Source organism: Crinia signifera, chromosome 1, assembly GCF_055691185.1.
Source record: "Crinia signifera chromosome 1, ASM5569118v1, whole genome shotgun sequence".
Taxonomy (NCBI): domain Eukaryota; kingdom Metazoa; phylum Chordata; class Amphibia; order Anura; family Myobatrachidae; genus Crinia; species Crinia signifera.
In genome coordinates this window covers 364,264,884-364,336,972 of record NC_139217.1, presented here as the reverse complement: position 1 = coordinate 364,336,972, position 72,089 = coordinate 364,264,884, and the positions used below count along the sequence as shown (strand labels likewise).

At 41.4% G+C, this 72,089-nt stretch overlaps 2 long non-coding RNA genes and 1 pseudogene across 2 annotated transcripts; 1 reads left to right on the top strand and 2 right to left on the bottom strand.

Moving 5' to 3' along the window:
• Window positions 1–33,375: 33,375 nt before the first annotated feature.
• Window positions 33,376–33,495, bottom strand: LOC146039381 (5S ribosomal RNA; annotated as a pseudogene).
• Window positions 33,496–38,515: 5,020 nt separating this feature from the next.
• Window positions 38,516–39,674, bottom strand: LOC146030660 (uncharacterized). Its single transcript, XR_014456156.1, has 4 exons — window positions 39,637–39,674; window positions 39,408–39,536; window positions 39,218–39,314; window positions 38,516–38,711 (listed from the first exon to the last, which is right to left on the bottom strand). It is a non-coding gene; the product is annotated as an uncharacterized LOC146030660 (long non-coding RNA).
• Window positions 39,675–41,725: 2,051 nt separating this feature from the next.
• On the top strand, window positions 41,726–42,884 carry LOC146030649 (uncharacterized). Its single transcript, XR_014456145.1, has 4 exons — window positions 41,726–41,763; window positions 41,864–41,992; window positions 42,086–42,182; window positions 42,689–42,884. It is a non-coding gene; the product is annotated as an uncharacterized LOC146030649 (long non-coding RNA).
• The last annotated feature ends 29,205 nt before the right edge of the window (window positions 42,885–72,089 follow it).

Below are 72,089 nucleotides of genomic sequence, written 5' to 3'. Positions count from 1 at the left end.
CCCCTTTAGCACTTCACCGAGCTTAATAAATCTGCCCCTGAGTACCTAATGGAATGGGTCATGTTGGGAGAGAATGAGTCTGTGACATGGAAGGTACAAGCTGATTAGCTGGCTGTTTATCACTCTCTGTGAGTGCATCTGGCCCTTTATCTATTATCTTTTAGAAGGTGCAAAATAAATAAGAAGTAAAATCTGATTGGTTGCTATGGGCAAATCCCATCTTCAACAGAACTCCCATCTTAGTAAATTTACCACCTTGGTGTCATGCTTAAATTAGTGGTCATGGGACAGTCTCTGTAAGTAGTGCGCTGCATATGAGCAAGTGGAAAAGCTGGTATCAGAAGGAGGAGGACTAGTAACAGCTAGCATTGTACGAAACAGTAAGGAGATCACCAGGCAATAGGTTCTATAGCACTGACAGTACATACTGTATATTCATATATTCTTGCATTAAAACCCAGGGATTATTTTGTATAGGACAACCCACAAAATATTATCTGTCACTTGGGAGTGCGTTTCCATAATGGAAATGCCACAATGTGAACGTTCTATTGGGGTTAATGCTAATTATTGTTTGCCCTGTAAATAATATGTAATTTCAGGCTCTTGTTAGACTGACAATGGGAACATATTTTAACTGGTTTGAATCGTTACACATGGCATTTGTCTTTACTATATTTCATTAGAAATTATTAAATATGCTCCATAATTGCTGTGTTAATGAAGTTGTATGTGTTATGTCTCTCTTCATCAATATGTGTATATTTTGAACAGCACACGAGAGGATATCAATAATGAATCCTCAGATAAAATAACACACCTGCCAGGTGTTTCTAGTAAAAAAATAAAATACTTAATGGAACTGAGGAGGACGGTTTTACTGCTTTGTGTATAGTAATTTCCATTGACAGTTGTGCTTTAATCAAACTCTCCGTCAGGCCTCAGACTTCAATCCATAATACTTGTAAAGTATTTTCAATTCTTCTTTTCTGCTGGACCAGTATTTATTTTAAAGAGGATGATAACCTTGAAATAAGGAAATTGTCTTTCAAAAGATTGATATTCTGTTTTGAGACTTAGCAGTTCCAGGTCTCAAAGACCCCCAAAAAATGATTGTCAAGCACTTAAGATGATTTAAACTAAAGTGAGGTCCTTGGGGCTTCTGCAGTTTATTCTGAAACTATTCTAAAATGTTGACCATAGGCGAGCACCATAGGCGAGCGAGAGGGAAGAAGTGGTTTTATTGCTGCTCTTTTTCCCTGCTCGAGACCAGGCTGAAAAACCATGGCACTGTCCCTAATGCAAGGCATTGTAATATGTAGGTATTTAGTATTTAAAGGGTATACGTGTATATAGAATGTAAGGTACTTGTGTAGTTCGTGCTACTTCCGGCCTCTACGCTCACCACAACTATCTAAAATAAACTAACTTAACTCCATGCCAACATGGATAGTTGATACCCCCACTATCCATGTTGGCATGGAGTTGATCTTAGATAGCGTGGGCGAGCATAGCGTGGGTGAGCGTAGCGCAGGTTGTAACATGCTGGCGCCGTTAAACTACACAAGTACCGAATGTAAATATTTTAATGAGTTACAGGTAAAATCCCCTCTGTAAAATGACTGCCCCTGCTCATGTTAACCATATTTTAAATGTGAATAAAAATAACTGTCCTACAATATCCCAACTGTATACATTTTTTGCTGAATTGAAAGACAGGAGCATTACGGCTAATTAGAAGATGGTTCATGTCCCTTTACTTATATTGTACGCAGGCACCACTTCAAACCAGTTGTAGATATATGTTGTGTGTGTTTGGGGGATGTTTCTTCTAGAGATGTGCAGGTTCTGATTTACTCTGATTTACTCTGATATCAAAGCAGGATCTTATTGGCTATTCCAAATCACATGACAATTGTTGACAGTTGATAGCCAATAAGATCCTGCTTTGAAATCAGAGTAAATCAGAGCGTGCACATCTCTAGTTTCTTCGTGTCATCCACTGTTTGTTTAGTTAGTGCCCTTGTCATCCACTGTTTGTTTAGTTAGTGCCCTGTCAGCCATGTTGGTCATGTGTAAGTAGTGTTAGAAGTTTGGCAGTGATGGCCCAAAGAAATAGGATTTGCACTTGCGCTGCTGAATCTATGGTGATAATCTGTGGACCACACTGAACAAAAGGACACCTGGACACACTTTGAATATTTAAGATAAAGTTTTATATATAAAAAAACACAATAATAAAATTACATACATACATATAAGTACATTAAGAAGCAGATGCAATCAGGTTAATATAATTTCTCATAAACTTAGTTGTTAAGTGAGACAAAAATGCTTGAAATAAAGCAGGTAGCAATAGTCAACTCCAATGGGGTCACGAAATGCTGATTTAAGGGATTAAATTCCAGGAGCAATATAAACTTAGTAGTGGATTATAACAGCCAGAATGTTAGTAGCAGGGGTAGGGTGGTTAGAAGGTTTGGGAAGGTAACAGCCAGAGCAAACTTCTGAAAGCAAGGAACAAGCTGCGTGAAGCCTGTTAGCGCATGCAATGCCAGGTAGAAGCAGTCAGGTAACGCAATGTATCCTTTATAATATGCTCACCCTCCTTGATGGTAGATGCTGGAGGGGTTGGGGAGCCCGATGACACGGCGGCTCAACCCGATACACCTGGTGGTGGAGCGACCATGAGTGAGTGCTCTGGCAGGATGGAGGGGTCGGGGAGCCTGATGACACGGCGGCTCGACCCTCTACACGTGACGGTGTAGCGTCCATGAGTGAGTACTCCAACAGGATGCGGCAGATGGAATAGCTGTGAGGTGGGATCAAGCACTGCTGGCTGTAAATGCTGTGAATGGCTCTTGGTTTCTCAGCTGGGTTAGGCAGTGTACCGGCTCTGTGTATAGGAAGCCATATATGCCTTGACAAAGAGACCATTGTGGTCAGGAAACGCATTGGTGGTGGAGTGAAGGGCAAGGAACTTTGGACTTTACAACGAGAGAGGCTGCAGGGACGCCTGATTTATAACATCTCTTGTGTGGACAATACTACTCGTGAGAGTCTAATGTTTTGAACCCTGCTTTATGTATTTTTTAAAATGTATGTGAATAAAGCGGTATTACACTATACCAGCTTTTTTTATTTCATATGCTACAAGTGAAGAGTGGACATCGTGGGAATCTAATGGTGATTTGACTGCTCCCATACAAGCGATCTAAGTCTACCCTAAAAAGCAGACCAACTTTAAGGGTACGAGTCCCCACTATGTCCAATAAGGATTTAAGTGTACTGATTTATGATTGAAAACTACTTATCAAAACAGTATTACACTATTGTGGTTTTTTGTTTTTCTCTCTTTTCGGGTATTTATCCTATGAATTTGAGGGAAAAACTCCTGTTGAGCAGCGCCTAGAGGACAATGTTGGTATTTTTATTTTTTGTATTTAATTACATATGTACTAACATATGCGATTAGCAACCCAAGAGCAGTTCTTCACATACGCGCTGCCCTCTGCGATGTGTGCCTGGACTTCTGTATCTGTAACTCGGTAGTCCTCTGCATATGCAGAGTGATGCGGGTGGCCACAGGGCCAATCTGTTTCCTCACACAGCGATGTGAAAGACAGCTTCTATAGTTGGTGTTACCCTCTGCATCAGAGGTGGTATAGTACATTCGGAAATGTGGTAAAAAAAAACCTTTAAAAGTTTTTGTTATTGTATTACTGCCTAGTACATCCCACCCACTGTGAGGCGACCTAGAAAACATGCACTGTTACTGTGTACTACGGACTGGCCATGAAAAGCACTTTTGCAGATGATTATAGGGCATGCTGGTGGATGTGATTAGCAGATATCATCTTCTGACTGATATAATGTAATTTATATCACACGATCAGTGTGTTTTAGGGCAATTTATACAACAAATTATTAATTAGTCATTTTGTGGTGTAATATAATGCAGTGTCATTTCTTTATACAACACATGTACAAATCAGTATATGACGTTAAAATGTTTTCAGAGTAACGCATAAGTCAGAAATATCCTGGCCCGGTAAGGTATCATGTTACTACATAGATACCCATTCAGATGAAATACACCCAGGCTTCTCTGGTTTGACTTTAACTTAAAAATAGCTTTACAGTTGGATGTCATTTATGGAGAAACACAGGGGTTAAAGGCACATAAAGGAACATAAATCGCAGTGTAATAGCAGGAAACACCAACACTTATCCATGTTTGTTTACCAAGAGTGTTTCTCCTTCAATTAGACCCTAGAGAGCTTGTTACTGCTTCTGTGTTACAGTCGGGCTATTGAAAGAATGAGCACTTCTTTTCCTACATTGTTTTTATTGTGCATGTTCTATGAGGATCAAGTTCAACCCTTGGGCTGACCATTATTTCACCACAAAGTACTCAAAGCTTCAGTAGCAGCATAAATGGCTCAGTTAGTATGAACTGCTGCTGCGGTGCTTACACCAGTTTTTTGTAACAGTTTTTACACAAGACAGCCCTTACATTATTCTAACTGGTGGGGAAGCTTAATAGAAATGCATGTTCACAAGCTACATTAGAAAGTAATAAGGATCAAGGAACACAGTGCTCCTGCAACTTGTGTTATTCTTGTGTGGGACTGACTATTGGAAATCTTGTTCATGGTAAGGCATGGAAAATGTCACCTATGCCCCTTTCACACAGAAAACCAAATTACCGGTTAAAGCTGTTCTACCCGGTAATTTGCAGAAGCTGTTCTACCCGGTAATTTGCCGTTCAACACGGGTCCTGTTCCTGTGTGATAGGGTCAACCCGGGTCGTAAATCCTGAATCTCCAACTCTAGAATTTACTTGGGACGAGGACCCGGGATTTACAACCCCGGTTGACCCTTCCACACAGAAGAAATATTCATGTTATACAGCAAATTACTGGGTTGTAATTTTTAACCCGGTATTACATAGTTACATAGTAGTTAAGGCTGACTAAAGACAAACGTCCATCAAGTTCAACCTTTGGGTCAAGTTCAACCTTTGGAATGAAGTTCAACCTTTGGTAATTTGCTGTTCAGTGTGAAAGGGGGTCAGGCTGCTCCCGGCAAAATTAGCCAACACTCTAAATGTGATGAAATTGCCGGAGTGTACGTCTGAAAGGGGTAATATTTAGAAATAGGCTATCAGGTTATTAATATTAGCAGATTATGTCCGGCATCACAGGAATATACAGTATCGCCAACTCATAGAATTCCCAGAGGTTGTAACTTTTAACAAGACCTTTAGAAGTCTTTAATCTGTGGATTAAACGAATACTAATAAAATATTTATATTTTCTCTTAGTATTTGTATAATTTAAATATTAAAGGATGAATTTATACATGACTACTTTTTTGATAATAGGGATTTCTTTTACAGCAAAAGGCAAATGTTGCTAAGAAGTCCTCTCTCAGTGTGAATGGGAGATCTGGACTGTAAATCTCCCGCACTAAACGCATCTCTTGCTCAATTCTCCCTGTGTGTACACCCCATAATGGGGCCTACACACTGGGCGATTTCATCCAATTTTCTAAGTCATCTGACTAGATTGCTTAGAAAATGCCCCTACATCGATCCATGTGTAGGGACCATAGTGACAGCTATGCGTGGCTCTGTTCATCACTGTTGCGGGGTGATTAAGGTCCTGACTAGATAGGGGTGACTAGATAGGATATATCTAGTCAGATCTCCACTCAGGGACAGTGTTCTCACCCGACATCAGAGATGTTGCTGAGTGATCACTCAGATCACTCAGCACAGTCGTCCCATGTCGTCCCATGTGTAGCCCCATAAGACCCTACCTAGAGCCCTAGGTAGATTACACCATGCTATTGCTAAATTACCCAACATGTCTTATTTGTGACAATGTTCTACTTGGAAAATCGGATCTGTAAATAAAGAAGTGATAACGTCTAGAAATAAAATAGTACATCAAATTCAGATTTGTATTTCTTCTCCTTTAGCCTCTTATTTGTTTTTGTCGCTGTGGCATTTAAATCCTTCCATAAATATGTAATAAAACGGTGGTGTAGATGTGACTGTTACACAGTTTATATATTGGCCTCAGCAGGGACACACATTCTACTGATCACTGTGTAATACACAGTACGGTTCTTGTACTCACACTGCTTTTCAACTAGGTGATATTATTTCAAGGGAAACAAATGTTGATCTCTTCTGCTACTTGTGTCTTATATTAAAACATGGATTGTATTGTTAATGTTGCCAGATTTATTCTCCTGACAGCTTCCCTGCTACTCCAAATACAAAGTTTGAGTTCAAGAAATTGGAGAATTCTAAACTGGTTTATGAGTAAGTAATCCAGGCCGCAAACAACCGTTGTTAGAAATAAGGTACATGTAAGCCCATTAGAAGGATATATAAAGTTATCTGCGATTTCTTTTGCAGTCTTTGGAACTATTAGAATTTAAGTGTACTACCTGTGGGATATCACAATCTCATTTGGATTTAAATCAAAGATGCAATTTTACTGAAATGATAGCCCTTTACAATGAGACGGAATACAGAGAAAGGCTCTCTGGGAAGTCATTTCAAATGCTCAGTCCAAAATAACTTCTTATATTGCCTTACGTACATTTTCTATGTATTATTTAGTAGTAACTAACTAATGTATTACCAATAATGTTGCTCTTAATGAATAGTATAACAGATAAGGTAATGATAAAACATATACAGTTAATAAAGAGTGGTAATAATAAAGCTATATACAGAATATACAGAATATGGACCTTATTCTGGTCCGTTCGTAGGTACACGTGTGTTCGCATGGGTCCATGTGCATTTCTGTGCATGCAATGGGTGCGTGTGCCCACAGCGAACATACTGCTTGCTTGTGGGCGCAGGACAGGGGGATGGCAGGCTAGCCCATTAGCATATGGGAATGCCCAGCATTTCATGGGCGTTCCCATGAGAACGAAGGGCGTTTTCATGCTAATGCAACCATGACGGAAATGCGGAGGGCATCATCGGATGTCAGCTTCCCATCCATTCCTCCTGAATGTGCAGGCATATGTAAGGTTGCTAGAGCAACCTTACACATGCGTGCAACTTCTACATCTTTCCATGGTTGGCGACCATCAAAAGATGTGGGAGGTTCCCACTGACATGCGAATGGATGTTTATGTAAAACATGGCGTGCGAAGGTACCATTCGCAAGGTGGGGTTTGGTGGAATCAACCCTATGGGTATATTAATGGTTATAATAGTAATCCAATAGATAAATGGGGGTAATCAATCCAGAATTCCAACTGTTGGATTGCCCGGACAGTCAGAATCCTGGAATAGGAAAGTAAACATCATAGTAATTTCGCACCTTGCCAGTTTATCAGCTATATCTCCTCCTCTAGTATCTGGAGTCATTTATTTTATTGCATAAAAACTGACAATCCCTTAACTATCACAATTATGGCATGATTTAAAGTGCATTGAAAGTGTATGTCTCTCCAGTCCTCTTTTGACATTCCTCAAACGTTCCCCATCCTAATTTTTAGGGGTCTACTGGTCTTCCCAAAATACAATTTTTGACAACTACATTCAATCGCATAAATAACATTTGATGAATGACATCTTTTCCCTTTCATATTGGCCTCCAAGGTCTTCTTCACCAAATTATTGGGTACACTTTTACAAGCAGCACAAGAACCACATCCATAAAAGCCTTTGGATACAATTGTTGTGTTTTTGAGGGGGAGATTCTCTAAACTAAAAATGCGGTAAAACCCCAGTTATCACGGTATAACTGCCGGGTTACCGTGACGGGGGGCATCGCCAGCAAAAGCTAACGGCCCCTGCCGCCCCGCACCAACCCACCCTCACCTGTGTCCGGGCAGCACAGAGCTGTGCTGCCCGTATTTGTGACCTCCTCCTCCCTGCACTGTGATCCTCTTCCGGGTGCAGGGAGGAGGAGAGCCCGGCGCAGCAGCAGCACATACAGTACAGTCAGTGTAAACTGTAAGCCGGCCGGGTAAGAGAGGAAGGGAGGGGGGAGCCACCAGGACCCGCTGACTCTCACTGCAAAGGACAGCTCTTAACGCAAGAGCTGTCCTTTGCCATAATTATCGCATATGTTAGAGCATATACGATAATTATGTAGGCGATGGGTGACGAAGGGCAGCGGAGCTGGGCTGCGGATGTTAGAACATCCCGCCCTGGGTGAGGTAGGACATGGACTTTTAATAAGCTTTGTTTTCACCTAATTTGAAAACAAATCTGGTTTAAAGTCTATGTCCTACCTCACCCAAAAACAGGCAAGGTGCAAAATGACTATGGTTTTTAATTTTAATACTTTTATTCCTTCTGGTTTAAATAAGGATTTTGAGTTGAAATGGTTTTTATGAAATTTAGTGTATTTTAATGTGCTTTTATCCTATATTAATTCTCCCTTTAAATTGATATAAGGAAGAGATTGTTTTTACCCTCCACCAATCCTTCATTTCTGGGAGTGGGACCTGTGAGAACCGCAAACAGAGAAATCTGCAATGACATGCACGGCATACGTCCGTCCTGAAACTGGTGCTACAGCCGCAAGTAGCAGGAGGATGTGCCGATTTTTGCTATGCGTCGCTTTTGCCGCCTGGGTGTCTGTCCATCTAGCAACCGGAGGACGCTGGGCGGCTAGTGTTTAGTCCTGGTGGTTACTAAGCAGCCAGGATGCCACTACTAGCATGCCCAGAAGATCTCCATCTTCTGGTAAATTTTCTGCTCCCCATTCTACCCCTGACACCTTTTACGCACCTTTAAGCCTGTCCAGTAACAGTGACCCCCCTTATTGAGCTCAGTGTCCCCCGACTCATATCTCCCTGCCCCTTTCCCATTATGCCCATTGTCTTCCATTCACAACATATCACCCTCCATCCAGCCCAGTCTCCCCCACCATCTCACTGCCTCCACCCTAGTGTATCCCACCCTGCTAGTCCAGTGTATCTCTCATTGGGGCAGATGTATTAAGCCTTAACAAGAGATAAATGCAAGGGTGATAAGGAGAGATAAATGTCCAGCCAATCACCTCCTAACTGACTTTTTCCCAACACAGGCTGTAACATGGCAGTTGGCAGGTGATTGGCTGAACGTTTATCTCTCCTTATCACCCTTGCATTTATCTCTTGTTAAAGCTTAATACATCTGCCCCATTTTCTCCTACCACTAACCAACCGACTGCCCTTATCTAAATGCCCATCATCAAGAATACCCACCAGCCAGTTCAGTCACCATGTCTCTGCCTCATTCAGTCCAGTTTACCCCTACCAGCCTAATGTCTTCCCCTTACAGTACCATATCACTGCCAATACCTATCCAGTGGAGTGCCAATCATATGTATGCCCTACTGTATAATCACCTATAATGCTGTTTAGACACCCCTATTATTTTTTGCAAAGATTTGTGCTGTTGTAGGTATCCAGACCTAAACTCTATGGCAGGCATATCCAAAGTCAGGCCCGGGGGCCAATTTCGGCCCGTGCTGTCATTTCAAGCGGGCAGAGCATCAGATGTGGGAAGCACAGCAAAGGACACTAAAAGTGGGGCCCCTGCAAGCGCGCCTTTACCTTGCTGTCTGCTGCAGTGAGGAGGTGCTGGCTGCCACACTCAGATGTGTTTGGTGTCCTACCCCTGCTGCTGCAATTGTATTTCACCCTACTCCACAATCACAGTGACAACAGTGTTTGGGGAGGGGGGCAGCAAGGGGGAAGCTTGCTCCTGTAACATGCAGAGCGGAGGAGGACAGCAGTGGGAGCCCAAGCATCTCCTGTCCTTGCAGTGCCTGCTTTGCCTCTCCTTCCTCTGGCTCACACAAGGGGCTAGGAAACATACAGAGAAGGGAGGGGGCAGAGTGGGGGCCATACAGTGAAGGAGGGTCAGGCTGGGGGACATACAGTGACGGAGGCAGAGTGGGGTGCATAGTGAATGGGAGTCATACAGTGAAGGATGGTCAGGTTTGGGGACATACAATGAATGGAGGCACTGATGGACTTTAAGAGAAGGGGGCAGGCTGGGGGACAGAGTGAATGGGTGCAGAGTGGGGAACATACAGTGGATGGGGGACATACAGTGAAGGAGTGTAGGCTGGGGTTTATACAGTGAATGGGGGCATGCTGGGGGAAATACAGTGAAGGGGCAGGCTGGGGGACATAGAGTGAATGGGGGCAGAGTGGGGGACCATTCTGAGGTGATTAATGATTCAAAGAATGTCAGGCTGAATGTTCGGCCCCCACACATTTACATTTCACCAAACCTGTCCCTCGTCGCAAAAAGTTTGGACACCCCTGCTCTATGGGAAGATGAAAAAAAACATACATATTTTAGCATAGCACCTACATTTGTTTTCTTTTTATAACATTATTGTACATTATCTTGAGGATCATGGAACTCAATGAGATGCATATTTATGTCTACAATCAAGATGTTGCTTATGCTCCATCAAAAACACTAATTATATCAACACATTAAATGTGCATAAATACTTGAGAAATCCTACACTAAACAGGATTTATTTGTAGGCATTGGGCTCACCACAATACAGTTGGAGAACTCCAGTACATTTGCCGTATTACTAGAAGTCGCAAGATTCATCTTGGATCGCACAAGCATTCCCCTGTGCAGTTTCCTGATTATCAAGAAACTGTGCACGTGCAGAATGAGTCCTGCATTTACATGATAGCTTTGCAAATGGCTTTGCCTGTCAATTTGGGAGAGAGGACAGGGTCAGGTTTGCCGGCATTGCCAGAAAGAGAAGTGTGTTGCTCTTGTTTTCCGGGAGTGGTGAAGACAAGAACTGCGTTGCAAATTGCAGTTTCCTTGGACCCTCAAGCCACCAACCGATGGCCAGCTTGAGTAAATGTGGTGTCCTTAATGACTCCGGTCACAGTGCTGCGATTGCATTTGTAAAGTTGCTTGTGGGCAACTTTACAAATACAATCCATGGTTACTGAGGGCATAAGTCCATTGCTAAAGGTGCTAAGGACTATTCACCACATACAAGATGTTTACAGCATTTCCACACTTCGAGAAGTCACAGATCTACTTATACCCAGAGCTCGCAAGACCATGATTTTCCTGTTCTTACACACAGTACCATGTGGGAGTAGTTCCACCCTGTGGTGTATTTAACCAATCATGCTATCTCATAAAATAAAGAAGGTCCTTGTCCACAAAGGGCTTTGTCTTTCACACCAGGCAAAGATAGTTAACATACTAATTCCTATGTGAGATAGTGTTATACAATTTGCTTCCAAATGTCTAGGCCTTTTAAAACAAAATACTTTGCCTTAAATGCTTATTGCTCCAATGCACCTTTAAAAACCTGGTGAATGCACCATACATTTATATCTGGCCACAGGTGGTTTTGTAGAAACATTTGGTTTTAAAGATATAGAACAATTGCAAGAGAATGATTAGGAGGCAAGAACTAAGAATCACATAAAAAAAAGAAATATAAACCCTCAAACAAGTTGTGTTGTTAAAAATAAGAACTCAGAGACAAAGTGAGAGGGACAATGATTATGCACAAGCAACAATATCATCAACAGACAAATAGACTTTTGAATGATGAAGGAATACACCGATCCCACTAAGAACCCATGAACACAAAAGGAAGACCCACAATCTTGAGAATACAAATCACTGACATCAGACTTATCAAAGTATGTCAACACTTTTTCCATCAATCTATTGTTTTAAACCATCAAGTCTCTATGAAGGTGATCAGGCTGATGAGAGAAATAGAGTAACAAGATTACATCTCTAGCACATTTGTTGTCTACTAGTTCTACTCTTGCATAAGGCGCAAACAATGAGTGCAATTCAATTCTAACTGAAGCAAAGACAATCTTTGAACAACAAACACAATACATTTATGTCATAGACCTTGCTGTTCATGTAAGAGTAGACTTATTTTAGGCTTTCAGCTCCCTTTATCTCCAAACACAAGGGGCAGCCATAGGGACTAGGTTTGAGCTAAACCCAAAGTTTAAATCAAACACTGATAGAAAGAGAATAGTGTTTGTAGTTTTTTTCTCTATTGAAAAGGACTTAATAAATACTACATCATATTCTAAAGCTGTGGAAGTCAAGAAATACTTAAAACCAACTACAGTAGCTGTCATAACTGCATCTAGTTTAACAATATTCCTAAGGGTCAATGTAGAGGAAGCATCAACATTTGCAAAAACAGCAGGATTTCCAAACACGGAGCATATTTCCTACCAAATGTATTTAATGTACAATTATACCCATATTCCATAGTGGCAAAATGCATTGAAGAACATCTTAAGGTGGGTACACACTATCTGATCTCTAGCAGATTGAACTGAATGCTCCCAATCGGCCATGCAGTTTACCAACTTGACCTGCTTCCCGCCCTCGTGAGCAATATACACAGTGCACTAAAATAGCTCAGTGTCTACAGTCTTCTATGAGATTGGGAGGTCAGCCCAACAAATCCTAAGCAGTACATATGGTACATTCATTTAAGCCCGGATATGCCCAGATATGCCTTTTTTAATCGAACCATAGAGTAAGTCTCTGGCTACCCTGAGCCTGCAATGACATGTGCCCAATGTAAAAAATCAGTCGATGGTGATCCTGTCACAACGGAGCTGATGTCACCTTACAATGCTCAGGAACACCTAGCATTTTTCCGGACACTCCAGGCATTTTTTCGGGCATGACTGCATTTTTTTAGCACTCCCACGAAACAGCCGGTTTCCACACACAGACGCCTACTTCCTGTCTAATCGTCTTGAGAATGGCAAGTGAATGGGAAAAGTCACAGAATTTCACCGCATGCATACTATGACCTGTATGCATGTGAAGTCTATCAACAATCAGCCACTGTGTAAATTCACAGCCATGCAATCAGGTCTGAATTACCCCTATGGTTCAAACTGTCAAAATGGACCATGTTGACACCCTCGTTTGGTTCACAATGTTGACACACAAAATGTCCTCTGACAGGGTTAAGCATTGCTTGAGGGGTTATGTTGCATTGCATACATGGGACAGTATGTATGGTGTAATGGTTAGCATTCCCACCATGGCTCTAACTGCACAGAGTTTCTATATTCGCTCCATGCTTGCGTGGGTTTCCTCCGGGTACTCCAGTGTCCTCCCACAATCCAAAAATGTACTGTTGGCCAATTGGCTCCCAACCAATTACCCCTATAATGTCTGTGTTAGGGAATATAGATTGTAAGCTCCACGGGGCAGGGACTGATGTGAATGTTCAAATATTCTCTCTGTAAAGCGCTGCGGAATATGTATGCGCTATATAAGAAACTATTAATAAATAAATAATTGCACAGGAGGGGATATGCTGCAGAGGTGTGTGTGTGTGTTGGAGTAGATTAGGTTTATGAGTACTTATGTAGTATCTGGACGCCCGATTAAAAAATCGGGTCCATCGCATTACATCGCATGCGACTAAATCGCATGCGATGCGATGGACCCGATTTTTCCATAGGATTCAATGTTAAAATGGACTGAGTCCATTTTAACATAGGATTCTATGGGAAAAAGGGTCCTTTTCATTTCCCCACTATCCAACTATGCATGGAGTTGGACATAAACCTGTGGCGAGCGTAGCGAGGCTAGCGTAGCGCGCCCCGCGAGGGGATGCGGAATACTTTTTAACAATTCCGCATCCCCTCGCGGGGCTCGCTGCGCTCGCCACGCTTCGGGCTCACCCAGGTTTATATCCAACTCCATGCGTAGTTGGATAGTGGGGAAATGAAAAGGACCCTTTTTCCCAAAGAATCCTATGGAAAATCGGGTCCATCGCATCGCATGCGATTTGGTCGGATGCGATGCGATAATCGGGCGTCCAGATACTACATAAGTACCGGTTTATGCACCAGGGGGGTGATTTAGAAGTATGGATTAGGGATGGGGTGGAACTAGTTATGGGAACGTTGCTCCTCAAATGATTTCCGCAGAATGGATACATTACTGCCAGCACTGCTGTAGGTTCTGGGACAAAGCAAGACACTGTTAGACATCCAGTAAATGTTTGTTGACAGTTCATCATGTCAACACATCTTGTAGACATATATCAACATGGTCACTATTGACCAGTTGTATGTAACCCAACATAATATACTGTACCACTTTCTCCAAACTGCTACACACAGTATACACTATACTTAATTATTTTTCTTTTTTATTGCTCCATTTCTGGATACAATCAAATAAAATATTCTTCAGGGAAGTGCTGGTCCACTGTTGTATTTTATGTATATGATCTTGTGTCTGTTACAGTTGTGCCCCTATTTGCAATTATGCAATCATATCCTTACTGAACATGATCTCCATTTGTAGGCCTCCCTCCTTCCTCTACAGACATCGTTTGGTAGAATTACAAAATGTTCATACAAATTTGGTGTGTTCTTTTTGTAGGTTGTGTAAGTTTGCTGATTTTATAATAAATGAAGGAACATACACCCATCTGAAAAAGAGAACCCCTAAGCAGTCTTTGTGCATTACCCCAAATATTTATTTTATAGATCATAAAGTGTTATGGGCATGCAAAATATTTAAGAAATTAGCAAATGTACTGTTCATTTGGGGGTAACCAATACAACGGTATACTGACCATCGGGATCCCGAGCATCGGCTAGTTATACCAACCCAACACATTTTTGGAATTTTTTTTATACACTCAGTTGTGATCTCTGCGTGTCCTCTTGGAAACTGTCTTTATTTGCCTTTATAAATAATGCCAAATGTCATTTTGTTCTTAAATATACTATATCTATGATATAAATAAGTATATCAATCAGTTAGCCTTTATTTGCATAGTTGGTGGTTGCTATTTATTTTATTCTCTTGAGCTTTAATACTTTTGTAGCTCACATGCTGTTATATGTTGCAATCACTAGTAATGCTGTTCTTCATATATGCATGATTTTGCATAATTAAGCTATTTGTAAAAAATGCTGCTATGTTCTCTATGGCGGTGAGTCATATTTTCCCACACTTATTATTCTCCTCTCTGTGAGGGACTCTGATTCAGAATTTTATGGACGTAATTCTGAAGTGCCGATTTCTTTGCAACTCTTTATTACTTGTAATTTTTTTTTTGTTTGTTTGTGACCCTATTATAATTGTAATTATATGATTATGCTAATGTGATGGGTAGATTCACTATTCATTGAAGAGAATCATCTTGCAGTACACTGATTTTTGCCAGTCTGCAATATATTTATAATTTTTAGATTTACTTATGTTGAAACATTTATATTCAAATATCACATTTCAATGTTTTTGATAATGTCTACATTCATCAGTATTCACTCTTTCTTGTATATACTGTAGTGCTGCATCCAAACATGAAGAGCAGCACATTATGTAAGTTATTGGCAGATGATACAGGAGCAACCAAGCCCAAATATTTTATTTTTTGGCATGTATTTGTGTTTTTATAGATAAAAGTTTTGTGCATGCGAGTGGGGTAGTGCTGCAGCTTCACCTATCTGCCGATATAACAATGATTAATGGTGCTGAGCATCAGAAGCTGAGGCACACTGAGTGCACAAGTGTGCGGTGCTTTACTGGGAGTTGACTAAGTTCCATGAGACTTTGCACAAGAGGTTAAAGGCTGAGAGACTTGTGCTGAGCACTGATTGGTGGAGTTCATCACATGCTTCTCAGGTCAGTGGTGGACAGCAGCAGCATCCTCATCATGGGAGGGTTTTTAATCAGAGGCAGTGCTGAGCCCGTGAGATCTCCTACAGAGCAAGGTACAGTGAGACAAAACCAGGCTTTCCATGTGGTGTATATATTCCCCCCCCCCCATTGACTATTGATCCTTTAACCTGAGCCTCTTATGGGCACTCTCCCATTAGAGCTTTCAGATTATCAGCCTGTTGTACATTCTAGATCCCACAAGACATCTAATACCAGCAAGTTTGTACATACTCTCCAACATCATTGTTCCCTATTCTTTCTGACCACCTCCAGTTGTAGACCACATATATTATGGGTACAACTCTCTGATAATCCAGATGCCCTGACTAGTTTACATGTACTCTCAGTGCAATGTTTCTACCTTTGCTTTATAACAAGTCCTTACATTTGAACTTGCCTCCTATTTTATTTGAACTAGTCAGTGACATTATACATATGTATCTACATGAAAGGCTTTGCTGCTAAAATTGTCACTTCATTTTATCTGTGATGTTAGTGACTCTATGGACTGTAAGTTTATAGTGCTGTTACTCTGTTTTGACATTGTAATATTCTCCCATGCAGTTTGCGGCCAGTAATGACAAGGGGTAGAGGGCCCCCCTGTCTAAAGTGGCCTGAGCCCCCCAAAGGTTTCACCCGGCCCTGTCCCCTACAATCATCATATATGCCATCAGTGCAAAGCTCTGTTGCTCTAACCTTAAGAATTATGGAGCCAGAATACCTCTCCCCCACACCTTTGTCATACAGGGACAATATTCAATGCTGTGCAAGGGTGATGAATGTGGGACATCATGTTTCAGTGTCATTGACATGACACCCTTCAGGAGGGTCACAATGCTCTGTTCACTTCCCTCTTAACCCTATGAGTGCCAACATTTGTGAGAGATGCTAAAGGCAACAGAGAATGGAGCACTGCTAGTTGCCTGAGCAATCAGAAGTAGTGCTTGTAGTATGAAAAGCTCTAAATGCATTACAGCTGTAGATCTTTCACCCAATCAAATTAAACAAATGCGTTTTAATAATAGGAATTTAATAATAGGAATAAACATTTTATTAAGAATATTCTTAAGGCCCGTCTTATGGACGGGCGCAAACTTATGCCTTTTCAATTCTCAACATTTTTGTAAAGTGAAAATGTTTTTAATTTATTGCACCCTTATAGGCCTTTAACCCCGTCGGTGGTATACCCTCAGGCTGAGCTGCAGTGCAAGAGCTGACTCCACTGGTACACCACCATCCCCCCTGTTGCTAATCTCTCCCATTGCTAATACACTACATCACCCTGTCCCATGGCCCCCCTCCCCCACTGCAGGGACTGAGCAGAGGCTGCCACAGCACCACATCCTCGTTTCCCCTCTCAGCACACGCTGGCAAGTGCCACGTGGGAGCTAGGCAGCTGCAGAGACCGGGCAGTGAGAGTAGAGAGCAGTGGCTGCCGCAGCAGCGCACCCCCTCCCATTGACCATGCCCCAGTTTACCACACCCCCTTTTTTACTGGGGCCTGGCGATGCTTTTAGTGGCCCTGGTTGTATTCAGAAAGTTGTAAGTTTTCCAACAATATATCACAATACATGAAAACAACAGAAATAGCGTGGACCCTTATGACAGCACCCTTTAGGGGTCTTCCGGGAAAAACCCATCTTCAAACTTATATCATCCCTTAAGATGATAAGGTAGTGTGCAAAGTTTGAAAACAATTAGTTAAAGCGTTCGAGGGTTATCGTGGAACATTCATACACACACACACACACACACACACACACACACACACACACAAACATCATTCAATTATACTTACAGATGGAGCCATTTACCAGAATGGGGCATGCACATGTCAAGACGCTCACGCCCCATTCTTGCAATGTGTGTGAGATTCATGTCCTGTCCCCATACACCGTATTGCCATCCGCCAGAAACCTGCGGATGGCTGTCTAGCGGCAGGAATGAGAGTGGCCCCAGCTGTCCGTAAATACGTACAAACAGACATAGAACTCTTTAGAATGTAAACAAAAATATTTCATTAAGACTTATGAAATAAAAATTACTTTTCCCAAGTAATCGCAATAAAACAATAATAATAATGAGAGCTAGAAAAGCTAATAGCTCTTTTAGGACAATGTGCCCTACTGTCTGTTTATTAAACACTATAATACCTCATGAAGCAGGAATTTCAGCAATAGCTCAAGGCTTTATTAATAATAGACAGACGAATCCTCCAACAGAATTTTTACTGGAAATGTTAAAGCTTGTGCTAGAACAGAATCATTTATGTATCAGAGTGGGTTTTATACCCAATGAACGGGCACAGCAATGGGCTCTAATGTAGCACCCGCAGAAGGCTAACATGTTTATGGACCACTATGAGCGACAACACATCATTGAGACATATGCGAATAATTTTATATATTTCAAACGATATATTGATGATGTTTTTATTATCTGGTGAGGTGGGACAGAAAACTTTTTTGCAATGGTGGAGCATTTGAACAGCCTACATAGCCCAGTCCATTTTACAGCAACAGCAGACAAGGACAAAATTAATTTTTTCAACTAAAAGAATGTTGTGAATGTTTTGTCAACAGAGGATACAGGAGATCAAAAATGGAGAACTGTTTGAAAAAAGCAAGAGCCACATTTTTCAGGGGTCAAGAGAGTGCCACCAGTGCCAATTCCAACCGAATGATTTTGAATGTACAGTGTGACACAAAACTCAACACGGTACAAATAACCATTAAGAAAAACTGGCCATTAATCTGAACCTGGCCTTCAAGAAACTCGATAAGAGAATGCCACTTCTAAGTATCTCAAGGGGCCTAAACCTGAAGGATCATCTATATCATACCAACATGATGTATGGGGTAGGGTACAAACGAGTGCTCTTGTACCTTTGGGATGCTTTAAGTGCGCAGGGTGTCTAACGTGTCACTCTATGATCTGTGGACCTTCATTTTGTCATCCTCACAATGGGAATAAAATCTACTTGAAACATCAGTTGCATTGCCAATTAGATCATGTGATCTACTTCCTTAGATGCCCGTGTGGTCACATGTATGTGGGCAAAACTATTCGAACAATGCGCGAACGGATGAACCAACATCGCTCTTCCATTCGACTGGCAATTTAAAATGGGGTGATGGACAAACCAGTAGCTGCGCATTTTCTGAGAGAAGGACACCAAGTTACCAAGTTAAGACATATGGTCATCGATTGGATTGCACCATCCCCAAGAGGCGGAGACAGAGGCCTGGAATTTCTTAAAAAAGAAGCATATTGGATCCATTATTTGGATATGGTTGCTCCAAGAGGCCTTAATGAGAAAAACTCCTTGAGTATACTTCTTTAAATAATTTTTTTTTCTCTAGGTCATTGCTATTGAACTGTCCAAAATTGTCCAATAACTGCTGCCTCATGAAGAAGTTCTATATCCAAGGTATCTATTGATTCTTTTTCCCTTTCCCTGAGGAATATTTTTCTACTTTTCTGCTGCGTATTTTTTCATGAATTTTATTTACATGTTTTTCACATTTTTTCATATTTTTCTGGACTACCTCGCCAGTTAGGCTAGTTAAGAAATGCACATGCAAGATTGTACCCCTTTTTTAAGATGTTGAATTAAAGGATTTTTATGGGATTGGAAAAACTGGTGAGTGCACTCCTTTTTCAATGGATATATTTGGCTTCACATATTTGTGATGTTCTGATGTGACTACCCCAGTATATGGATAAGAAGACAACTGTGAGTGCTACCAACAATTGGATGTTCGATATCTATATATATATAAATATATCTATATGTATGGTCCATATGGCTGGCACTCACAATTGGTATCTTAGTGTGCTGGGGTGAACTTCCAAAACAATGAAGCAAGTACAGTGTTTAGCATAAAAAGCAGGAAAATTGAGTCACTCACCAGTCTTTTTGAAGCAGCAAATTTATTTTAATCAGGCAAATCAAATTCATAATAAGGGCATTAGTTCTGGATAGAATATACGCTCCTGAGGAAGTCCAGGCACAAGCTGTAGGACGAAACGCGTTGAGCAGAGAGAGGAGATGCACTAGACACCCCGGGATCTTATGCTTTGGCCGGGCACTTGCCTTATGTTTTTTATTCATTAAAACTTGTACATAACAATATTACGCTAGGATCTCTCTTTTTTCCTTTGTGGTTACTTGGTCCATCTGATGTATATTGGTGATTGAAGAGAGGGGGAGTTTTTTGCCTGACGGACTCATGAGAGTGATCATTCAAGCTATTTACAAAGTGGTTGGAGACCACTCCCTATGGTACACCTTTTGAATTTGGGGTGTTATATACCTTTGGTGGAGGTGTAGTGTGTGTACTACTAAAATACTACACTAGGAGGCGCTTTTTTCACCCCATTTTTTCCAGATTCTCTTGAAGTGGCAGTTTTGAACCAGCCCGTTGGAAAAGAGCAGCCGCCCTAAAATAAGGGAGAGTGTCGTGTTCAGATAGGCAAAAATTGATTGCCTGAAAAAACTTCATTTGGACATACTTATTGCTGGTTTAGCGCTGGTACCACCACGGATGTGATTTTTGTGTACTAGTTCAAACCAGGGTACTTCTAGCAGCTTCTCCGTATAAGGTGTCTTTTAGTGGTGAACAGATCATGAGTTTATTCCAAGCAAGATCAGGAATGTCAAAAAGAGTAGATCTCTGTCAAAAAATCTTTAATGACAATATAGAAATTCAACATCAGGTGGACAAAACCTTAGATGATAAGTTTTGGGATATAGAATGGCTGTTCACCAGAGAAATAAAAACCTGGTGGGACATAGCAGGCCTAGAACAGTATATAAAGAGTAACCGTATCCCGCGAGGTCTAAGGATCCAAAAAGAACCAGCATTCACTAGTTCTAATATAGAATTCACCAAACAGTGGGATCTGATTCTTCATGATTGCTCACTAAAATTGATGAAACTAATCATTGAAGAAAAAAGTAGAGATCTTATAAAAATTTAAAAGGAAATTAACATGAAAGAAACTGAAATGGAGGCCCACAAAACAAGTGAGGATTTTAAAATTAATGAGACAGTTCTAGTTAAGAAACTGGAAAGAATAGAGGAAGATGTAATCTGGCAAAAAGAAAAGAAGCACATTAGGGATAGAAATGATTATGCTAATGATAAAATCAAAAAGTGGAATGGGAACACTAATTTTATGAAGAGGGACAGATCTAACCAAAGGCAATATAAGGAATGGAAAATGGTCCCTATTAAATCAAATAGACAAAGACAAGAGAACATACCCAGAAGAACCAATTTTGAAACTCAAAATAGGTATTCGGTGCTGAATAAAAATGAGCCAGGGTTTTTTTTTATCACCAGCAGCCTCAAACAAATCACAGCGACTAATACCGTTAGCCCAAGAGGTAGTATCCAGGGCCTCACCCCTAAAAAGAAGGCTACCCGACGAAGGGGAAAACGAGGGGGCGCTAAAAGGATATCGAAAGAAAAGAAACATTCAGCACTAGAAGGAAAGTACCAAATGGGAGAACAGGGTATTTTTAATTTATCAAATCACAAATTATCCAACATAGAGATGTCCTTGTTAAGCAAGGGCCTTTCTTTTGCACCCAGCTCTGACTTGGACCAATTTCAAGTCTTCACTGACCTTAATAAATTTATAAGAAAAATTACTTTGAAAAGACATTTTTTGAAAAAAGATGATCAAATGAGAGAAGTTATTCCAACTACATCTAAATCAGGCCTTAAACCTGTATCTAAATTCTTCCCATTGGAATCAAAAAGTAGCCAAATAGACTTGTTCTATGAATTAGTGAAAGAAGAACTGTGTAAAAATAAAAAAATTCAGAAAAAGGAAACCGCATCCTTTAAGAATCTTACGAATTTTGAGAAAAATGCCTTAAAAAATCTTAAAAACAATAAGGAGATTGTGGTGAAGAGTGCGGACAAAGGAGGAGGTTTAGTCCTTCTAAATAGATTGGACTACGAAAAAGAGGCAATGCGATTACTCAATGATGAGAAATCCTATAGAAAACTGTTAAAAGACCCTACAGCTGACTTTTTAGAGATATTAAGACCTATCTTGGTAACAGCCCTACACAACGGATGTATTTTAAAGGATGAATATTAATTTTTAATTAGGAACCACCCGATAATCCCTATCTTTTATTATATATGCCCAAGATCCATAAGACTTTGGATAACCCGCCAGGACGCCCCATTGTGGCGGGCATAGATTCGTTAACTTCCACTTTATCTGAATATGTAGAAGTTTTTCTTCAAAAATATGTACCTGTTTTAAAATCATACATAAAAGATACCACCGCTATACTTCAGATATTAGAAGAGGTGGTGTGGGAAGAAGGTTTTATCTGGGCAACAGTTGACGTACAGTCACTGTACACATCAATAGACCATGAAAAGGGAATTGCTTCATGTAAAGAGTTTTTAGATGCAGACTCGACATTGGAAGAGACGCACAAAACCTTTATTTGCACTTTAATCAGGTTCATTTTAAAGCATAATTATTTTTAATTTTTAGAAGACTTTTACATCCAGTTGTGTGGAACAGCTATGGGGACAGTTTTTGCACCCAGTTTTGCAAATTTGCATATGGGTAGCTGGGAAAACAAATATATTTATGAAAATAACCCTTTTGCCGATAAACTAATCCTCTACAAAAGATATATAGATGATATATTGATCGTCTGGAATGGCACTTTAGAAAAATTCACACAGTTCATGGAACATTTACGTCTTAATGATTTTAATTTGTCTTTTACCTTTAACGTCCAAAGTAAAGAGATAGAATTCTTAGATCTGGTTTTAACGTCAAAAGCACAGAAGGTTGTAACAAGAACTTTTATCAAACCAGTAGATACGAATTCCTATGTTCATTTCAAGAGCAACCACATGAAAAATGGAAAACCAACATTCCTTTCTCCCAATTTGCTAGAATTAAGAGAAATTGCATAGAACCTAGTGACTATACCTCTCAAGTGGGAATTTACTGTAAGAGGTTTGCAGATCGGGGTTATCCAGAAGAAGTAATGGATAAAGCCATAGAAAAAACAGCAGCTGTAGAAATAAAGGAGCTCTTGAAATATAAAAAGAAAGAACCATCTGATAGGAATGACATCAATTTTATTACAACCTTCAATACCCAAGACAGAGAGATACGTAAAGCACTTAAAAAACATTGGAATGTTTTAAAGATGGATCCGGTTTTAAATCGTATTTTACCAGTAAAACCTAACATTATTTATAAAAAGGCAAAAAATCTTAAAGATCTTTTAGCTCCGAGCATGCTACCTGTGAAAAAAGAAATAAAACAGAATAGTATGTGGACACAACTGAAAGGTTTTTATAAGTGTAACAAATGTAATATTTGCAAGTTTGCCGACACAGACTGTAGAAGTTTTAAAAATTCTAGTGGATCCAGAACGTATCAGACAAAACACCTAACGAACTGTAACTCAAGCTGGATAATTTATATGTTGGAGTGTCCATGCAACAAAAAATATATAGGGAAGACTAAACGACAGTTAAAAATCCGAATACAGGAACATGTAAGAAGTATCAAAAATAAAGTGGATACGCATACAATTCCACGCCATTTTGGAAGATTCCACAATCATAGAGTGGAAGATCTCAAATTTAAGGTTTTAGAACAAGTAACTCTGGGACCCAGAGGAGGAGACAGAGAAAACCTTTTATCCAAAAGAGAAATGTATTGGATTTATGCACTGGACACTTTAACTCCGAAAGGTCTAAATGATAATTATGAAATTGCTCCATTCCTTTAGCAAATTTTTAAACACCCCCCTTTTTTAAACACTTAAACTTTTTATTATATTTATTATATTTATCTATGCTCCCATTCCACTATTGAAAGTTTGTTGGTTTTAGTCGTTTTTTTCCTATGATGTGTTTTTTTCTATGATGTCTATGCATTTTTTCCATGCACTTTATGCTAATGGTAGACTATCCAGTAACAAAGATGAAGGTCCTGCACTGTTTCCATCATGATCCGTTGCCTGTGGATGATTGGGGGAAGGAGGGTCAGCACTGTGACTGGACATTAACCTCCTTTTTTCTATTTAACCGCGGGCGCGACTCATGTATGGGATCATTAATTAACACTATGTGCACTTTAATATTATTACAGCAAGAAATGGCTGTGCGTCTCATTATATACAAATGTGCGTTCCACAGCCGTTTGTTTTGTTTATTTCCTGTAAAGTTGAATGGAATCTAAGATGGCCATGCGTGTCACGGACCAGGAAGCTCTATAGGAGACTGAATAATGTGTGCATATTGAAGCGCCACAGCACTAATGACTGTACGCCTCACAGAATATGGCTGTGCGTTTCACGGCCGCTTGCTATATAAGCAGAATGGAATTAAAGATGGCCGTGCGTGTCATGGACCAGGAAATAGAAACGGAAGTGACCACTGAGCGCCGAACCCGGAAGTAGAACCTCCGGAACCGGGATTTCGGCGCGAGGGGCACTTCCAAGCATAATTAAGAGCACTATAAATAAGGGCATTAGTTCTGGATAGAATATACGCTCCTGAGGAAGTCAAGGCACAAGCTGTAGGATGAAACGCATTGAGCAGAGAGGGAAGATGCACTAGACACCCCGAGATCTTATGCTTTGGCCGAAAGCATTACAGATAAGCCTCATCTGTTTTTATTATTGTACGGGCACTTGCCTTATGTTTTTTATTCATTAAAAATTGTACATAACAATATTACGCTAGGATCTCTCTTTTTTCCTTTGTGGTTACTTGGTCCATCTGATGTATATTGGTGATTGAAGAGAGGGGGAGTTTTTTGACGGACTCATGAGAGTGATCATTCAAGCTATTTACAAAGTGGTTGGAGACCACTTCCTATGGTATACCTTTTGAATTTGGGGTGTTATATACCTTTGGTGGAGGTGTAGTGTGTGTACTACTAAAATACTACACTAGGAGGCGCTTTTTTCACCCCATTTTTTCCAGATTCTTTTGAAGTGGCAGTTTTGAACCAGCCCGTTGGAAAAGAGCAGCCGCCCTAAAATAAGGGAGAGTATCGTGTTCAGATAGGCAAAAATTGATTGCCTGAAAAAACTTCATTTGGACATACTTATTGCTGGTTTAGCGCTGGTACCACCACGGATGATGTGATATATATATATATATATATCCAAATATCCAAATGAGGCACGTCACTCCGGGTCTTGTGCAAGAAAAACGTAGTTTACTAGGTGCCTTCGGCGTTTCGGGCCAAGCCCGTCTTCAGGACATACTCATTTGGATATTTGTATATGGTTGGGGGTCACCCCGGCAACCGAACGAGCACCCGGGCAAGCATTCCTGTGCAAGCTGGGGACAGTGCCGGATCATTTGCAATGCTATATATATATATATATATATATATATATATATATATATATATATATATATATATATATATTGCAATTGGTTGAATAGAGGTATGAGCGACAGTAAATACCTGTATACTACACGGAATACTCTTTATAATAAAAAAGTTTATTTTACATATATAGAAAATGTGCACAATAGCACTAAAAATGGAGAACAGACAAAAATACGGTTTACATAGAAAAAACACAGAAGTAAAAAATGCGAGATTATTACTAAAAAGGCCTACAAGTGATGTCGCTAAAAAAATGGGGAGGGAATTAAATAGTCTAAAAAGTCTAAAAGTGAAGGACTTATCTTAGTGGAGGAGTCAGCAGGCACTACCCAACGCATTTCGTCTAGGAGACTTCTTCAAGGGGTGAGGGAGAGATGTGTCTGGTGCTCTATTTATACTATGTATGCCTAATGCACATAGTTATGAGGTCACATCCTGTGGGATGTGTCCTCCGTTTCTATATTTATGGCTTCATGCAGAATTTTCATCTGCTTCTAAAGTGACTTTGTAGGCTTATTAGCAGCTAACTCACAATAATGAAAAGCGCAGAAAAAACATCATTATAATAAGAGAAAAAGACAATAGATCGTAATTGGGGGATGCGCGTCCCCACTTCCGGTGGGTGGACGTCACTTCCGCCCCGTTTCCTGTGTGCATACAGTTCAATATACTGGGCGGCTTCCGCCCTTCTTCGGCGGATGTACTGCGTTGCCACACTTCCGGTCGGTTGAGCTTTGCGGGGAATGGCTGTGGCGGCTGTCCATCAAACTCAGATTTGCGATTCAGGCTGTCTTGGCTCTAGTACGATTTTTTGTCTCCGTTCGGCGGCCATTTTGCCGGGGACCTTTGGGGACTTTTGTATTGAAAAGCGGCCATCTTATTGGATTTTCAGTACGTGAATTGAGGTTCACTGTGTTTTGTTCATGTTTTCCTTCATAGCGATTTCGTATAGGACATGGGAATATAAAATATATTTGTATTAGTAATTGCACATTTGCACATTTGCGCATATTAGTTAGTTTTATGTGACTTGATGACGATATTATATATATATATGGGGCGTGTCTTCCCGACCTTGCTGATTTCTATATACATCTCCGTCCGGTGCTCCTGCTGATCCTGCAGCCGCGGTCGCTGTACCGCTGAATGGTCTCGCCTAAGACGCTCCTTGATAACACCTATCGTTGTTGAGCCGTGAGAACTGCTGATTCGATCTAAAAGCCTGTGTTTCGGTGATATGCTGATATTCAAGTTTCTAACATGTATGTGAGCTACTTATTTTTTACTCAGTAAAAACTGACATTTATATTTACATGGTGCGCTCCTTCTTCTTTCTTTTGCATGCCTGTACCGTTGGAGGCTAGAGCAAGTCTCCCATGAAGTTGAGCGGCACCAACAACTATATAATTCTGGACGGAGTTATAAATATTTGAGACGGTTTGCGCAGTTGGTATTTTGTATGTATATATATATATTGTGAGTAGCATAAAATACATACTTACTCACAACTATTTCAAATTTAACGAAACTTTCCACGTACAAGTGACCGGGACAGCAATGGGCACAAAATTTGCCCCCGCCTACGCGAACCTCTTGATGGCCATGTGGGAGGAACACCACATTTATCAATCAAACTATATGCCGCATATCATCTTTTATCGTAGGTACATAGATGACCTTATTCTTATATGGAGAGGAACAAGCGAAACTGTGGAGAACTTCACCCGGGACCTCCAGATCAATGAGTATAACCTGAAATTCACTCACAATTATCAACAAGAAACGATTGAATATCTTGATCTGAGCCTAACCGGAGGAGTAGGAGAATTAATTTCCACCAAAACCCACTTTAAGGAAGTAGAAGCAAACAGCTTTATCCCCCATGATAGCTGTCATTTGTTAAGATGGAAAGAAGACACGCCCTATGCACAGTTCACAAGACTCAGAAGGAACTGCAGCAAGACCACCGACTTTGAAGAGCAGTCCGAAATCCTCGGGAGAAGATTCACGGAAAGAGGTTACGACCCGGTAAAAGTTGAAGACTCCAGGACAAGGGCCTTATGAAAACCAAGGGAAGAGATTCTCCAATTAAAAACTGGAACAAAGATGAAGAAACCAGCTGAGAATAGACCTTTCATAACCCAGTACAACAGGGAGAATGAAAAGATTAGGAGAATCCTTACAAAACACTGGGGTATATTATTGAAGGACTCTATCCTAGGCCCACACTTACCCTCAAAACCTACGGTTGTGTACAGAAGAGCTGCAAACCTAAAGAGTATCATAGCACCAAGTACCTTAAAAAGTCATCCCGAAAAAAAGACACCAAGTACGTTCCTTACGAAGATAAACCGATGCTCACCCTGCGGGAAATGCATATGTTGCAGACATATGGAGAAGACCACTTTTAAGTGTAGAATCAATAACAAAAATTTCTCACTGAATGCTCCAATTACCTGTATGGCAAAGTACGTAATTTACAGAATAACCTGCGATTGCGGTCTGGCATACATTGGTAAGACAAAAAGATTAATTAAATTGCGCATTCAAGAGCATATGCGCAACATTAAAAACAAAGTGGTCACACATAGTCTACCTAGGCACTACCTGGAAAAGCATAACTCCCAGGTAGATAGCAACAACTTTAAGTTCACAGTTCTCGAACAAATATTCTCAGACCCAAGAGGAGGGGACAAAGATCTGAAACTATCGAAGAGGGAGACTTTTTGGATCTATACGCTAGACACACTTGTCCCAAAGGGACTTAATGAGAATGTGGACATAGTTTCTTTTCTGGGACATTAAGTATATTAAATAAATTTTTCCTTTAGACCAAAAGCCGATTATATATCTCACAAGGGTGTAATTCTTCTTATTCCTTTTCAATTTTACTTTTCCGTTTCCTTTTCCTTTTTCTTTTTCTTTTTCCATGAATAATTGTAAAAATAAGTAAAAAGATGAAGTTGTAAATATAAAGGCATCTCAAATATCATGAAAAAGACAGGAACTATATCCCTCTCTTTCCATTCGAAAATTTAGCCATATTAATATATATGAAGATATAGCCACGAAATCACTAATATAAAAATATAAAATGAAAATAAAAATATATCTAAATAATAATTATATTATGCACCAATAAGAATAAACTATTTTTCACAAAATTTAGACTCTTGTAATAATATATAAATTAATCACTGCATTTATAATGTAATAAAACATATATATAACACACTGATTAGTAGGAACCTATATTTCGTAGTTTATATGTTTTTCTATGGGAAAAGGAACTTTGGTGTTCTATACAATATATATAAAGATAAAGCCACGAAATCACCAATATAAAAATATAAAATGAAAATTAAAATATATTTAAATAATCAATAAATATTATATTATGCACCAATAAGAATAAACTATTTTTCACAAAATTTAGACTCTTGTAATAATATATAAATTAATCACTGCATTTAAAACATAATAAATCACTATATATTACACACTGATTATTTCGTTTTCTATGGGAATAGGAACCTTGGTGTTTAAACAGTATTTTCCCCAGAGTGAGAACACTAATTAGAGAGGGGACTTCCGGGCGGAAGTACCTCTTGGACAGTGGAACACATTTGGAACGCACGCCCGTTAGAGGACGTTGCATAGCAGCCCCACTAATTCAGAAGTATATAATATACTATTAATCCCTGTTACACCGCCACATAACTTCTAGAATATCCAATGATCAAGGGCACGAAAATAACAATAAGCTCGTGGTAACCGGAAGTTAAGTTCAAGACTCCTCTTAGAGAAGTAGGAACTAATCTTGCACGTAGCGCAGTTTCCCTGAAGGTGGGAGAGCTAATCTCGGTGAGAGCTTCCGGGCGGAAGTAGCTCCTGAGATATGGAACGCATTTGGAACGCACGCCTGATTCAAGGTGATGCGCTAATGTTCTATCAACAGTATGATTATATAGGACTAATCCCCGTTATTCCCGGCATCCCTCCTTGGTATAACTATTGGCTAGAGGGGCTCAATAGCGCAAATAAAGGAGTTAGCACGATTTTATTAAACCGGAAGTGACGTTCCGGGTACTTCACTATATATATCAGTCCAGCGTGCATTAGTAGCCATCTGCAGTCATTTGGAGTGGCAGCTTGAGAATTACTGAATACGTTCTGGGTAAGTTTCATGCCTAATTGATATGCCTATATATATTCCTATGTTATGTAATAATACTGCAGGCTCACCCTATGCTCTGCTACTGACCACAGGGGAAGTAATAGCCTGACACTATACAGTTGTCCATGATTGCTACATTTTGTATCAGTACTATGTATTCTGTAAGCTTGTATTACATCTTGTGCCTTGTTATTGAGAACAAGAGATTTAATAGCCTGATGTAACCTAAAGAGAAAGCCTCTTATGTTGTCACTCTTGTAGTAATCTGCATGATACAATGTATATGCTTGTGTGAAGTCATGAATTATCAATTGATGGGATAAAGCCAAAGTCCTTTAGATTATTATGTACAAAATTATATCACACAGTTGCATTTTTCAATTACCATGCACAAAACTACATGATATAGTATTTTGGTGCAGGGTGAAAACCTTGTTGTTCTCTGGTTTTGGAAGTATTGAGTACTCCAAATATCCATCATTTGGGTAACTCTCAATTGAGATTTATGCATAATATCACCAGTGCTGACATAAATCATGTGGATCCCTTATCATATTATTTTAGAGAGGACTGAGAGAAAAAAACCCTCTCCAAATCATCTACTCTTTTGCCCCATTCCATACTGAAAGGGGTATGTACCTTTTTTACCTTTTTGTACCTTTTTTACCTTCCTCCGTTTTCTACCTCCTTCTTCACCTCCTTTCCTATCTCGATTGAGAGAAATACGTACCTTCACCTCTGATGTTATTCCTAGCGTAATACCTGAAAAATATGTTCTGCTCTATAGAAATTGCAGAGACACGTTTTTAGACGGTTCCAGTATTCTACTGAGAAACCAGCACAACCAGCTTTTTATCAAAGAACACATGCCAATATGGTATGTATATTACCATTTAAAAAGTCCTATATGTATAACCTTATGTTTAAAAAATTTTTTAAAGCTGAATTTTGTTCTTCACCACCTAGAGTCATATGTAATACCCCTGATGAAGTCCGTAGGACGAAACGCGTCGGGTTATTGTGATTAAGAAGACTGTGACTGCATATGGAACAAATTGTATTTTATAATAAATTGTACTAATTGTTTTACCAGAAATATCTATGTCCATCTGATATTTAGGGTGGTGGTGGTGAATCAATTGAAGGCGCACGCTATATCTTTTTTATCCATCCGTTCTTTCTCCTCCACTAACAGGGGGGACTTATAGAGGTGCTGCCGATATTTATATAGCGCAGTGAAAGGGTTATTTTCCCATCTATATATATATATATATATATATATATATATATATATATATATATATATATATATATATATATATATATAGTGAATTAAAGAGAAATAATATATAACAGCAATAATGACCTGGGATAAAAAAATTGAGGTAGACGATTATATAACAGTATTCATGATATAGCAGCAAAAAAAAAAAAAAAGATAAATAATATAGCAGCATATTTATTAACTAGGTGATTCATCGCGCCCTACGGGCGCTCTTCACACCGTCGTAAGGGGCTGCGCCCCCTTAATTTGTGAACGTTTGTATATGAGAAATATGGTTAGAATTGTATGAAAGATGCCCTGTATTGCAACTTAGGTGTCCGCGAATCGCGGGAGGGGGGTCGCGGAGGGTGCCGCGAATTGCAGGAGGGGGGGTCGCGGGGGGTGCCGCGAATTGCAGGAGGGGGGGTTGTGGGGGGGTGGATGCTGCGAATCGCGGGAGGGGAGGGATTGCAGAGAATCGCGGGAGGGGGGTCGCGGGGTGGGTTGCCGCAAATCGCGGGAGGGGGGTTACGGGGGCGGGGGTTGCGGCGAATCATGGTAGGGGGGGTCGCGGGGGGTGTGCCGTGAATGACGGGAGGGGGGGTCACGGGGTGGGGTGCCGAGAATCGCGGGGGTGTGTGTGTGTGCCGTGAATCGCGGGGGGGGGGGGGGTGGGGGGGGGTGTGACGCGAATCGCCACAAGAAAAAATCAACACAGAAAGGTCAACACATGTAAATGTTGACATAAGTGTGGCACTTCATTGGTGTCCATGTCAACACATGAGAATGAATATGAAAACATTCAAAAAATGAAAAAAAAAACTTCAAAAACTCATGTCGACCATAGCCATGTCAGTGTTTTCCATGTGCAATTTAATTCTGGAGCTGCCGCGAATCACGGGGGGGTGCCGCGAATTGCGGGAGGGGGGGTCGCGGGGGTGGGTGCCGCGAATCGCAGGAGGGGGGGTTACGGGGCGGGGGTTGCGGCGAATCATGGGAGGGGGGGTCGCGGGGGTGTGCCGTGAATCACGGGAGGGGGGGTCACGGGGTGGGGTGCCGAGAATTGCGGGGGAGGTGTGTGTGTGCCGTGAATCGCGGGAGTGGGGGTTGTGGGGGGTGGGGGGGGTGGGGTGAGGGGGGTGTGACGCAAATCGCCACAAGAAAAAATCAACACAGAAAGGTCAACACATGTAAATGTTGACATAAGTGTGGCACTTCATTGGTGTCCATGTCGACACATGAGAATGAATATGAAAATATTCTAAAAATGACAAAAAAAAATTCAAAAACTCATGTCAACCTTTTTCATTGTCGACCATAGCCATGTCAGTGTTTTCCATGTGCAATTTAATTCTGGAGCTGCCGCGAATCACGAGGGGGTGCCGTGAATTGCGGGAGGGGGGGTCGCGGGGGTGGGTGCCGCGAATCGTGGGAGGGCGGGGTTCACAGGGGTTCCGGTGGGGGGTTGCCGCGAATTGCGGGAGGTGGGGGGTCACGGGGGGTGCCGCGAATCGTGGGAGGGGGGGTTGCGGGGGGGTGTGACGCGAATCGCGGGAGGGGGGGTTACGGGGCGAATCGCCACAAGAAAAAATCAACACAGAAAGGTCAACACATGTAAATGTTGACATAAGTGTGCCACTTCATTGGTGTCCATGTCGACACATGACAATGAATATGAAAAAATTAAAAAAATTAAAAATAAATCTTCAAAAACTCATGTCAACCTTTTTCATTGTCGACCATAGCCGGGCTGCTGCGAATTGCGGGGGGGGGGGTGCCGCGAATCGCGGGAGGGGGGTCGCAGGGGGGGTGCCGCCAATCGTGCAAGGGGGGGTCGCGGGGGGGTTCTTTTTGCCGCGAATCGCGGGAGGGAGGTCGCGGGGGGGGGGTGTTTTTTCTGCGATTCACGGGAGGGGGGGTCGCGGGGTGGTGGTTATGCCGCGAATTGCGGGAAGGGTCGCGGGGGGGTTCTTTTTGCAGCGAATCGCGGGACGGGGGGTCGCGGGGGTGTTTTTGCTGCGAATCGTGGTAGGGGGGGTCGCGGGGGAGCGGGTGTTTTTGCCGCGAATCGCGGGAGGGGGGGGGCGCGCGGGGGGGAGGTTTTGCCGCAAATCGCGGGAGGGGGGTGCTCACCTGGTGGCTGTGGAGTAGCAGTGCTGGGCAACATGGGAAGGCAGTGGGTGTCTGGCACTGTCTGTGGGCTCACTGGGCTGGTTCTCTGTCACATACCTCCCAACATGACTCTCTCCAGGAGGGACACAATGCTCTGTTTCTAGACTTCCCCTTAATGTATGATTGCCATCACCTGTTTTAAACAGGTTAATTTATCAGAAAGGTGTTCAGCACAGATGAAGGCAATCACACATTAAGAGGAAAGTCCAGGAACAGAGCGTTATAGACACAGACACCCACTTTGAGTGACAGATGTAGCCAAATATATAGGAGAAGTGCTTAAGTGTTGGATGACCTTTATGAAAAAACATATAATAAGGAGAAAAGGACTAGTTATATACATAAGTATTATGTATAAATATTAGAAAGAGGTGCTGAAAAGAGCCTAGGGTGTAGGTGATCCAGTGATTAAACATACTCTGTTTCTTATATTACAATAAGTGTCTATATATGACCTTTTTATTAGTGGAATATCAAAATATATGTTTATGAGAGTTAATGTGCTGAGTGACAGGCAAAGAGGTGAGATTTATAGAGGATAAGCAAGAGGGTGAGTGTGCCCAAAGGGTAAATGTGTGTGAACTGAGCCTTGGTATTTTTGGGTTGTCCTTATCACGAGGTTTCTTACTTCCTTCATTACAGAACCTGTTCTTCTCAGGTAGTCCCCTGTCCTGATACTGGACAGGCCCAAACACTGCTTGGCTGCCAAGATCGGACGAGATTGGGCATTGCCAGTGTGGTGTGACTGTAATGTTTTTTTTTGTCCTGGAAACCTCTCGGACTTGAGTACCTATTTGCTCAGAGAGTAACCAACAAGTGTATAAAAGAAGGGGGATATAGAGGGATGAATAAAAGAGAGAAGAAAAAAAGGGGGGGGGGGTGCACGTGTGTGGAAGAAGTACAGGGGGATAAGGTTCCTCTCACAGGAGGGTTACAGGACCTTTACAGGAACGGAGCAATTTCGTATCCCTCATTTAGACCATTAGGATGTAGTGTATGGAGCCGGAATATCCAGTACATTTCCCTTTGGGATAGTTTTTTAGCCAGATCGCCTCCTCTTTCCCCCAACTGGACATGTTCAATAACTTTGAATGTCATATCTTCTGGGTTAGATTTGTGGGTTGTTAGAAAATGTCTAGGGACTGCATGATTGTCCATTTTGTTTTTGATACTCCTTACGTGTTCTTGAATCCTAATTTTCAATGGGCGCTTGGTCTTGCCTGCCTACATATTTCTTTCCACACGTACATTCCAGTAGATAGATGACAGAAGTAGAATTGCAGTTCATGAAGTCCTTGATCTGGAACTCGTTGTTGTCCCCGGTGTCTGTAAAATGTTTTCTATTTGGGTGGAGGTATTTACAAATGACACATTTCCCGCATTTGTAGGATGCTTTGCATTTGGGTAATTTTGTAGAGGGTTTAGATGTTTTCAGCATACTAGGTGCTAATAGGTCCTTTAGGTTTTTCGACTTCCTGTAAACGATATCAGGTTTTGGGGGTAAGATCTCTTTAAGGATTGGGTCCATCAGTAGGATCCCCCAGTGATTTTGTATGGATTTTTTGATTGTGTTTTCATGTCTGTTGTAGGTAGTGATGAATGCTACCGATTCTTTCTTGTCCTCTTCCTTGGTTTTATACGTTAATAGTGACGTGCGGCTCGTGTTTCTTGTTTTTTTATGCTGCTTTTTCGATGAGGCCCGCTGGGTATTCTTTTTCCATAAATCTCTGGCCATATAGGGTGAGTTGTTCTTCTAGATCTTCCTGTTTGCTGCAATTGCATTTAATACTGTGGAATTGAGAATATGGGATATTTTCTTTCCATCTTTTTAGATGAATACTTTTGTGGTGTAGGTAGCTGTTTTTGTCCACGCTTTTTACGAAATTCTTTGTTATCACTTTGTTGTTCTCGTGCGTCAGGATCAGGTCAAGGAATTCTATGGATTCTTGCTGTATGTTGGAGGTGAACTTTAGGTTCAAATCGTTTCTGTCCAGGTCTTTAAAAAATTCTTGGAATTGTGAGTTTGTTCCGTCCCAGATAATTAAAATATCGTCTATATATCGTTTATATAGTATTATGGCACTCTTAAAAACTTGGTTATTGTAGATATAAAAGTTTTCCCAGTGTCCCATAAAAAGGTTTGCGAAACTAAGCGCAAATATAGTCCCCATTGCTGTTCCGCATTGTTGTAAGTAAAATTGATCTTGGAATTTAAAATATGTGTTGGGCAGGATAAAAAGCATTACATCGCAGATAAAATTTCTATGTTCCGGTGAAAGTGAGGCATCTTCTTCTAAGTATCCTTTGCAGGCTTCTACTCCTTTGTGATGTTCAATACAAGTGTATAATGGGTACTTGTTTCCTAGCACGGCCACAAATCTTATGGATCGTGTACCTTTAGTTAAGGTACACGATCCATAAGATGGACCCGATTTCCTTTGAAATCAGGTCCATTTGGCCGGCTAGGACAAAATATCGGGGGCATCGCGTCGGTCGGGACCGTTAACAATGGTCCCGACGCGACCGACGCGATGCCCGCGATTTCCCCATAGGCTTCAATGTTAAAAAATATTTTAACATTGAAATCGTGTCGGGAAAGGTAAAATATCGGGGGCATCGCGTTGGTCGGGACCATTAACATAGGTCCCGATGCGATGCCCCCGATTTTTACATAGGCTTCAATGTTAAAAGATTTTTTAACATTGAAATCCTGAAAAAATGTGAAAAATGTGAAATGGGCCAATATGACCCATTTCACATTTTAGATGTCCCCGTCGTCACCCCACGATAGACGCCAACCCGAAGCGTGGCGAGCGCAGCGAGCCCGCGAGGGGCGGCGGTGCGCGTCCTCCGACCTTTTCATTCCCCTACTATCCACGTCGGTGTGGAGTTGAGAATAGAATAGTGTGGCGAGCGCAGCGAGCCACCGAGCCCGAAGCGTGGCGAGCGTAGCGAGCCCCGCGAGGGGACGCGGATACCTTCACAGTTATACGCGTCCCCTCGCGGGCTTCACAGGTGTCCGTGGCGACGCGGACACCTGTGAAGTCCGCGAAGGGACGCGTTTACCTGTGAAGGTATCCGCGTCCCCTCGCGGGGCTCGCTGCGTTTGCCACGCTTCGGGCGCGGTGGCTCGCTGCGCTCGCCACACTATTCTATTCTCAACTCCACGCCGACGTGGATAGTAGGGGAATGAAAAGGTCGGAGGACGCGCACCGCCGCCCCTCGCGGGCTCGCTGCGCTCGCCACGCTTCGGGTTGGCGTCTATCGTGGGGTGGGGTGTACGCCGTGACATTTGGGGGGGTTGGGAATATTTTACATTGAATCCAATGTAAAAACGGGTCCCAGGGACCCGATTTACATTTAATAAAAAAAAAAAAATCGGGTCCAAAATCGGTCGGTCGCGACGATCGCATCGCATGCGACCAAATCGCATGCGATGCGATCGACCCGATTTTTCCGACACGACCACCCCGATGTAAATCGGTGTGGCCGTGCTAGGAAACAAGTACCGTATAATGACTGAACATCTATGGTTACCCATTTATAGGTCTCTTTCCATTCGAAGTCTTCCATAGTGTTCAGCACCGCTGTCGTATCTTTTAGATACGAGGGTAGGCATTTTACATATTTATTCAGGAAAATATCCACATACTGAGACAGGTTGGAGGTTAATGAGTCGATACCTGCCACAATAGGTCTTCCGGGTGGGTTGGTCATGCACTTGTGGACTTTTGGTAAAAAGTAAAAAATTGGGGTAATAGGGTCTGATCTTAATAAATATTGATATTCGTCTTTTGTTAAAATATTGGTTCTGAGACCTTGTAGCAGAAGAGTGCGTAGTTCTTCGATGTATGTATCTTTTGGATCATTTGTGAGTCTACTGTATGATTTTTCATCTGCCAGGAGCCTCTCTGCCTCTCTTACATAGGCTTCCCGGTCCATAAGGACCATACCCCCCCCTTTGTCAGCAGGTTTTAATACTAGCTCTTTGCCTTTCTGTAATTTCTTCAATGCCTCCCTTTCAGAGTTCGTCAGGTTCTTGGTTTTTATTGGTGCTTGCTCTGTGTCACATAGATCCTTTTTTACCAGGTCATAAAAGATGTTGATGTTGGACCCCTTCGACTCTATTGGGTAGTATTTAGATGTGGGTTTTAGACCTGATTTAGATCTATTCTCAAAGTTCGATGTTATAGCGTCATCTTTTCTCAGGAAGTGCCTCTTCAATGTAAGTTTTCGAACGAACTTATTTCAGTCGATGTATGTCTCAAACCTGTTCATATTGCTTGTGGGTGCAAAAGAGAGTCCCTTCCCCAGGAGGGAGACTTCTGGGGCTGTAAGTACGTGTTTTGATAGATTAAAGATACCTTTGTTGGTTGCCATATTTGCAATGTCTTGCTTCGTTATGCCGCTCTTTTTTGGGGATCTCTGCCTCCCGCTGCCCCGTTTTATTTTATATTCCCATGTCCTATACGAAATCGCTATGAAGGAAAACATGAACAAAACACAGTGAACCTCAATTCACGTACTGAAAATCCATTAAGATGGCCGCTTTTCAATACAAAAGTCCCCAAAGGTCCCCGGCAAAATGGCCGCCGAACGGAGACAAAAAATCGTACTAGAGCCAAGACAGCCTGAATCGCAAATCTGAGTTTGATGGACAGCCGCCACAGCCATTCCCCGCAAAGCTCAACCGACCGGAAGTGTGGCAACGCAGTACATCCGCCGAAGAAGGGCGGAAGCCGCCCAGTATATTGAACTGTATGCACACAGGAAACGGGGCGGAAGTGACGTCCACCCACCGGAAGTGGGGACGCGCATCCCCCAATTACGATCTATTGTCTTTTTCTCTTATTATAATGATGTTTTTTCTGCGCTTTTCATTATTGTGAATTAGCTGCTAATAAGCCTACAAAGTCACTTTAGAAGCAGATGAAAATTCTGCATGAAGCCATAAATATAGAAACGGAGGACACATCCCACAGGATGTGACCTCATAACTATGTGCATTAGGCATACATAGTATAAATAGAGCACCAGACACATCTCTCCCTCACCCCTTGAAGAAGTCTCCTAGACGAAACGCGTTGGGTAGTGCCTGCTGACTCCTCCACTAAGATAAGTCCTTCACTTTTAGACTTTTTAGACTATTTATTCCCTCCCCATAATTTTAGCGACATCACTTGTAGGCCTTTTTAGTAATAATCTCGCATTTTTTACTTCTGTGTTTTTTCTATGTAAACCGTATTTTTGTCTGTTCTCCATTTTTAGTGCTATTATGCACATTTTCTATATATGTAAAATAAACTTTTTTATTATAAAGAGTATTCCGTGTAGTATACAGGTATTTACTGTCGCTCATACCTCTATTCAACCAATTGCAATTGTTTTTGTGTCACCCCTAGCACCAGGCTAGCTGACACCCCTTTTTTCTAAAAAGGGTTACCAGTGTATACTAATTGCTTATTAAGAGTCTTCGAACAGTCTGAGGACACAAGTGGCGCCATACATCTTTTTCTTCCCCATATATATATATATATATATATATATATATATATCCGATGTATGACGGTGGCACTCTCAGGACTTGCAATAACGTTTCGGTCTTTATTGACCTTCTTCAGATTGAACCTATAGATATATATACGCACACACATGTGTGTGTAGCACTGTGTGTATATTATATTTTATATATATATATATATACACAGTGTATATATATATATATATATATATATATATATGGAAATAAGAGTTCAGAGTGCGCTACCAGAAATTACACAGTTTTTTTAAAACACAATATGATTTAATATAAAAGCCTTATAGGCAATACATAAAAGTGCAGAAATACAACAGCTTTTTTATTTCAGCAAGTTTCTGTTATTCACTTGGTGAAGCAGGCCCAACGCGTTTCGTCATGGAAATGACTTCATCAGGGGCTTATATGTAACATTTTTGATAACCAAATGGCACTGTAAATTCAATACAGATAAAAAATTGTAAATAAAAAATTTCATTTGTACATTTAGAATAAAGAGACATTTTTTGGTGATGAAGGATATAGAACGGAGAGGAGGATGAGGGAGAGAAAGCGAAAAAAGGAATGATATATATACAATATACAAAACGTGATTGATTTATATATGATTTCATTACTAATTACATGGTTTAAAGTTCGTGAAAAGTTGTGATTCAATTCTGTGATAAACTAATACATACATTTAATAATGTTAAGTTTACCAGGGGATCGTGCTGATCCTAATTCATATGGTTATATCTAATACCAATGTGATTCAGTGATGAACATATACATACAATTGATGAATATTTACAGAGGGATCTTCCTGATCCTGATGTATGTGATTAAATACATATAACAACAATATTAAGAATTAATATTAAACAATTATAAATCTTGTGTTTAGATGAGTGAATACCCCACCCAGGTGAAAAATATAAAATAATTGTATATATATACCTTTGTACAACTTCAATTATCATATACACTGGTCGATTTGTGTGATATACACTGGTCGAGTTGTGTCAATAATACAGTATCGAAAAAGAAACAACATCTGGAGGAGAGATATAGTAATAGAATGAATGTTCTAAAATATGGAGTAACCAAAATATCTTCTTGTGGAGAACTGCTGGTTTTATCTACTTACAGAAGCTTGTTTGTACCCGTGATCTAGGGAAGGAGCAACGGCCAGTTCTTTTTAAGGGCCTGATATGCGGGGGTTAATAACCACAGAATAAAGCCTCAAAGTAATTCCTTTGTGACAAAATGGTCCCATCTAAAAATGAGTCAAAATGTGGACAATTGACTTAAATGTACATACATAAGATACTTATATGGCAGTGATTGAAAAACCAAAGATAAGGATAACCACTTACATGTGTTAGGGCAACCGGGTGTGCACTCTCTGGAATCCAAAAGCTGAATGGATACCAGTGTGTTCTGGTGGATATATATAGGGATTTCAGGAGTGACATCACTTCCTGTATGGATTTGATTACTCTTGGACTTTAATGCTTAAATAAGCTTCTCCAGCTTATATTTGGATGACCAAATGTTATTCAATTCTTTAGGTATGATGTCCTTAAACTATGGACATAGCATTAAGCTTTAATATTGCTTTCCTAAGCTTGTAAAACCTTAATTAGGTGGTGGTACTTGAAATTTTGCCCTTACTTAGCACTGCTGAAGTGGTCCTACCTTTAATAGCTTCCCCGTTTTTGGTGAAACAAAATCACTAGGCAGAAATGGCCGCAGTGATCCTTATTAGAAATGATTCACCTCACTCACCTCACTTATCCTATATAAACACCTTGTGTACTGCGCTCTCTGCTGGGGGTTAGATATAGAACATTGAATTAGATATGGAACATTGAATTTTATGCACCATATATGAGATTTTTTTTTTTTTTTTTTTTTAAATTAATTTTATATTTCTCTTATTATACATGGAGAATTAATGGATAGCTGGGTTTAATACATATATATATATATATATATATATATATATATACACATATATATAATATACATGTAAAAACATTTCAATTATCCACTTTCTACTGGCTTTTAATAAGACCTAATTAACATATTTTAGCTAATATTGGGCGGTTATTATATGAAAAGGAGGAGGAAAGTATGGTGCCAGCATGGATACATCACCAAAGTTACCTCATTCCTTCTTATGTTTGCCTAAATGGTGGCAAAAAAGTGTAAACAACGGTTTAGACCTACTAAATATATTTAAATAAGAATTATATTTGTCTCAATTAAATGGAATTTAAATATAAATATAAATCCTCCTCTATAATGAGGGGTGTGTTAAACCCATATACATAGAGAGGTCTGAAATTGGGATGGAACCCCACTCCAGTTTGTTCAATCACTATCATATTTACATCGAGGTCTTCAGGGTGCAACACTACATTCATGGAAACACAAAGAGAATTTTCAAGAATCCAGATGGTGTGACCAAAAAAGTGGGAGATAGATTTTTATATAGAAGGGTTTTGAAAAAAAGGGGGAGAAGATAAGATCAGCAGGTATGGTACTATTTATGGGTTTAACACACCCCTCATTATAGAGGAGGATTTATATTTATATTTAAATTCCATTTAATTGAGACAAATATAATTCTTATTTAAATATATTTAGTAGGTCTAAACCGTTGTTTACACTTTTTTGCCACCATTTAGGCAAACATAAGAAGGAATGAGGTAACTTTGGTGATGTATCCATGCTGGCACCATACTTTCCTCCTCCTTTTCATATAATAACCGCCCAATATTAGCTAAAATATGTTAATTAGGTCTTATTAAAAGCCAGTAGAAAGTGGATAATTGAAATGTTTTTACATGTATATTATATATATGTGTATATATATATATATATATATATATATATATGTATTAAACCCAGCTATCCATTAATTCTCCATGTATAATAAGAGAAATATAAAATTAATTTAAAAAAAAAAAAAAAAAAATCTCATATATGGTGCATAAAATTCAATGTTCCATATCTAATTCAATGTTCTATATCTAACCCCCAGCAGAGAGCGCAGTACACAAGGTGTTTATATAGGATAAGTGAGGTGAGTGAGGTGAATCATTTCTAATAAGGATCACTGCGGCCATTTCTGCCTAGTGATTTTGTTTCACCAAAAACGGGGAAGCTATTAAAGGTAGGACCACTTCAGCAGTGCTAAGTAAGGGCAAAATTTCAAGTACCACCACCTAATTAAGGTTTTACAAGCTTAGGAAAGCAATATTAAAGCTTAATGCTATGTCCATAGTTTAAGGACATCATACCTAAAGAATTGAATAACATTTGGTCATCCAAATATAAGCTGGAGAAGCTTATTTAAGCATTAAAGTCCAAGAGTAATCAAATCCATACAGGAAGTGATGTCACTCCTGAAATCCCTATATATATCCACCAGAACACACTGGTATCCATTCAGCTTTTGGATTCCAGAGAGTGCACACCCGGTTGCCCTAACACATGTAAGTGGTTATCCTTATCTTTGGTTTTTCAATCACTGCCATATAAGTATCTTATGTATGTACATTTAAGTCAATTGTCCACATTTTGACTCATTTTTAGATGGGACCATTTTGTCACAAAGGAATTACTTTGAGGCTTTATTCTGTGGTTATTAACCCCCGCATATCAGGCCCTTAAAAAGAACTGGCCGTTGCTCCTTCCCTAGATCACGGGTACAAACAAGCTTCTGTAAGTAGATAAAACCAGCAGTTCTCCACAAGAAGATATTTTGGTTACTCCATATTTTAGAACATTCATTCTATTACTATATCTCTCCTCCAGATGTTGTTTCTTTTTCGATACTGTATTATTGACACAACTCGACCAGTGTATATCACACAAATCGACCAGTGTATATGATAATTGAAGTTGTACAAAGGTATATATATACGATTATTTTATATTTTTCACCTGGGTGGGGTATTCACTCATCTAAACACAAGATTTATAATTGTTTAATATTAATTCTTAATATTGTTGTTATATGTATTTAATCACATACATCAGGATCAGGAAGATCCCTCTGTAAATATTCATCAATTGTATGTATATGTTCATCACTGAATCACATTGGTATTAGATATAACCATATGAATTAGGATCAGCACGATCCCCTGGTAAACTTAACATTATTAAATGTATGTATTAGTTTATCACAGAATTGAATCACAACTTTTCACGAACTTTAAACCATGTAATTAGTAATGAAATCATATATAAATCAATCACGTTTTGTATATTGTATATATATCATTCCTTTTTTCGCTTTCTCTCCCTCATCCTCCTCTCCGTTCTATATCCTTCATCACCAAAAAATGTCTCTTTATTCTAAATGTACAAATGAAATTTTTTATTTACAATTTTTTATCTGTATTGAATTTACAGTGCCATTTGGTTATCAAAAATGTTACATATAAGCCCCTGATGAAGTCATTTCCATGACGAAACGCGTTGGGCCTGCTTCACCAAGTGAATAACAGAAACTTGCTGAAATAAAAAAGCTGTTGTATTTCTGCACTTTTATGTATTGCCTATAAGGCTTTTATATTAAATCATATTGTGTTTTAAAAAAACTGTGTAATTTCTGGTAGCGCACTCTGAACTCTTATTTCCATTTTCATCTCTAAACCTACCTGGGTCCCGCCTAACAGGGGATCCTCAGAGTTGCTGCAACAAAACCGTAGTGCGCGGTATCGGGCACCTCTTTGTCTTTTATATATATATATATATATATATATATATATAGATAGATATGTTTGTGCGGCCCTTGAATATTTACTGGGAGTATTAAGCGGCCCCCCCACCCAAAATAATTGCCCACCCCTGGGTTATGGTATGAAGGGTCGATGGTGTCTAGGTCAAAATTCAATAGACACCAAATGGTCAACATGCACAAAGGTCAACATAGACAAAAGGTTGACCGAGCAAACGGTTGACCTGGAAATGTATCGACCGTTGCCATTTCAACCTTTTGCCTACAGTTTGTCAATCTTGAATATATTTTTGTCAACATATTGTCTGTCGACCTAAACACTATTGACCAGATACCCATAGATTACAATTATAGCATATACAGGTATGAATTCCATGTGTGAGTAACCAAATACAAATTTCTGCTAAGGACATGACACAGGGTTGTGTGACATGACCATGAATCAGAGACTAGAGAGGAATCTGTGGAGGAATTTACTATTAATAAATGCTGATTGGTTGCCCATAGCAACATCCTATGTGAAATAGAACTCTAATTTAGTAAATTTCCCCCTGTGAGAGCATTCTGAAATAGTCTGCAATGTAGTGAAAAGTTTTTGGTTCTTGTGTATTATCACGGCGCCCATCGCATCGCATCGCATACCACTAATTAAGGTATGCGATGTCATGCGATGGACCCGATTTCAGCCTTTTTTCCGGGCTGAGTATGCGATGCGACGTGATGCGATTTGCCCTTGAGTCCCATGTTAAATGGCACCCCCAGACCCGATTTTTAATTGTATACCCACCCTGATGGGTAATGAATATGTAAAATGCCCCCACATTGTTAACGGCCCCCCACTATGAACACCAACCTGAAGAATGGCGAGCGCAGCGAGGGGCGGCGGTACGCATCCTCCGACCATTTCATACCCCCACTATCCACGTCGGCGTGGAGTTGATTTTATAAAGTATGGCGAGCGCAGCGAGCCACCGAGCCCGAAGCGTGGCAAGCGGACGCGCATAACTTCACAGGTATACGCGTCCCCGCGAGGGGCTCGCTGCGCTCGCCACGCTTCAGGCTCTGTGGCTTGCTGCGCTCACCACACTTTATAAAATCAACTCCATGGCGATGTGGAAAGTGGGGGTATGAAATGGTCGGAGGACGCGTACCGCCGCCCCTCGCGGGCTCGCTACGCTCACCACGCTTCGGGTTGGCGTTCATAGTGTGGTGGCGTTAACAATGGGGGGCATTACACATACTCATGACCCATGAGGGTGGGTATACAATTAAAAATCGGGTCTGGGGGGGCATTTAACATGGTAATAAGGCATCTGGGTGCCTGTACAATTAAAAATCTGGTAAAATCGCGTCGCATCACATGCGATGCAATGTGATGCGACGCGATTTTTCATTGTACAATGTTCTACGATGGAAATCGGGGAGTGCTGTTATAATACACAAGTACCAAGTTTTTTGAGCTACAAGCTGCCCCTGTCACCGTCCATCAACACTCGGAGCTCATTATTTGCAAGAAAATAAATGAAAAAGATTGAACATATACAAATACACCTTTAAAATCACTCAACTGTAACTCGTAGTTACAATAATCACCAATATGTTAAAAAAGTTTTTTTGATTATACTTTGATAATAGGTATAAGCATATTAAAGTGTTCATCTACTATTTGAAGTCAAATTAATTTCAAGTTAATACATCACTGAAACACCTAACATCTTACAAATGATGTACCGCTAATGGAAAACTAGTGATGGCATGTAACCTGGTAACCCCTATCTCTGCCACCGTCATATTTCATTAGTAAAAAAGAAAGACCTTGTGACAGACAATTGCTTCACAATTTTGGCTACATTTTCTGTTCTATTAGATACATTTAAACAGATCTCCCCATTGAAATAATTGAACTTGTTTAATGAATCACACTAAAAATAATATTTCAGGCAAGTGACTAATAAGAAAGTCATTTTCAGATTATTACTAGAATATTTGTGTTGGTATGAAAATTCCAACATGTACTATCCAGAAATCCAATGGTCAAAATCCAGACTAATCCTAGTAATTATTTAAACTCCAATAATTTTTAAAGAATAAATTGGGCACACCATAGGCATACAAAAAGGGCATGGCCTCACTGCAAGGGGTGGAATGGCGGTCTTCAGCCGGAGTGGCAATCGGCCTACCGGGAAGGACACCCGCTGGACACTAGGCATAGAACCATAGAACTTACTGCCTATTACATTTAATCAAACACACAATAATGGCCTTTACATATTATGCCATACACCAGATGCCCGTTACATTATGCCATACAAAATAATACCCATTACATATTATGCCATACACCATAATGCCTATTACATACTATGCCACATACCATAATGCCTATTAAATATTAAAACACACCTTAATGCGTATTACATATTATACCACATGGTATAATGTCTGTTACATATTATGCCTCATAAGTGATTTTTGCTAGGAGATACTTGCTCAATGTCAGGGGTTACATGCTTATTGACAGGCGGTTGCATGCTCATTGCCAGAGGGTTACATGCTCGTAGCCAGGGATTCATGATTGTTGCCATGGGTAGGGGGGGTTACATGCTTGTTGCCATGGGGAAATGACATGCTTGTTGCTACAGGGGAATACAAGGGAAATGTGGGACCAGCACTTCCGGTATCCGCATTTCTGAGTAGTGCTAAGTGCCCTGCACACACTAGAGGTGAAGGAACATCTTTTTGTCCAACAATGGTTCCTAGTGTTGAATTGTATGCTTTTTGTCTTTATTGTATTTTGCTGTGATGTAGTCAATAAAATTATTTTTGGTACTTGTTACCTAGAACGGCGCCGCCGATTTTGATCCTAGGCATCGCAAGGAAAAAAATCGCGTCGTCGCATCGCATGCGGCCAAAAAATCGCATGTGATGCGACGACGCAATTACCGCGATTTTACATAGGGAACAATGTTAAATGGCCCAATTGACCCGATTTCACATAGGGAACAATGTTAAATGGCCCACAGACCCCAAATAGCCACCCTGAAGTGTCAAATGGCCCCCCCAATTGTTAACGCCACCCCACGATCAACGTCAACCCGAAGTGTGGCGAGCGGCGGTGGTACGCGTCCTCCGACCTTTTCATACCCCCACTATCCACGTCGGCACAGAGTTGAGAATAGAAGCAGCGAGCCTGAAGCATGGCGAGGGGACGCGGGCTTCACAGGTATCCGCGTCCCCTCCCTGGGCTCGCTGCGCTCGCCACGCTTCGGGCTCGCTGGCTCGCTGCGCTCGCCACACTTTCTATTCTCAACTCCATGCCGACGTGGATAGTGGGGGTATGAAAAGGTCGGAGGACGCGTACCGCCGCCCCTCGCGGGCTCGCTGCGCTCGCCACGCTTCGGGTTGACGTTGATCGTGGGGTGGCGTTAACAATTGGGGGGGCCATTTCACACTTCCGGGTGGCTATTTGGGGTCTGTGGGCCATTTAACATTGTTCCCTATGTGAAATCGGGTCAATTGGGCCATTTAACATTGTTCTCTATGTAAATCGCGGTAATCGCGTCGGTCGCATCGCATGCGATTTTTTGGCCGCATGCGATGTGATCGTCGTGATTTACCTTTTACCATTTATTTCTATGTGAAATCGCGGGCATCGCATCGGTCGCATCGCATGCCATTATAATGGCATGCGATGTACATGCGATGCCTGCGATGGGCGCCTTTCTAGGTAAGAAGTACCTTATTTTTTTTAAATGTCACACAATGGATGTCATTTTACACAATGTGCAAATTAAAAAATAATTCAGTTTGGGTTAAATCACATATTAGAAGCATCCAACTGATTGTAGATTAAAACGGACATGGAAAGCATTACTTAGATCACATTAAAATTGTGTATGCTAGAATATTTTGGGATATCATTGCCTCAGGGATTGTTGTAATTTAAGGCAATTGAACAAGTAAACAATTCACACTATATGAAGGACAATCAGCAATATTGCATTATGTCTATGTCTGTCGTTACCCAGTTTGTTTTATCACTGTCTACCATTGTAAAGCCCAATGGAATCTGCTGCGCTATATAAGAAACTGTAAATAAATAAATAATCATTCCAATAGTGGGTACACACGGTGCGATTTAGTTTGCGGTTCGATCGAATTGGGATCAAATCGTATGGTATGCAAAATGCAATTGATTTGACTATATAGTATAGATCTGTACTATATAGTCTTGCCTGACAAGAATATATTTCTATTCGATTTACACTTCACTGGAGCATGCTTTGGGATCAAATCTGCATCGAATGTAGAAAAAACATTTGATGCCCATTCAATTTCGAATCGATTTTCTATTTGATTTTGCTTCTATAAGCAAAATTGAACAGAAAAATAATGCATATCTCACCGTATGTACCCTCTATATCACATGTACAGTAACTTGCTGGCAACTTCACTTCATTGTAATTTAAAGGAACATGTTTAGGAAACTTGCTAAAATGTTGCAAAAATATGTATATTTCACTTAATTATAGACATAGGACCAATTTATCACTGATTCCTTACCCAAGGGAGATGGCTTTGTCTTCTTTGCAAAATTTAGTTTGTATATATTTAATACAGAATTTTTCTTTCTCTTTGTATTTGTCAAAAGGATAAAACCCAGAGATGAATGAATGCATTCGTTTTGCAGGACTTGACCTACATTCTATAACAGTTTTGCAAAATCTTTTTTTCAGAACTACTACAGGGTTTCATTAAGCGTGACCTGCAGACGGGATGCCAGCTGTTAGGAGACCCACAGCAGTATCATGCTGAACAGAATCCTGACAGGCTGAGTTCGTACACTTGCCCTCTCCCCCTACCCCTAATCCAGCCTAACCCTTCCCATTAGTGGCTAACTCTAACCCCCCTTTTTAGTACCTAATCTCAAAAGTCACCCCCAACCTTTGCAGCCTATCCCTGAGTCTCCCCTAGTGCCTATGGGGCAGATGTATTAAGCCTTAACAAGAGATAAATGCAAGCAGTGGCGTAACTAATAATTGTGCGCCCCCCTGCCGAAAATGCAGGGGGGCGCCCCCCCCCCCCCCCTAAAAAAAAAAAAAAAAAAAAAAACAAGCAGCGTGGAGCCGTGGCGCGCGCGGGGGGGGGGGGGGGAGAGGGAGGGAAGGGGATTGAGGGGAGAGAGCGTGTGTGTGTGTATGTGTGTGTGCGTGTGCGTGTGTGTTTTACCTTGGGCCGCATCCGTCCGCGCCGGGTCCCGGCTCTCCCGGCTACTGCTGCTAACGAAAGTGACACTTGGAAAATGGCTGCCCCCATACAGCAGACGAAAAACTGTCTGCGGTATGGGGGCAGCCATTTTCCAAGTGTCACTTTTTGTATCAGTGAGAGAGCAGCGCTACGGCAATAGCCGGGAGAGCTGGGACCCGGACGGTGCACACACACAGACAGGCAGGCAGACAGTGACTGTCGTCCCGCAGCCCCCCGGCGCCCACATACCCTCAGCGCCTCCCCGCCACGGCGGGGGCTGCGGGACGGTAGTTACGCCAGTGAATGCAAGGGTGATAAAGAGAGATAAACGTCCAGCCAATCAGCTCCTTACTGACTTTTTTCAAACACAGCCTCCTGTAAAATGGCAATTAGCAGGTGATTGGCTGGACTTGTATCTCTCTTTATCACCCTTGCATTTATCTCTTGTTAAGGCTTAATACATCTACCCCTATGATTGATAAATCCTTCTACACTTGTCATAAGAAAAAAAATAATAATTGAACTGGAAATCAGTTCAAAATAAGTGCTCAGAAGAATTTGCTTGCCAGTAAAAGAAGCCCCAGGAATCTATTCAAATAATAAATCAAGAGGTTTGTGAACGTCAAATAAAAACATAAACAATTGAAGCAAAGCAACCCCTCAAACCAGTTATTATTTATGACACACTACATTGGGTTAATTACTCTACTAGTGAGCCCGCTCGAAGCAAATGCTTCGAAAGCTAGTCAGGCTACCTTGTACAAACATGCACAAACACTTGCCTTTGTGATTGTGCATGTGTGATAGAGAAGAAAGAGATGTAGTTTCACTCACTGCCAACAGATGGCAGTGTTTCTGGGACACTATGTATTTATTTACAGTTTCTTATATAGCGCAGCATATTCCGTTGCACTTTACAATAGTAGACAGTGATAAAACAAACTGGGTAACAACAGACAGACTTGGACGTAGGAGAGCCCTGCTGCAAGCTTACAATCTACACAAGACATTTTACACATATATATATATATATATATATATATATATATATATATATATATATATATATATATATATATATATATATATATATATATATATATATATATATATATATATATAGGAGGGGAAGGACTGGCACTCGGTTGAGTAGATGGGTGGTAGGGCCTTGGTGCGCTGAAGTCCTGGTCTCCCAGGTCGAATAGAGAGCAGAATATTGAAGGCACTCGTAGGGCTTTGTAATACACAAAACAAACTGGACACAAGGGTCTAACAGTGGTGATGCAACGTTTCAAGCATTTACTTGCTTTTCGTCAGGCTTACAAAAATACAGTGTACAAACAGGGTTTAAATCACCTTACCTCCACCGTGCTCCCGGCTGCCGCGCACGCCGCCCGTCCAGTTCCGGGTCCATCCCCAATGACGTCAGCACGCTTGCGGCGCACATTGGCTCCGTCACCAGGCTGGGCGGGTGGTTGCCCGGCAACCTGTAAACAAAATACGTGTGTGAAAACAGCGAACATAAAACATACAGGACATGAACGCACCATAATAAACAACAGATGCACTGGTATGACAGTTACAGAACAATCGGCATGCTGAAACACATAAATAGAAGAGGCATAAAGCCCCAGCATGATGCAACATGATAGAAAGCAGACCAGGCAGGGGTCACTCGACCTCCAAGCCTCACGGTGATCAAAAAGGCTAAAAAAGAACAGGTGTTGACATAGCGTGTCGACCATAATGTAAATACATCACAAAATGTTATAAAAAGCAATGAAAGCTACAGTATTCGTTAAGACCTGCTGGAAACACCGTATTCAGGTGGTGGATCCAGCTTGTCTCACATTGCAGGAGGAGTTTACCACGGTCTCCCCCTCTTTGGCTGGCAGGGATTTGATCGATGATTTTATACCTAAGAGTTGACAAATTGTGTCCCAATTCCCTAAAATGTTTGGGGACAGGTTGTTCATTAGATGCAGGTTTACCCTCTAGGGATTGCCTGATTGTGGATCTATGTGCACCCATGCGTTCTTTGAAGGTCCTTGTGGTCTTCCCCACGTAGAGGAGACCACAAGGACATCTGATGATATAGACGACATGGGTGCTGGCACACGAGAGGACCTGACGGATGGGGATTTTGACCCCTGAGTGGGGGTGCAAAAAGGAATTACCTGTCTCCAGGTAGCCACAGGTGGTACAGCCTACAAACCTGTAGCACCCTGGTTTCTTAGTCAAGAAATTGGTTTTACACTCTTTGTCAAACCCTGTAATATCATTCCTCACCAGCCAATCCTTGAGATTCCGCTGTCTTTGAAAGCTGGGTAGTAAGGTACTATTTCTAAATGATTTAAGACCTGTGTCCCTTTGTACCAAGGGCCAAAGATCTCGAGCTGTTTTGACTATTTGAGAGCTGATGTTGGAGAATTTTTGAACAAATGGGATCTTGGAATCTCCTAATTGGGGCTTATTGATTTTGGGGGCCAGTGTGTCACTGCGGGGAGTGGTAAGTGCTTTGGTCTTAGCTTTAAGCAAATCACTGTAATTGTAGCCCCTGACCAAAAATTTTTTAAGCATGAGGTCCATCTCTTCTTCCGCCTCCCCCGGGTTTTCGCAAATGCGTCTAGACCGGAGGAATTGGGAGAAGGGGAGACCTCTCACGGTACTGATGGGGTGCTGACTGGAACAATGCAGCAATGTGTTCCGATCAGTGGGTTTTTTGAATAAGCCTGTCCGGATCCTACCACCATCTAATGTCAAAGTGACATCAAGATAGTGTACCGTGACAGGACTTATTTCAAAAGTGAATTTGATGGTGCAATCCAGTTTGTTAATGTGCCCAATGAGATCCTCAAATTCACGTCTGCTCCCTGTCCAGATACACAGCAGATCATCTACGTATCTGGTCAGGAAAAATATATTGTTAGAAACCTTGGTGTCTGAAAAAAATAAATCCTTCTCGATTTCAAACATGAAACAATTCGCAAACGCCGGAGCTACGCAAGAACCCATTGCGCAGCCCCGGCGCTGGACATACCATTTTCCATCAAACAGAAAATAATTGTTAGACAGAGTCAGAGATAACAGTTCGAGAAAGAATGACAACTCAGGGCCCTGGTATAAAGGGCTGGTGGAGAGTAACCTCCTGGCAGCCTCCACACCAGCACCCTGGGGGATGCTGGTGTAGAGGCTGACTATATCTAAGGTACAAAGAAAGCTTCCTTGCGGAATTTCAGGTAGGCTAGCGAGTTTGTTCAGCAAGGAGGTGGTGTCCTTCAAATAAGTATTTTGTATTTGAATAGTGGGTTGAAAGTGCATGTCAAGAAATTTAGATACGTTGTAATAGATGGAGTCCCGGGCGGCAATGATGGGCCTACCGGGTGGGTTAGAGGCATCTTTATGGAGTTTCGGTAAGGAGTATAGGACTGGTGCCGTTGGGTATTCTTGGAAGAGTTGTTTTGCAGTGGAGCTGGTAATGACCTGTTCCTTAACCGCCGTCTCCAGAAGATTAGAAAGTTCTTTATTAAAGCGGGATGTTGGATCGGACTGAAGGATGGTATACACCTCTGTATCATTCAATTGACGAAGAAGTTCTTGTCGATACTTGTCGGTATCCTGTATTACCACTCCGCCCCCCTTGTCGGCGGGGCGGATGACAATACTTTTATCCATGCTGAGGTTCTTAAGAGCAGCAAATTCTTCCTTAGAAAGATTATTATGTAGTTGCCTTGGATTTTTCCCCATTTTGGCAGCCTGGAAGTCCAACACTTTATTAAAGCTTTTTAACGACTGGTTATTGGTGGTCGGGTCAAACTTTGAGGTTTTCTTAAATACAATTGATTTTTCTGGTAACACTTCTGCCCCAAGATTTTCTTTGGACGGTTTTTCAAAATATTCTTTAAGTCTCAGTTTACGGTTGAATCTAAAGGAGTCAATCTGCCACTGAAACTCGTCAAACCCTTTGCTGCGCACGAAATTAAGTCCTTTACTCAAGACCATCATCTCAGATTCTGAGAGAGGTCTGTTGGATAAATTAAAGATTATTTCGCTTTTGTTTTTGTTCCCTTCTTCCCTTTTGAGGGCCCTGAGCCACTGGCCTCCTCTTCTGATTGGTCGGCAGTTTTCCCGGCGCGACGCGCTCGGGTCTTTCCCCTAAAGGGGGCTTCTTGGTTTTGGAGGTGTCTTCTGATTCGCTCTGGGTAGAAAACCCTCCACTGGATGTCTCTGTTTCCCACCCTTTACGGTTTCTCCAGTTTCTTCTCTCTTTTCTCGCAGGACCTGCAGGTGTGTTGTATACCCAGGAGTATACGTTATTATCCGCGTAATCGCGTTGGACAATTTCCAGCTTGTTCCTTTTAAATTTGACCAAGTCTCTGCGATACGTATCGATTTGTGTTGAAAGCTTATCCAACCACTTCGTTTGCGGATCCTCCCTTAATGTGTCGATATGTGCAGCTTCAAATTGAGCTATTTTTTCTTTGATGGTTGATAATTCAACCGTTGCCTCAGAGATCACGAGCAGGATGAGGTCCAAGCTATGTCGACACCTGTTCTTTTTTAGCCTTTTTGATCACCGTGAGGCTTGGAGGTCGAGTGACCCCTGCCCGGTCTGCTTTCTATCATGTCGCATCATGCTGGGGCTTTATGCCTCTTCTATTTATGTGTTTCAGCATGCCGATTGTTCTGTAACTGTCATGCCAGTGCATCTGTTGTTTATTATGGTGCGTTCATGTCCTGTATGTTTTATGTTCGCTGTTTTCACACACGTATTTTGTTTACAGGTTGCCTGGCAACCACCCGCCCAGCCTGGTGACGGAGCCAATGTGCGCCGCAAGCGTGCTGACGTCATTGGGGATGGACTCGGAACTGGACGGGCGGCGTGCGCGGCAGCCGGGAGCACGGTGGAGGTAAGGTGATTTAAACCCTGTTTGTACACTGTATTTTTGTAAGCCTGACGAAAAGCAAGTAAATGCTTGAAACGTTGCATCACCACTGTTAGACCCTTGTGTCCAGTGTGTTTTGCGGATTACAAAGCCCTATGAGTGCCTTCAATATTCTGCTCTCTCTCTCTCTCTCTCTCTCTATATATATATATATATATATATATATATATATATATATATATATATATATATATATATATATATATATGATGTTTATGTCTAATTATGTAGAACTTACAAAGTAACTGCATTTAAGGTGAACACAATTCCATATTATTTTTCTAAAATGACTAATATGGCTTAACATCGGTGAGACAGTGAAACAGTTCCTCACAACATTTTATATGAGGGAGCGCACCACACCATACACTTGAGTTCTTACAGTAAACAGTTCATATTTAGTGGGTTCTGTAGATTTCAGAAACAATCACTGCATTCTCAGTAATGTTTAACAAAGTGCTACATATCACAACATAGCAAAACAATGAAATGTCTAAAAACATTTTAAGATGTCTAGATTTCTTAGTGTGCAGTAAAATATAAACATATAAATGGTAATAACAAATATAGCCATTTATTTATTTATTTTGGGTGGAAATTCTATACAGATAGTGGTCTGGTGAGCATAGTACCCATGGCTCCAGCCATATGAGTGAACAATGCAGACCACTGTCCCACCATTTTTCTACTGACATAGATATAAAAGTAATAGTAATGTAATGTCTATGTGTCAAATATTTTATTATTCCTTGGGATCCATAAGTATATACGATTTAAATTGTATAATGTTAGCTTTAAACTTTCATCAGTGTCATGCTAGTCTACGTTGAGTAAGACATAAACTCACTAATATATTATTAGGTTTACTTAGCCTGATACACAGTGGGATATACATCACGTATGTACAGTATCTTTTGCGTGAAAGCACTCTGTGCTGGTCCAGAAAGTGGATGTACACATATATACCTATGAATGATTCAGTGATTGCTTTACCTAGGCTGAGCAGTGCTAGCGATGATGACGTGTTCGGTGTGGCAAAAAATGGAATACTCCTGGACTTTGGGATTCTAATTTGCACTGAATTTTAAGTCTTGGCTAGGGTCAATTTGGGGTTCAGGAGTTGAACCGAGTCCTGGCTTGGGTCATCACACCAAGTTTGGATCTCAGATATAAAAACTGAATTTTTAATGTATTTTGAAATGCAAGTATTATAATTCCCTTCCTTGTGATTTCAAGAACAATGTCACACTTCATTTGACTGGTAAATACTGTTTTTTAATGTTACAATTACTGCAGGATCAAAAGTAGGTCCAAATAGCATGAATTTAGCTATTTTTATTAAGAATTCCAGATACAAAAACCAAAACACTTAAGGGCTGTTTTGCAAAAAAAACAAAACACAATGATGATTTAGAGACAAATCAAAATTTGGGATAATGTGCATGATGAGGTCAGGCAGCAGGGGGAGGAAGCATTCAAGCATTGGCAGAGAACAGTAAATAAATGTGGCTCATGCAGGCCTGCAGAGAAATATATACTAATAATCCCACCTTCCTGGATGGCATGGCTTCTCACCCCTTCACCCTACGGAGGCTGGTGGCGATCAACACCATAGATCTCTAGTCTCTGTGGATGATGCAGAACTATTTGGATTTTCTGAGATCTCCTCTCAATATGCCATGGTTAGACCCTATCCTTTAGTGTTTTTACAAGCCAGATTTTATGTTACACATGTTCTTACACATTGTTCTGACAAGGACTGGAATAATACGTTAGATGGTATGCTGGATTACCCGGTTCCTCCTAGTAGACCTATATCAATTCAATATACTTTCTTCTGAAATACTATAGATCATACTACATCAACCTGACTATATCCATATGAGATAGTGCCCTTTTATTGTCTTGAAAGGTTCTCAAGACTAGTATGTACACAGAACTCATTTTGAACATTTATCATAACTTGTCTCCTCTCTGGAGATTCCATATGGGAATCCCGTCAACACATACTTGTCCCAAATGTCACCAAGCAGACGCAGACACTATCACTGATTGTGATCTTGCCCTATTGTGAAATATTTTTGGCACCTTTTTAGGAGATATGCAGAGGATAATCTTGTTAATTTTGTGTCTTTCATTCCAGAATGGGCAAAATTAGGCATCTTTGACCCTACCCATAGGATGACCAAGGAAAGCAAGAAGCTTCTTTTTCCCTCAGTGCTGCAGGTAAAAAGACGATTCTTCAAGTTGAATTGACACTTCTCCAATGCAAATACCCCTGCTCTTAGCCAAAATTAATTTTATGTTTAGAATGGATTGGGTAGAAGCCAGTATAGATAAGGGAAACAGGTGGAAAACTTTTTTTAAGCTATGGGAATCTTATATTTCTACCCTTCCACTACTCACAAGACAACAAAAACATTTCTTCAGAATACCATTTGGTATCTTACGAGGTTGGCAGCGCAGGACACAAGCCTTGAGAAAGACCTGCTTTTACAAAGGGTCAAAACTTTGTTGGACTACACTGAATAGGATAGAAGGAATAACCATCGGCAGTGATCTGTCCCCAGACCTGTTACCTGGGACCGGACTGGTGACCATTTGACTGAGCGCTTTGAACTGATTAACACCCAGTTCTGATACATGCTTTGGTAAATTGTACCTTTACTTCCTACAAGTCTGGAGTGTTTTTAGAATCATTCATTTTATTGTTTATTGCTGTTTTTTATGTGCATTGTATGTGTAAAAAAATAGGCTTCACTATTATAAGCCTTTTTTCTTTCATGTATTGGAGCATTTCATCCGTCAGAGGAGACTCTGGTCACTGATGGAACATTACTACAAACAAGTATCATTATTGGTTGATTTATCACCTCCTTTCAGCACCTATATATTTTATCACATACCCACTGACACTGGCGCCGTGTGGAGTTGTTAAGCTTTCTTCTTGTGCCTGTTTTTTCATTTGTGAAGGATTTGGGATTTTCCTTCTTTAGCAACTTCTGTGGCGGCCTAAGCGCAGAACCATAAGTTTAACAACTGTATTGTTTTCAGGGTTATAAGCTATGGTGTGTGTGTGTGTATGGTTAGTGTTAAGGCTGTGTATGGCTAGGGTTAGTGTATTGGGTTGGGTCCCCTATATGGGGAGGTGTATGGTAAGAGGGTTGGTGTATTGTGTTTGAGATATGCTGTTGGGAGCTGTATAGTTACTGTTATGCTTCAGGGGTGAATTATGCTGGACTTGGTACCTGGTTAGAGTTAGTCTGGGGGTAGTGGCCTCCAATAGACTTACCCCAGAGCAGCAAATTCAGGACAGTGCTGCAGCTGTGTTCTTTCAGGTTCCTGCAGTCAGAGAGGTCAGTGTGACTTTCATGCAGCCCTGCCCCGGGATACAGAGATGGAGGGGTAGGCAGCAATTCCATCCTATCAGTGCTGCAGCAGTGGGGAATCTGGTCACCCAGAAGGGAGATTACTCACTCCCACAGTGCCTGTCAGGTGAATCTGAAGCACGCAGCCGGGGGGGGGTCGGGGCAGTGATAGTGGTGGCGCCCTCCTTAGCCGTGGACCTGTCCAGCCTGTCCCCTGCTGAGATCCATATTGTGGAATACAAAACCTGGAAGTGCGGCAACCAGCAGCGCTAGGGTGGCCGGCTGCCAGGCATGGTACAGTAGGTCAGCTCGGCAGAGGGGGTATGGGACCAGCACAACTTCAACTGATTGACACGCTCTGCACATTCAAAACCAAAAAAATCCCTGGAAACTTTGGGCGGATGGCAGCGCCGGCCAGTGGACCCCTTAACGCATTTCACCCCTGTATATGCTTAATGTCCTGGCTTTGGAGATTTCTCTAAATACTATGTACTATGTATTCAAACCATCCCTTTCACGTGCAAGTACGTTAATACTCTTAGTGGTAATCTGTCAATGGGCATGCCCACATGTCACGAGGGTGTGGCAATGTAAACAGGTGAACTATCCAAACATTACTAATTATAATTATTATACATTTTTCAATCAATTGTGTTTTAAGATGACTTTTATTTATTTTTATTTTTTCATCCATTGCTATTGTAAAATTAAATTCCTCTGCTGTAGTTAAAAAAAGGGATTTCGACCCAGTAAAGTGCTGTGACTAGGGAGTACAGTCCCAGGGTCAGTGAAATTTTGGCCCAAAATTGACAGGATTTGAAATCACTGTTTAGAGCAGGGGTTCTCAAACTCGGTCCTCAGAACACCACAAAGTTCACATTTTCCAGGTCACCCAGCAGGTGCACAGGGTGACCTGGAAAACGTTTCTCATTGACATATTTAAAAAGATCCAGAGGTGGAACTAATTATTTCACTTGTGATTATGGGCAGGATGTACTAAACTGAAAATGCTGTGGGTACCATATTATCACTTCCAGGACTCCTTGTTCTTCTTTACATAGAAAATGCAGACCGAAACATGCAAGAAGCCTCCACCATGCTTCACCGTTGCCAGCCCGCTGGTGAACAAACTGGCTTCTGTTAAAGCCATACATGTATAGTTAATATTTTGTCTGTCAGTCCAGAGCACCTGCTGCCATTTTTCTGGACCCCAGTTTCTGAGTAGTTTGGCCTTGTTTTCACATCGAAGTTATGGCTTTCTTTGACACAATTCTTCCTTGAAGACCACTTCTGGGCAGAGTTCTCCAAACAGTAGATGGGTATACCAGGGTCCCACTGGTTCCTGCCAGTTTTGAGCTGATGGCACTGCTGGACATCTTCCCATTTCAAAGGGAAATAGTGCATCAGATGAAAGACACATCATGCATACGTTTCTTTGGCTGACCACTGCATCTACAGTCTTCAAAGTTATCTAGTTTTTGGTGTTTCTTCAAAACTTAAGCATCACATCTTGAAACCCCAGTCTGCTTTGAAATCTTTGCCAGGGAGAGAACTTCCTGATGCAGCCTAACTACCCTGTGTCTAATGGCTGTCCTCAGTCCTGCCTTAGTGTATGACCTTTGACAGAAATTGTCTTCCACAACTTCTTCTAGCAATGTTCCTCACACCGTTTTAAGCCTTGTACACATCTGTACAAGTTTACCTAGGAGAATTGATGCAGTTTTGAAGGCAAAGGGTGGTCACACCAAATATTGTATTGACTTAGATTTCTCCTCTTTTCATTCACTTTGAGAGCCAAGTGAATTTGTCAAAATAGGTGTAAAAATTGGCAAGCAAACATTTTTATTCATCATAATGACCAGCGATATTTACCTGACATAGGAAATATAACCTTTTTTTGCAGTAAAGTATTTATTTGAATTTATATAACAAGTGTGTGTGATGCTGGAATTTTTAGCAGATATTTTGAACATCTCTCGCAGAGCTGTTGGCACTCAAAGTGATAAAAAATAAACTATTAAAACTTCTATTTTCAAAAGCATTTTTTCATTGCAATATTTTTTCTATGACTGCCTAAAACTTTTGCACAGTATTGTATATGACACATTTGTATATTATTTGATTCCTGTGGTGAGTATGGTCTAGGGTTGGGAAGTCATTTATTCCTGTGGTGGCTGGGCAGAGCCATGAATGTTATTTTATTCCTATTGACCATTGTCGCCCGGTCAAGAGCCATAAAAGATTTATTTATTGGGCTTGTGCTGCTGGACCATGAAGGTTATACATTCTGGGATGTTAAGGACTGGCGGAGAGCCTTTGAAGCCTTTGAAGATTTTATTCCTGTGGGCCTTTTCTTGTGGTCCATAAATGTTATTTTTTCCCTGTGGTGATATTACCATCAATATTATTGCTTTGGACTTTATGAATACATCTTATCTTAAACCTGCCACCTTTTTTATTGATCTCTTAAATCAGGGCCCCATACTCCACACTCGTTCGGGTCCACAAATATCCTTTCCTTGGAATATTTGTACTGATTGGTCCATTGTAAAGACAACTGTGGGCTGACTCACATCAGTCAAACAGCTGCTGCGCTACGCTCTTTGCACCCATTTAACTGTTATGGATATATTGTAGAAGTTCCTCAAAAGTCTTGCAACAGCTAACATTCAACTGATGATGAATCAGATGATGAAGATGAGGAGGATGAATTTAAAGTCACTGACAGCAATGTTGACATGATCTCAGAATTTTTAGAACATTACAGCTCATGGTCCAGAAAGTTAGGATTCTTGCTAATATCTTGTTAAATTACATAATGGACTGCAAATTAAAAAGCCTATTTGAAGCATTAAGTAGAATTATACATTTGAGCAGCTGTATCCTGAAGGCTGTAATTGGTGTCAAGTTTCAAGTTCATTTAACAGATGCTTATTTTGAGAGTGTGCAGGAAATTGTGCCAGCATTGCAGCTAGTCAAACTTATTGTAGAAGGTTTGTGTCATCGAGATATCAACCTCATCGCAAGCTGAGGTTGCAATTAAATTTGATCTTCAACAGTTGTAAAAAAAGAATCAGTGATCGGAAATGGCGAAGAACATCACACTTGCTGTTTGCACAAGGATTAGTGAACATAGTAATTCATTTGTATTTTTTAAATATTTTAATTGAAGGAAAAGCATCATGAAAGTTTACACAGTCTATATTAACATTGTTCAAAGAGAGAAAACACAACAAAAAGTAAGAGATATACTGTAGAAAAGAAATCCCTTATAGAGAGATAGAAAAAAGTTTTTAAAAAGAACTGGGGCGAAATGTAATAGGGTGGGATTTTTTAGACATGTGCGATTTTTGGTCAAAAACGTCCGAAATCGCACATTTTCCGAAAATCGCACATTTAATAGGTTGAAAATCGCGGTAAAAAAATCGCACTTTTTTACAGCGAAATCGCACTTTTAGAAGTGCGATTTTTAGTCACATTTCAAATCGCATCCAGATGTTTTCCCATTATAAAGTATACAACTCGCAAATGTAATAGGGTGAGATTTTTGGTAAATGTTACCAAAAATCGCAAAAAAAATAGACCAGGTTCTGACAGGCGAATTTGACAGAACCATGCACAGATCATTGAGATCTGTGCATGGTCCTGTTAATAAAAATGTGTAAAAGTGTTTTTATAAAAAAGAAAACGGCATGGGGTCCCCCCTCCTAAGCATAACCAGACAAAAAGCATAGGGGTCCCCCGTATTTCTGAAACCAGCCCCGGACTCTTGGACCGGTCCTGGTTCCAAAAATACGGGGGACAAAAAATCTGGGGGTCCCCCCGTATTTTGAAACCAGCACCGGGCTCCAACAGCCCGCGGTGTCATGCCACAGCCGGGGGACACTTTTTATACAAGGTCCCCCGGCCAAAACATGAGCACCGTGGCTGGTCAGCCTTGGACGGGGTACCTGGAGGAGTGGGGACCCCCCCAATAAAGGGGTCCCCCCCCCCAGGCTTCACCCGTCCAGGGCTGAAGCCCGGGGCTGTCACCGGCGTCCATGGCCAGTGGACGCCGGCCTGATAGGGTTAAATCAATCATACGTTACATTGCTTTATACCGGAGAACTACAAGTGCCAGCAGACCTCCCCCGCATGCTGGGACTTGGAGAACCACAAGTCCCAGCATGCGGGGCATTAATGGGCCCGCTGGGACTTGTAGTCCACCTGTAAAAAGAATGTTTATAAAAAACACACACACAGAGAAGTAAAAGTTTATTACACACACACACCTCACTTTTACACCAGCGTTACTTACCATTCCTGGATCCAGCGCTGGTCTGGCTGCTTCACAGCCGGCTCCCCCCGAACTGACAGGCAGCGGGGAGAACCGGCTTTCTCCGTTGCCTCTAACAGCTTCTGTAGCGCTGTTCCAGCGCTACAGAGGCTGAGAGCGCGATTGGCCGATATGTCTCCATGGAGACGCATAGCTCAGCCAATCAGGACTGAGCTATGCGTCTCCATGGAGACGTATCGGCCAATCGCGCTCTCAGCCTCTGTAGCGCTGGAACAGCGCTACAGAAGCTGTTAGAGGCAACGGAGAAAGCCGGTTCTCCCCGCTGCCTGTCAGTTCGGGGGGAGCCGGCTGTGAAGCAGCCAGACCAGCGCTGGATCCAGGAATGGTAAGTAACGCTGGTGTAAAAGTGAGGTGTGTGTGTAATAAACTTTTACTTCTCTGTGTGTGTGTTTTTTATAAACATTCTTTTTACAGGTGGACTACAAGTCCCAGCGGGCCCATTAATGCCCCGCATGCTGGGACTTGTGGTTCTCCAAGTCCCAGCATGCGGGGGAGGTCTGCTGGCACTTGTAGTTCTCCGGTATAAAGCAATGTAACGTATGATCGATTTAACCCTATCAGGCCGACGTCCACTGGCCACGGACGCCGGTGACAGCCCCGGGCTTCAGCCCTGGACGGGTGAAGCCTGGGTGGGGGACCCCTTTATTGGGGGGGTCCCCACTCCTCCAGGTACCCCGTCCAAGGCTGACCAGCCACGGTGCTCATGTTTTGGCCGGGGGACCTTGTATAAAAAGTGTCCCCCGGCTGTGGCATGACACCGCGGGCTGTTGGAGCCCGGTGCTGGTTTCAAAATACGGGGGACCCCCAGATTTTTTGTCCCCCGTATTTTTGGAACCAGGACCGGCTCAATGAGCCCGGGGCTGGTTATGCTTAGGAGGGGGGACCCCACGCCGTTTTTTTTTTAACTTTTTTTTTTTTGCACAAAATCGCATTTATGAAAATGCGCACATTTTCATGACTGAAAATGCGCACATTTTCATGACTAAAAATCACCCGAAATCGCGGCAAATCGCATTTTTTGCCGCTAATTCGCATCTCATTACATATGCGAATTCGCGGCAAAAAACGCGATTTTTAAAGGTGCGATTTCTGGCGAGTTTGGAACTCGTCCAAAAATCACACCCTATTACATTTCGCCCCTGGAATTTTAAAACAAAACCCAATTATTAGGGGTCAAATAAAAGATCTATCTATCTATCTATCTATCTATCTATCTATCTATCTATCTATCTATCTATCTATCTATCTATCTATCTATCTATCTACAGTATATTGACCTAAAGTCCTGAATAATATAATCAGGGTAGGTACCCTTTTCTCCCCCATTCCAATTATAGATTATTGATTGTTAATGACTAGAATTCATTTATAATAAAATTGTGTTATAAGCAGGGATGAACGCTGGGGCCGAAGATTTGGATTTGGATTCGTCGCTTAGATTTAGATTTGGCTTTGTCGAGCGGCGGTGAAAAGCTTTGGATTTGGATTGGGATTTTTTGTAAAAATGGTCCAAAAAACACCCAAATCATGTAATTTTTGTGTTTTTTTTTCTTCCCTAGAGTAATATTAACCTCAATAACATAAATTTCCAGCCCCTTCCAGACAATTTTGACCACTTTACACCTCACGATATTGTTTTTAGGGAAAAAGGTTGCACAGAGGTAGTTGGATAACTATGCTAAGCCACACAAGTGTGCGGCACAAACACGTGGCTCATCTATGAATGACACTGCAGCGGCAGACAGGATGGCAGTTTGAAAAACTAGGCCCCAAACAGCATCAGTTTAACACCCAATAAGACCCCTATTTGGCATGATCATGTTTACGATGTGCAGCCGAGGAGCATTTCACATTTCGTGCAGCACTGACTTGTTATGCAAGTGTGTATCTCTTTTTTTTCAGTTTAATACCCAATAAGCCCCCTATAAAAAAAAAAACTAGGCCCCAAAAAGCACATAATGGCAAAAAAGAGGTGCAAGATGGAATTGCCACTGGGCGCACCCGTAATAAAAGAAGCCATGATCAAAAAAAAAGTGCATCATTCACATAATAATTAAATTTTATAACAAAAAGCGATCCATATAATAATCTCATTGCTGAACTCTGTGATTATTACCACTCGTCTCTCAAAACATTGCCTAATAGGTGGAGGGGAGGGAGATAATTAGGTGGCAGATGGAAAAGAGTTCCCCCACCTCTCTAGGACCACATTTACCCCTGGGTTTGAGCTGTATACCTGTTCAGAAACCGGAGGCTTCCTTCCTAATTGTACGTGTCAGTTTAACACCCAATAAGACCCCTATCTGGCTTGATTGTGTTTATGATGTGCAGCCGAGGGGCAGTGGGTGATTTGTGCAGCAATGCAATATCTGCACTGCAGAGCTCCAAAGGAGAATGTGTTATAACACACCGACAGTCGGGATTCCGATAGTCATTAGCCCGACATCAGAATCCCAACTGCACAGCGGGGGGAGAGCAATGAAGCCCCTTGCGGGCTTGCTGCGCTTGCCACGCTGCGGGCACAGTGGCTCGCTGCACTTGCCACCTATTTTATTCTCTTTCTATGGGGGTCATGGACCCCCATGAGGGAGCAGTCAGGATTCTGACGTCGGGGTAATGACTGTCAGAATCCCGACTGACGGTGAGTCGTCCAGCACCCCCGAAGGAACGGAACCTATTGACCAGGCATAACCACCCCCCATCCCTTATATTGCTTTTAGTATATTTGGTGTGCCAGTGAATCTGCATATGAGGGATCTATTTGTAAGTGGGACAGAGGTAGCTGGATAACTATGCTAAGCCACACAAGGTGCCACACATGTGCGCCACAAACACGTGGCTCATCTAGGAGTGTCACTGCAGCAGCAGACAGGATGGCAGTTTGAAAAATTAGGCCTCAAAAAGCACATAATGGCAAAAAAGTAGGTGCAAGATGGAATTGTCCCTGGGGTCACCCACCCACCCTTAGGTTGTAAATAGGACATTGCGCACTTGACAAATCATTCATTTCAGCCAGAGGGACTGCCAAACCAGTGACTGAAATGACGGTTCGTTTGAGCCCCCACAATAAGGTACATCCTTGGAGTCATCATCATCACACAATATAAGTTTGTTGCTGCTGGATCCTCCATGAGCGATTTCTGTGTTTTGCGATGGAATTGGTGGGAAAGGTCCTTCTCGTGAAAATTGTAGTTCATTTTTTATGAACATAATTTTTTCAACATTTTGAGGAAGTAGCCTCTGACAATGATCACTCACAAGGTTTCTAGCAGTGCTGAACACTCTCTCCGAGTACACACTGGAGGGTGGGCAGATTAAGTAATACAAAGCCAACCTGTACAAGGGCCTCCATATTGTGGACTGCTTTTCACCCCCACTAGATGTTTTTGGGGTACTTGTGTATTATAGCGGCGCCCATCGCATTATATATCATAAGGCATACGATGGTATACGATACGATGCGATATCGCGCAATGTTGTAGAATGACATACAATTTTAATATTGTATGACATTGTATATGGCATACAATGACATACAATGCGATGGGATGCGATTATAAATTGTATAAGCACCCTAATGGGTGCTTACAATGTTAAATGCACCCTAATAGGGGCTTACAATGTTAAATACACCCCCACGCCACCCCCCTACTATAAACCTGAACCCGAAGCGTGGCGAGCGCAGCGAGCCCGCAAGGGGCGGCGGTACTTGTCCTACGACCTTTTCATACCCCCACTATCCACGTCGGCGTGGAGTTGATTTTATAAAGTGTGGCGAGTGCAGCAAGCCACCGAGCCCGAAGCGTGGTGAGCGGATGCGCATAACTTCACAGGTATAAGCGTCCCCTCGCAGGGCTCGCTGCGCTCGCCATGCTTCAGGCTCAGTGGCTCGCCACGCTTCGGGTTCACATTTATAGTGGGGGTGGTGTGGGGGTGCATTTTACATTGTAAGCACCCATTAGGGTGCTTAAAATCACCCATTAGGGTGCTTGTACAATTTTTAATCGAATACTGGTGTAAAATCGCGTCGCATCGCATGCCATCGGTTGTATGGCATGCGATGCAATAAAAACATTGTACGACCAACATCGGGGGCGCCGCTATAATACACAAGTACCGTTTTTGGAAAATGCATTTTTTTACGGGCAGATTTGTGCAAAAATTAATGAGGAGACGTCACTTCAGCTCCCAACTTGCTCACCAGGAGCTCTTTGCATGTCGTAAGATCTGTGTCAGTTGAAAAGAAAGACACCACAGAGAACTTGAACCTCGGATCAGGCACAGTTGTCAAAATGTAGTGTTCCGCTCTCAACATGTTGACAACCCATGTATCAGTTTAAAGAAAAAAAAGCACTTGATCTACAAGTCCAGCATATTTTGTGCATGGGCCTTGTTTGATCTCCTCCTTCAATTTCGCAAATTGATTCTCCAAAAGCCTAATTAAGGGAACCACCTGGCTCAAACTAGCAGTCTCGGCACTCACTTCACAGGTGGCTACTTCAAAGGGTTTCAGCACCTTGCACAGCACAGATATGAGTTTCCACGCTGTTGCGGAATGCCGGAAATGGCCGGAAATTTTATGTGCAACCCTACAGCATTTCTTGCACGCCCTTGTCATTCCTTAAAAATGCCTGAACCGCTAAGTTGATTGTGTGAGCAAAACAAGTTCAAATTCACCCAGCTGTAATACTTTCAAGATATTACTGGCGTTATCTGAAATGCCATGTCGCTATGACATCTCTCAGTTTTTCCAAGAGGTTCTCAGCAGTATGCCTCTTAGTAAAGGCAGTGATACATAGAGTAGCCTGCCTAGTATGAATGAGCTGTTGATGCTTGCTAGATCCTACTGCTGCTGCTGCTGGAGGGGATTCAACCACCGAGTCAGTTGTTTTTTCAAAGTAGTATAATGGGTTTTCTTGGGACACTTCTGGGTTGAAGAACTACCCCCAGCAGCAGCAGCAGTAACAGAAGGCCTTTCGATCAAGGATTGTTCTGCAGAATCATGGAAAGGGGAGGATTCTTCTAGCACAACATTAGTATCAGAAGAACCATCCCTAGCCATTACTGAGGATACTGAAGTTGAGGGTGAGGGTGTTGGTAGTGGAGATCACAAGTGGTGGGGTCCACTAAAGAGAAGGGACACAGTTGATGCTGGACTTCTTGTTGATGTTAATTTTTCAGCACCAATTTTGGAAACATCCCTTTACTTCCCATGAGCTCGCTGCAGATGACGTAGTAGGGTAGATGTTCCGAGATGCTTAATGTCCTTACCTCAACTTATTTTGTTTCCACAAAGGCTACAGATGGCTTGGCAAATGTCTTCTGAATTGGTGTGAAAATACTTCCACAAATAAAATATGCATTTGTTGGTCCTATGACCAGGCATGACACATAGTTCCACTTGTGCCTCACTTACACACACAATATCCTCATCCTCAATATCCAATTCCTCAGTAGTGCCATTGTCTGCTACACAAGTCAACCCCTCATCCTCTTGCTGTAACTTGACGGGAGTGGAAGGCAGCTTCTCTGGGATATTAGGCTCACACGTAGCACTGAAGGACACACTTGGACTCCCCTCAGTGCTTTGTGACATTTCTGTTCCTAGACGCACAGTTTGTTTTGATGACTTAGTGGTTTGGCCTGTTTTCTTACTTAGGAAAGCGGAATGACAAGGTCTTTCTTTGTCAGACACATGAGATGCCTCAATGGCAGCAACAAATTCCCAAGTCTGACTCAGAAATAGAGGGCAAGCCTGGAGTCTTTCCTTGCTACAGCGTGATGTGAATGGCATTCTGGCAATTTTCATTCTTTCAGCTACAGGAGGAACAAACTTACTTTTTCTTTTAGTTCCTTTTTGAGTTTTTTTTGTTTAGAAACTTTTTTGGGTAACTCTCCTTACCCAGTTTGAGGATGAGCATCAGCTATTGCGTTAGTATTAGTAGTAGTACCATATTCATCACCATGAATGATGGCAGCAGCTGGTGCAGGAGTATTTGATCCAAGCTGTTTGTTTTCCATTTTTTAATTAAATTTAAATAAGAGCAAAATATATTTCTTCTTGTTTTTGAGGACAGAGCTCAAAAAAGAAAGACGAGAAAAATTGATGGGGATTTTTTAAACTTAATTTGATTTTAATGCGCAGCTTGTACAACGCTGTTGAAGGCCGAACAATCACACACCCACCTTCTGACAGACTCAGTATACTATGGGTGAAACTACACACAAAGACTGCGCTGGCTGTATGGTCTCTGTGCCGTGGTGATGTCAACAAGAAGGCCGCAGCACAGAGACCATACAGCAGGCGCAGCAGGACGGGAGCAAGCAAGCGACGCAGGGAACGGGAGCAGGTGAGTTGGTGGGTCCGTAGGCAAGGCACCGGGGCGGGAAGGAGTGATCAAAAGCTCCACCTGCCCACGGCCCCTGTCAGACGCTCCACGTCCCACTACCCACAGTGACAGGCGGCAAAGGGATACGGTCCAAAAACCGGGCACCTTCGCTGCCGGCTGGTTAGGGAGAGAGGACACAAGGAGCGCCCAGACCCACCACCCCAGCCCCCGGACCCGAGCGGCACGAGCACTACTGCCATCAAGGAGGGAAATCACCCTATCACCCTCCAAGCCCAAACACCTGGCGGGCAGCCTTATGGCAGCCGGGCACCAGCACAGCAAATAAAGGAAACGGCACAGCGGGATGCCGCAGCCATAGGAACATCTATAACTGAACTGTAGCCCCCCCCTGAACCCATTTGCATCAGAAGAAAGGAACAACCCTCGACCCCTATCCCCCCACACCCACAGAAGTCCGGGCTCACAGGAGTCGGACATTCTTGCCCAGAAACCTACGCAAAGCATATATAGAAACTGCATATATACTGCATAAATATTTTTACCACTCACCATTGTGCCATTGATTGTAACAATAATTGTAGCGATAATTGTAACATCAGTTGTATCATTTGAATTTAATTGTATTTAAGACTGCACCATTTGAAGTAAAATTGTTTTACACAAAACCCATTGTTCATTCTTCCAAATCGGGATCACTTATACACCCCACACCAAAGGAGCGGAGCGCTACACTAAACCCCACTTTTACAACCCCAGTGCCAATCCCATCTGCCGTCTGCATTCACTACACACAACACCCCTCTGTCTGCACTGCACAACACCCCTCTGTCCTGTCTGCACTGCACAGCACCCCTCTGCAGTCTGACTCTGCACAACACCCCTCTGCAAATTAATGATGATGACTCTGAGTGATTGCTCATGACAACAGTACAAGTTGTTTATTAAACACCCCCCCAGTGCACAACACCCCAAACACGAGCTGTGCGCAGCAATAAGCATGACAATGAAATGGGGCTGAAGTCTGGGGATGCCAAGTTATATAGACTCTGCTTCTTGCGAGAATCCGACGCCAGATTCCCGTTGGGCCTCGCTCGGGTTTCCGAACAAAGCTGTAAACTTGCGAGCACAGCTCGCGGGTCATCAGACCGGTTGTGTTCGGGGCGGTTCGGATTCCATGCAATCCGAACCGCTCATCTCTAGTTATAAGTCACTTATAGAATAAAGAATATACCTCCATATATTTGATGTCTTATAATAATAGGAAATAAGCCATCCCTGATGGAAGGTATGCCCCTCCATTTATGTCACATAGCTCTTGATCATTCCACCACCACCTCTCTGTCTTTGTCTGTTCTCACTAACTTTATTTTCACTATACACCTTGTAATTTTGCCATTTTCATAATTTTGTGAAGTGTACCAAGTACTTGCAAATGTATTCTGATTATGTACTGATTGCAATATTTTCATTTATAGATTTGTTAATATTCCCCTGATGAAGTCTTTATTGACGAAATGCATGATTGAGTCTCAAACCATAAATGTTGTACGAATATTGGAACAATGTAATAAACACATCTTTTGGATGAACAACGCCTTTTCTTACTTCACTGGAACTTGTGGACATTCTTGTCTGAATCTTATGATATAATTATATGTCTTTTTTCAATAGATCAAAGATTTTTTCATTAAGATACATAAATCGCAGTGATGGGCCTGAGGGCTTTCTGTCGATAGTCATAGACTCCGATCAGGGCCCATACTCATCATCAGTCTATTATTGTTTATTCATTTTTTTGCCTGTCATTTTAATAATTCTTAAATGCTTAATACATCTTATTAATACTGTATTATTTGATACTCACTTTGTCCCCCGGGTTTTGGGAGCCAGGACCACTCCAAGAGTCCGAGGCCTGTTATGCTTGTGGGTCGTGGTGGTGGTGGTGGTGGTGGTGGGGGGGGGGGGGGGGGGGAAATGGGACACCTCAAGCCATTGTTTAAAAAAAAAAATTCCATTATAGACAAAGAAGATGACACTTCTCAATGCTTTCTTCCAAGCCATTTTCTTAATTTGAAGACTTTTCATTCCCCTGAAGTTGCCTAAACACTTTTTGTGAGATATTTTAAATCTATCATGCTGAATCTCCCATTATGAATCTCTGGCACAAATTTCTCCATGTGTAGGGCCCATAACTCAGACTCAGTTCAGGGTCCCGTTCCAGTCCATTCTTGTTATTTTCTTCAATAACTAACTTTACTAAAGTTTGCATTTAATCTTAAATTTTAAAAAGGCTTTAATAGATATTATTAATATTGTACTGTGTGTTGCTAAAGCATTGAAGGGGCCAGTGGTGCTGTCTGTCAGATATTCATAATCCCAGGATTCAAAAATATGATTATAAAATGGCTTCCATAGTTGTCATCTTCTAGGTTTCAGCAAAAAATTTCTTTATCAGATTTGACAAACTGATATAAAGTAAACATTGTTGTTTTTACCAAGACCAAAATTCTAATAATTGTGTAGAGTAGTGAATGGCACATGATGAACAAATTGTTTAAACTTGATTAATTACTTACATTTTAAGTCTTTGAGTGCCAACATCTCTGTGCGAAATGTTGCAAAATATCTGGTAAAAAATCCAGCATCACTCACATTTGTTATATAGATTAAAATAAAAAATGTTGTGTAAGAAAATATTTTTATTACCTATATGAGGTAAACATTACAGGTCTCTATGATGAATAACCATGTTTTCCTGCCAATTTTCACACCTAATTTTACAAATTCACTTGGCACTCAAAGGGTTAGGATAGACACTAGTGGGATGGAGTCAAATATAGTTTGAAACAAGGTATTGAGAGGCCTCTGGATGTGTAAGACACTAGCCTTTAATGATGACCCTCATTTTGTAAAAGACTGGAACCAAACTGCTCATTAGCGTTAATGAAGGAACTTAGGTTAAAGCAAGGAACTGAGATTCAAGAATTAAAAGTTGAAATTCAACCTTATAATGAACTCAGCAATAATAAAAGAAACAATAATAAATTAAACAAATACATTTAAATTAAATGCATTATGTTATCAAAGGTATGTTATGTTACCATATGGTTAGGACCTTTAAAAATTACTTCCATACTACAAACTTTGAGATATCTATCTACAGAATTTAGGGATAAATTTATCAAATGAGGTAATTACAGTATGTGATTATGAACTGAACCAAACACAACAGTGAGGCTGACTCCCGGGCTACTAGTCAGACTTGGAAAAGTAGAGCAAGACCTTAATTGAAAAATAAAAGACTAAAGAAAAAGGAACTTTTTTTTTAAGAACTGTTTTTCTTTCAAGAATTGACCCAGCACTATCAAACAAACCCTTTCCAGGCCCTAGGAAATAAAAATCTAAAGAAGAATACACTTTGAATTAATATAAAAGAGATTATAAACATCCAATAAAGTGTTAACCATGGATCAAACAACATCTCTAATTAAAGGATTAATATGTGCTTTGGGACCAGAATGGAAAATGTTCAATTTACAGTATTTATCAGAATAAGGGAAGGTTGAACAAATGATTTAAGAGGACAATTGGACATAAATCCGAGAGCAGCCATTCAGAGATCAGCTACAGTATCATTTAATATAATTTACTAGATAAATAATAGCTAGAACCTGATTAGTATCTATGGGCAATACCACAACTCATCTTCTTTAAAAGGTTTGATGTCCCCAGAAATAGGGATATACTGTACTGTCAGGATGCAGCTTACCACAGGTATGTGATGTCTCACTGTTTAAGTCGGGTGTTCTGGAATTAAGGTTAGGCTGCGGGAGTGTTAGGCACTAAAAAGCAGCAGAGAGAGGTAGACACTATGTGGGGGAAGGTTAGGGTTAGGCAGAAACCGGATGAGATAGGATAGGCTGCGGGGAGGATAGTGTTGGAATTAGGAACTAATGGGAAGGGTTAGGCTGTGGTGGTGGTGGTGGTGGTGGGGGGGGGGGGGTTAGGCTGCAGCCGGTTAGGGGGTCAATCCGGGGATCAGGTTGGCGAGATCCAAGGATCTGAGGCCAACATCATCAGGATTTAAATCCCAGAATTAGGCGGCATATGGGCAGCCTTAATGTTGTAGAGCGCTGAACATAAGACTCAGACATTGTGTGGCTGTGCACAGCGCTGCGTGACTTCAGTCATACAGCACAGCCACTACCAGGAGCTTAAGGGCACGTTACCACAGGCCCTGCTCTTCTAGGAATCCCCCAAACAGCTGAAATCTGAAAAGGCTTGCATGCCAGTGGTAATTAGCCAGTCAGCAGCATTGCCTGTCAGCAGCATGGGAGAGATCAGCAGAGGATACCTGACAGCAGCAGCCTTCCTTAATAGTGAGTGTGACTCAGGAAAGGGGAACTGTGTGTATGAAAGTATGTGACTACCATATATGTGTGACTATGTACTGGATGTGTGTGTATGTATGTTTTTATATCTATGACTGTATGTATGCATGTGCGTGAATGTATAAATGCATGGATGGGTGAGACTGTATATTATTATGACAGTATAGATTTATGTGTATAGGATTGTGTTTTTATTTATGTATGAAAGTATGTTTATTGTTATTTTTCAAGACAATTCCAGGAATTCCTGGAATTGAGAGTTTTTCTAACCCAAATCCCATTATTAATAATAGCTAAAGTTTTTTTTCCAGAATTACTACATGTAGAGGATAACATGGGTGGGGCTAGTTTATGGTTGGCTGTAGTAAAATTAAGGTGTAGAAAACAACTCCCGACACAACAGACATGTGTGATATCAACCAAGAATCTGTAAAA